Genomic DNA, 72,089 nt, shown 5'->3' on the forward strand with positions numbered 1-72,089 from the left:
AAACCCTTCTGTTTTTAATCTTGTAGTAGTGAAAAACCATCAAAAACATATTTAGCCCCCCTACATATAATTTTAAAGTAGGTCCGACAGTTTAACGAAGTGAGAATGCTGACTTAAGGGACATAACCTTACCCCAACTAGGGAACTCATAACTAGGCACCTGTACAACCAGTGCAGTATAATACTCCTGCATGTTTCCCAGTGCTAGGTGTGTAACCCACTGATGAAGAATTTTACACTGAACACTAGGTAGTAAGGGTTTATTATCCTCTGTGAGTACATGAATGGATGTTAACTCCACTAGTGGTTTGGCTCTTTCGTCCAGCAGTTTTCTACTTCTTGTATGTTCTTTCCTGTTGCAACAGACTTTTAACGCCTCTCACTCACTCTTTTGTATGTTTTCTACCTGTATTCTGTCTGCCCTGTATGTGTTAGTGTCATATTTCTTCTGCTACTGTCACATGCCCATTACTTGTTCATTGTGTAAGGGAAGGTTGTGCTGCTGCTGTCCATGCTGTACCTTTATTATGTTGTGAAACTCTGTATAAAACTTTCCACTGCACAAAAGACAAAAAAAATTGCATTGCCACTGCTTGTTTTAAAGGATGATATGAGTGAACTCTCACAAAATATGTGAGGAGAGTTGACTTTTAGTTTTACATATAAAACAAACAGTTTTTGAGAAGGACAACATGACTTTGTAATTTTTTTTAACGTTGTTGAAAAGAGGCTGCATGTCGTGTAACACTTTCTGCTAATTCTGGCATTTTAGCCACTAGCACATTGCATGCTGGGTTTTTGAGGCCTTAATGACCATGTTAAAAAGCAAAACTACAAGCCCCACAATGCAATATGCTGTTGGCTGAAAAGCCAGGAATGGCTGATGGGCTTATGTTTTAGTACCATTTGGTAGACTCAAAATAAAATTGAGCTCCTCATTTTCTGCCTTTCTTTCTTGCACACAATCACGGGTTAAACAAATGCAAAAATGACCATATTGTTGCTAATTGGCTAACATTAACACTCACTGGAAAATAGGCATGCTACAAAGAATGCCATCTACGAGACCGAGACACAAAGGAAAAACAACATGCTGGCACCTCTCTTCCCGACTGGAGTTTGTAGAGACTTTGATGGAGCGTTTGCATCACCAGTGTGATGCGCATGCCCAGAACAGGTGCAGGTGGAGCTGCAGGCGCTGCCCCACAATGGCCGCAAATGCTATTTCATATGCCTTTGAAATACTTTAAAATCCTAACATGTGTCTGACTACCACCAGCCCCTCCGACCTTCATGTACCCTCAGCCACTATAAACGTATTTGTAAACGTATCTGTAAAACGCTTAGTAAAAAACAGCATCAAAATCCTAGGTGTGCTTGGTAAAAATCAGAATCAAAAATAGGTTTATCTGCAAAAGTCCAGATGGTTGCACCATGCTAGAACACAGTAAAATTCTATAACACTAAAAGGTTTCATTTTAACACCTGTAAAGCCACCTCTCAAAGTGACTTTCCGTCTCACGTACATATTCATAAAGCACAACCAAGGAAGACACTTCAAAAATCCAGAAGGCATGTTATCTGTAGAGCAACTTTGCATTTGAAAGCAGAAGGTGTAACATCATCTGTCAAACCCCTGCAGGTTTCCAAGTGAAATCATGATGCATTTGGTTCCCTACAGTTGTAAAAAAAGGTTTTGTTTGCATCTTTAATTAGCTATAAACCAGGACGAACCAGCGTGAACACATTAAATAAAACAAATAGCTCATTACAACATCTAAAACAAAACATTCAGTGGTGACTCTGTTTTCTACAGGCCGAAACTAAAAGCCCAGGGAACCTTTACATTTACTATATATTGGAATTCATATAATATTTACAAACAGCATAAACATTTATGATAAAATTTACAAACATAACCATAGAATTCTTTGTGCCCGTTTCATGAACTGAAATGCTACATTATGCTTTATTGAAATACAATAGGCGTCTAGCTACTCATAGGACAAAAACAATACATTAATACACACAGTTTAAAATAAAACAAACATCAACTAACCTTGTATATAAGAATACATTAATCACCAAGTGACATCTGTAATTAACCTCTTCAGCGCGGCGCGGATTTCCGCGCCACGCTGAAGATTCCGTGCGCGGGCGGGGCCATGACGGAACGGTTCCGTCATGCGCACAGCGCAACAGACGTGCATGACGGAATTGTTCCGTCATGCGCGTCGAAGGGGTTAAATAGAACACATGTAAACAAATCTTATGTAACAGCACACTGTTATATATATATATATATATATATATATATATATTTTTTTTTTCACTTAAAAAACCATAGGTTTCACACATGTTATAGTTAGCTGGGCATTTCCCTCGTAAAAAACCAATGAAATTCCCCCGTTATAGTTCGTGCAGGCAACTATAACTCACGCGACCGCAATCCTCTGCTGATGACGTCAGATATTACATCACTGTATTTAGACACCTATTTACCCATGTCTTCTTCCATTAATCTTTAGCTATACATGCATTACAAATATTTATTTTTCAGAAAGACACATATGTAATCAGTGATGTAATATCTGACGTCATCAGCAGAGGATTGCGGTCGCGTGAGTTATAGTTGCCTGCACTAACTATAACGGGGGAATTTCATTGGTTTTTTACGAGGGAAATGCCCAGCTAACTATAACATGTGTGAAACCTATGGTTTTTTAAGTGAATTTGCAAGGTTTTTTAAATGCTAATTCCTAACTATAACGTGTGTGAAACCTATCTTTTTTTCAGTGAATTTTTACGGTTTTTTAAATGCTAAGTTATGTATTTATTAATATATTTTTTTAAACAAAACTTTTTCACGGCGCGCGCACGGTGCGCTTTGCACACCGCGCGCCCACTTTACGCAGTTCGTGCCGCGGTGGGCACACGGTGCGCTTCGCGCACCGCCCGGCCACTTTACAAAGTTTGTGCCGTGCGCGCACGGAGCGCTTCGCCCCCAAGGGCCAAATAGATTATTTTTTTTCAATAAATCGCGGAGTGCGCGCACGCTGCGCGAACTTCGCAGAATTTTTTCCGTTTGGGTTTTTTCGAAAAAAAAAAAATGTTTTTTGGCCCTTGGGGGTCCTTCTGGGACCCCCTGACCACGGCTAGGGGGTCAGGAACTGTCCACCCTGCCCCCTTTTCACGTTCTCCACATTTTTTTTTCACACCCTCAGAGTGCGAGAGACAAAATGGCGGCCGACACTTCCTGGTTTCGACCGATTCGAATGTTTACTAAGATCTAACAACCAATCAGAATTGTGCTTGCGCACGGCAAGGTGCGCGCACCCAGCGCGCACGCTGCGCGCGTACAGATGTATATATTGATTTAAATGCTATTTTCTCTGGAAATACTGAACAGATTTACACCAAACCTGCAAAAGGCACTTCATGGACCTTATGGCTACCTCTCTGCCAAATTTCACGTAATTCTGTTCAGCCGTTCGGGCTGTAGCTGCGACTAAAGTCCCTATGGAAAAATCCATGGGGAAAACGCGTTTTGGGACCCCCCCTTTTTCTCGGCCCCCGCTTGACGAATCACCCCGAGACTTTCAGGGTAGGAGCGGAGCGGAGCGCCCCATTAGTTTTGAAAATTTCGCGAGGATTCGTCAATCGGCGCCAAAGTTATTCAAAATAGAATTTTGAGATTTCCTATGGAAACTCGGTCCTAACTATAACTATCTACTGGCGACCGCCAGTAGATAATATATATATATATATACTTGGCACAAGAGGTGGATTTTTTACGTCAAGATCGACGAGCAACACTACGCCCTCGCATGGCGGACACAACAAAGCAAAACGGGCAAATGCGAAACGGCGGGAGCGCCGAGTCAGAAGCAACAAACGCAAAGCAAAACAGCAACAAGAAAGTGGCATTCAGGCAAAACAAGAGATGGAACCGCAAATAAATAAAACAAAGAGCAACCCTCAAACAGTTATCAACCTCACAACAACACCACTAAGCAAAACAGAAATTGATACTTTATCACTGGGTTTAACTTTTTGTGCGGCAAGTGACTTTAACTACACTCAAACACGGATTGATATATATAAGTTTACCAGGAAAATGAAGCTGCAAAAATACTTTGCTCTTAACAAATATCAAAGAGATAAACAACTCACTCCGACAACACAAATAACATCAGATTTGAGTGCAAAAGACCTGGAAACATTACAAAATCTCTACGACCTGGCCGAAGTAGGCAATAGTGACAGCATTCAAAGTGGCATTACATTGAATATGTCAACGAGTACCAACTTCAAGGCCAAATCCACATTCACCCCCATGATGCTTCATGACAACATTGATATTTTTTCAGAGTTAATCACAATTGAACTTAAAAAACTTTACAGATCTATTGGTTACTCGAAACGAAAATACACGCACCAAAATCAATGTTATTTTCAACTTATTAAGAGGCTTCAATCCAATGGCAACATTATTGTGCGTCAGGCAGACAAAGGGGGAAACATCGTATTATGGTCAAGAGAACTATATCTGGAAGAGGCAATGAACCAGTTAAATGATCACAATTGCTATAAGAGAAGTGAGGTTGGCAAGGTAAAACAGATGTGGTGCAACTTTTATTTAAAATTGACAGCCTGGAGAAGTGCGGGTCTAATAAGTGTGGATGAACTTAAATTCCTTAAAAATGACCATCCTGCCATACCGGCCATATACTTCATCCCCAAAATACATAAGAACTTTGAAAAACCACCAGGCAGACCCATAATATCTGCGAGGAATAGCATCACTGAGAACACATCCAGATATGTAGACTACTTTCTACAAGATCATGTAAAGCAGTTGCCATCATATATCCGTGACACCAGCGATTTCCTGCAGAAGATTAAAGATATTATGTGGAATCCAGACTACCTATTGATGACACTGGACGTCACGAGTCTATATACCAGCATTCACCATCATGATGGTACCAGGGCAGTTGAACATTTCCTTGGCACAAAATCAATTCACATGAGTGAACATAACAAAATGCTGGTAACCATGATTGATACCTGCCTGAACAACAATTTCTTTATGTTCCAAAATCAGGTATACCAACAGGTCAGGGGTGTTGCAATGGGGGCTTGCTTCTCTCCCAGCTACGCCTGTTTACACATGGGACTGTGGGAGGAGCAGGTCCTCAGAGCAACATACTCTGAACTATTGAACACGCATGTAGTCTGTTGGTATCGATTTATCGATGATTTATTCATAATTTGGAGGGGCTCTGAAATACAGGCCAGGAACTTTACAGATCAGATAAATGTCAATTCTTTAAATCTTAATTTCACAGTCAATATCAGTAAGGAAACTATCACTTTTCTAGATGTGGAGATATATATTTGGGAAAATCAGATCCAAACCAGACTGTATAGAAAACCCACAGCAGGCAACTCTGTACTCCACGCCTCCAGCCACCACCCGGGTCACCTGATACGCAGCATTCCCTATGGGGAAATGCTGCGCATCAGACGAATTTGTAGCAAGCATGAGGAATGTCTCAAGGCGCAGCAAGAAAGCAGACAGATTTCTAGCCAGGGGCTACTGTGCAAAGGTAATTGATCAGGCCATCAGGAGAGCCAACCTTATGTCTAGAACTGACGCCTTGAAAAACAAACAAACTACCCCCATTCCTATCGACAATGTATCTACAGAACCAACTAGGCTGATATTGACTTATAATAGACAACACTGTACCATCCGTAAAATAATCCGCAAAAATTGGAACCTCATTTGTAATGACCCAGTGATAGGGAAACAGACAGCACCTACTCCTAACATCACCTTCAGAAAAGCCCGTTCTATGTCAAGTGACTTGGTTAAAAGTAGCCCTGAAATTATCTCTAACAGAAATTGGCTCAATTCTAGAAAGGGATTCTTTCGCTGTACAAATTGCAAAGCGTGCAAACACGGTGTCAGCACAACCACATACAAAACCCCCTTTCACATGGAAGAAAGAAGGATAAGTAAATTCTTAACATGCAAAACAGAGTTCGCTGTCTATGTGCTGGGGTGTCCTTGTGGCCTGCAATATGTTGGTAGTACCAAGTTGCAGGTCCACAAGAGGATACTCCAGCACATTAGAGCTATCACCAACAGTGACCCCACTTATCCAGTTGCGAGACACTTCAAAGAATGCCACAACAATAATATTGAACTTTTGAAGTATTTCGCAATAGATCATGTATTGCCACTCAGACGAGGAGGCAACCGTGAAGCACTACTACGTAGACTTGAAACCCGATTCATTCTAGAATTAGATACCAAGTCACCTAACGGGTTGAATGCTAATGAGGATTTATACACGTGCCTATGATACTATTATCATGGAAATGTTACTGTAACTTAGCCTGCTATAAATGTCCTATGACAAAATGACAAATGAGATATTGCATTAAGCATATCTTTTAACAATAATTTCTTCCTCCTTTCTTTTAACAATCACAGCAACATATTTAGTTTTACGTACATTTTAGACACTGGGTAGCACTCTTTTATGCAACATAGGCACTTTAGTTTAGTTTTATTGAAACAGTTTGATTCAACTATGTTTACACCTGTTTAGGCCAAAGCACTAGCACTTTATATCATTCGTGGAAATTTTGTGAAGGATTTGTGTACATTATTGAACGACTACTATACCTGGATTTTAACCAAAGTATAAACAGAGAAGACTAATGTTTTAGAATCTACCCATCGGGGTTTTATTCTTTTATCTTATTTTTTATATAAATAGGATTGCACATGTTACTATGTTATTTATATATATATTTATGTACTTATTTAAATGATTAGATGTGTAAATATGCGTATTTATACCTGTATTTATTGATATTTATTTATTTATTTATATGTATTGTATATGTGATATGTGTAAATTGAACTATGGTCATGCTCAACGTAGGTGAATTTTATTCAACCCCCATATCCATACACAAATCCATTTTGAGTATTTCACGTCACCAATTATTATGATGACTAATAATACTTGATTTGATTCAATGCTTGGTCTAAAAGTTTGGCATTATGTCACAAGTGAATAGCGATTCATTACCGTTTCTTTCATTGTTTCTATGTCTATGATGACCCAATCACTGTGTACCACGTGACTATACACTAGCACTTTAAAACTGTGAATGTCGTCCTCGCATGTCATGTGATCAAGGCCTCTTTGCAGGCCGAAACGCGTAATGGCGGCAGTGCTGGGTGACATGAAATAAAAACTTCTGCACTGATTTTGGGTCTGTGTTCGTCTTTCCGAGGAGACGTGGAAGTTGGAGACGAATCTTGTTATATATATATATATATATATATATATATTTTTTTTTAAATATACCTTTTATTTACCTCTTGACTCAGGTGGAGTTCATTTCAAGTTCAGCGTCTTAGCACTCTCCTCTGGAGGCCTATCTTCTCATCAGCAGTACAATTACCTACAAGAATTGCCCCCACCTGTCCGCGTTGCCCACTGGACACGCCATAACAAGCATTTGCAATGCAATAGGTCTCGCATTTACGCAAGTTTAACTCCTTGAGTGCTCATGACGGCTCCCGGCCGTCATGAGTCACAGTAGGCGTGTGCTCATGACGGTCAGGAGCCGTCCAAACGTTGCCGCTCCGCCCACGCGGTATTAATTCCCCGCCTGTGCGAGATAATTAATTAGTGGGCAGAGTTCGGACAGCTCCCGGCCGGCATGAGCACACACCCACCGTGATTTATGACAGCCGGGGGCCGTCCTGAGTACGGGAGCGCCACGCCCAACACCGCCCCCTCTCGCACCACGGCAGAATTTGCCCCGCGGCGAAGGGGTTAAGCTATTGGCATTGTAAATGACACTGCCTTTTATTTATGTTTTAAAAACGAAAACAAAAATAAAAGGCATTGTTATTTGCAATGTCAATAGCTCAAACTCGCGTAAATGCGAGACCTATTGCATTGCAAATACTTGTTATGGCGTGTCCAGTGGGCAACGCGGACAGGTGGGGGCAAAGAAACACGTACAGCAGACAGAGACAGTGAGGTCAAAGCAACACAGAGAGAGAGGCAGGGGCAAAACAACACAGACAACATGCAGGGAGGGGCAAAACAGATGTCATTTGAGGAGTATGGGGCAAAGGAACACAGACTGCAGGGAGGGTGAGCATAAAGCAATAAGTACTGTGGAGCAAACCAACTCGGACAGCGTTCAGGGAGGGCGTGGGCAAAACAGCAAGACACTGCTCAGGAATAATTCCATTTTTATTTCGTCTAAACTCCATGCAGGCATGGCGCCCTTTACATGTTTGTCCCATGTGCATTAGATTCAACCATGGCTCCTCAGTGCAGTGGTGTAATGTACACCACTACACCGAGGAGCCATTTTAATGGGGCAGTCACTGTAGTTCGATGTGCTCAAGCTACAGAGACAACCCCGTTAAAAACACGGGTCTGCGCTCATGGCTCCTCAGTGCAGTGGTGTAATGTACACCACTACACCGAGGAGCCATTTTAATGGGGCAGTCACTGTAGTTCGATGTCCTCGAACTACAGGGACAACCCCGTTAAAAACACGGGTCTGCGCTCTGTGGGGAGTGTGAACGTGTGTCAGGAATCTGCCGCTGCGCTCGATACTACAGCCCTGGTCTATCACTGTGAAGGCGGAGTGAGCCTGCGGGTAGGGCAGAGGGAATGGAGGGAAATGGCTCGTTAGCATATTCGGCCCCCTTCACCGCTTACCATTGCCTCTTTCCTCACAAGCACCAAGGTTAGGATAAAGCTCCTCCCCTCTTTCCTTATCGCAGCACAAACACTGGGCCGCTAGGATTCATCCACCGCGGAACACGAGATGCAGCAGGACAATAGGCCGCCTTGACAAAATGGCACACGCAGCCACAAAAATACACACGCATGTGTTCACGCAGTCACAAACACACACATAGGCGCATGCAGTCACTAACCTACAGAGACGTACAGGCACACGCTTGGGTTCAAGCAGTCACAAACACACACAGGCGCATGCAGTCACAAACATACAAAGACACACAGGCACAAACACACATAGGCGCATGCAGTCACTAACATACAAAGACGTACAGGCACACGCTTGGGTTCAAGCAGTCACAAACACACACACAGGCGCATGCAGTCACAAATACATAGAGGCGCACACACACGGGTTCAGGTAGTGACAATCATGTCGATGCTCATACAAAAGCACACATCCGCACCAGCAGACACAGATACATACTTGCACAACATAGAGGTGCAATCAGGGAGACACACCAAAACCCATGAGAACAAAGGAAGGAGACGGTATAATGGCGTAGCGAAACTTGAGGGGTCCCTGCAAATTGCACGGCGGGCTCCCCTCACTCTGGACCAGCCAGGAGCTTTCAGGCCCGCTGCCTGTGCACAGTGCTGGAGGGGGCCCTCAGGAGCTCAGAGATCCCCCGCACAGCAGGGGTTATTGTTAAGCCACTGAGCCAGCCTCATTTAAATTTTGCTGGGGGTTGAACACACCTCCAGTCCGATCCATTTTAGAATGCTTACCTGACCGAGCATAGGCTCACAAACCTTCTGTGGTGATAACCACACATGGACTGCCACGTGAAGGGCCTTAAAGTCTCACACAAAAGGCTAGTGCCCTAAGACCCTGCAGACACAGATTCCATTGAGCCTTGTTTCATACTTAATCGATTTTCCATTAGGCATCGTATCTGCAGCACCCTTGATATTAACTTTCACAATGTTCATGTGCCTCAGCCCCACAACCAAGAGAAACACAATCAGAATAATCTGTTTTGTGAAGGGCCCCTTGGCTGAACGTGTTACCTGGGACTCTCACACTGGGTACCAGGTACTGTTGTGGTGGACTGTGATACTGAACATGCTGTTAACCTGTCTAAGCAATCTGTTTAAAAAAAAAAAAACATGCACTGCACAGACGTCTGGCCATTGAGAATACAGACACCATTTGTCTGGGTGAGGGGGGAATAGAATGTACCAGAAAAGATTGTATCTGTGTTCTCTCAGTATTTCTCCTACTCCCTGCCCCTCCCCTCTTCTCTGGTGTCTTCTTTCGTCCCGTCCCACCCTTCTCCTACCCTTACTCTTCCGGGAAAACTGGTGTACTTAAAAAGAGATTACACCACTTAAAGAGTGAAGAATAAATGTTAACCCTCGGCCTCTTCTGTCCTTACCAGTTCAGTAGAAGGCAAGAAAACTGGGATCTGTCCTCCATACTCCCCCCTATAGTTCTTTGTCTAGTTTTTGTCTCGCCACTTTTTATTTTTGTGTGCACGTGGGAGAATGGAGGGTTTTTTTGTGCGCTAGTGAGTTTATGTGCTTTGTTGTGTGGAGTTGGTGAGCGTGACGCTTGCACGCTGTTCTGTGGTGTTGAGACTACGGGACTGCCGTGTGTGATGTTAGTGTGTGTGTGTTAGTGTGAGGAGGGCTGGTGTCAGTGTTTCTGATGCGTCTTGTTTGTGTCTGTATGCGTGCCTGCTCTTCTGTGCATTTCAAGTGTGAAGTGTTAATGGGCGAGTGCGCCTGTGTGCAGTTAGTGTTCGTGTGTTGTTGATGTCTTTGTGAGCCTGCCTCAGTGTATGCCATGTCTGCCTCGGAGCATGTTTGCGCGCTCTGTATTTCCAATGCATTCGACGTGTGTGCGCTCGCGTATTTCAAGTATATATTGTAAACAATGGTTGTGTTGCTGCCAATGCCTTTCACATTTCCATGCACCGTTCACACTGCATTCTTTCTCATTGATTAAAACAAAAAACGGTGGTACTCCCCACAGGATTTTAACCCAATGGCTAGTATACAGGGATGCTCTGTGCATGTCTTTTTACATATTGTCTAACGAAGAGAAGTGACCCGCACCTGAAAAATTCAGGGTTGTAGGAGAAACAACTTATACAAAATGCAGTTACAGGCGACTAAGTTCCAAGGTATTCACAAAAACACGTGTTATTTGCGCCGTCTCCATGCAACAAACATACAATTTAGAAACAAATGTAATTTATTGTTGTATGATTAGAACTAAACAAACTGCATTTGGCTATGCTCATCTGGAGCTAATGAAAAAGAGGAAATGTTAATATCCCTAGATTCAGATGGGTAAAGCAGGCTGGAATCAGTGTGCATGTTGCAGGCTTTCAGACGCATTAGACTCGGGTGCTTTTCGTTTCCCGGGACCATTCGGGGTCACATTTTTCGCTCGCAGGAATCCGGGTTTCATCGCCGTGTGTAAGAGGGATGTTAGTTTTCGAAGTCCAACACGGATGCGTAGGAGGGCTCTGTTTTGAACACAAAGGAATGAACCTTATCTATGTTGTGAACACTCCTCCTCGCTTATTTGAAAACTCTGTTCCGCCGCAGAAGTCAGCCATGCCTCGAGGGTGAAGCGGAATCGTGTTAGGAGCGTGCTCAGCTTGGGGAGAGAGACAGAAGAAAGGGGAAACTGTTGTCATTATGCTACCGCCCTGTCTCCTTTTCGGACAGCCCATCCGGACTGGTTCCTTAGCTTCACGGCTTGTATATATAACACGCCCCTTCAGATAAGAAATACCTTCACGACGGCCGTGAAGCTGATGACCCAGTCCGGATAGGCCGTCCAAGAGGGAGACAGGGCGGTAACTAAAAAGCATCCTTTTCAATGGGAAGCCAGCGTTTAGCAAAAACGCTGACGCGACCCAATGAAAATGATGGGCGGGGCTTCAAGTCCCCTTCTGAAATCAGCAGATCACATTAGCTCTCGCAGAGCGAGTAGCGCATGCACGCTGCAATGCTAGGCGAGACCTAAAAAGCTTTGCAGCTTATAAACAGTTCTGAGGAGGGTCTCCTCACGACACAGCTTATCTTAAGATAGCACATGGGCTCAAGAATGGCCTTAACTTGAGCTAACACTAGGGTCACTTAAATGTTCAGTGTTTTCTTTTGTGCTTGTCCAAAGTGAAAGTAGAGTAGTTTAAATTTTGCCAGCTGTTTTCATGAGTCCTTAAACCAGCCCTTTTTCGTTGTGACCAGAAGTCAGTATTTCCTGGATTTATCTAAACAGAAAGTAGAAGTAGGTTTGTGTGTTAAGAAGAAAAAAAAATATATTACTGCTCATTTTGTTTTTATGAGCAATGAGGTCAGCGGTGGCTCCTCCACTAAGGTGGAGGAGCATCGCCCCACTGTACCAAAAGAAAAATACAATGATAATAACAATTGTTATTATCATTGTATTTTTCCTTTGGAAGTCACTGGCTTGCGGGCAGCGCAGGGGGAGGAGTAGTTTGCACTCACTAAATGCACATTACTGCTTGTCCGGCCCCAAGCAGTCCTGCACACTTTACATGTTCCCAACCAGGCTGCATTACACAGCCTGCTGAGGAACACTCAAAGCCTCCTTGTACCCATCTGAGCACCGAACCACAGAGCTCAAACCAATTGCTGCATTGTATTTAGCTATTGGGAACCAATCACAAAGCAGCGTTGTGATTGGCTCAGCAGAGCCTGCTGCCCGGGTGCTTCCTGCTGCTGCTGGTGAACGGGACAGGGAACGGAAGATGAAGAGGATGGAGGAGAGACGGCCGTCCTTCCGTTTCAGGTAAGTCTTTTTTCAAAAGAATGCCCTCCCCACCCCACCCCCTCCCCGTGCCCCACAACATCCATTTGGTAGTAGCCACTACTGAATGAGGTTATCCAAGATATGTTTTAAAAAGAGACCATTTTTTAGAGCTGAACCATGTGTCAGCATTTTGTATCTTATGAAAAAAAAGTTACTGCTTTTTTCTTTTTTGTGAGCAAACAAAGTAATTCAAGGATGCTATTGGACCAAAATTCAAAAAGGCTTCCTCCCTTGCAGTTTTAAAATTAGCGCTAAACTCAGTTATATTAATTCCTTGCTGCTTAGAAAGGCCTAATTTCCTGTGCATGAAAAGTTGTTACTCTTATAGATTTCTTGAACAGTTTTTAGGTCTCGGGACCATCCGGTCTGCCGAAGGCAGAGCCGGAAGTCCGGAGAATTAATGTTTTGGAGAAGAGGGGCTTGAACCCGCCCCTCTTCTCTCCTCTTATCAATTGGCTGGCCTCTTAAATGCTGGCCAGCCATTGGAGAAGAGGCTTTGTCTCTCCGAACAGGCCCCGTCCTTTTCGGATTCTGGGGCGTGTTTTTTGCTACTTTTCTAATTTTCTCCTCCAGCCAATGGCAAGAGGAGAGAAAAGAGAAAAACACGCCCCCGAATCCGAAAATGACGTGCTTGAGGCTTTGCCTTGAATTCCCACGCAGATTATATCACTTCTCTGCTGCTTCAGATGTCGCTTTAAGTTTAGGCTTTTTGTTCCTCAATGTGTACATTATACCACGTTGAATCAAACAAGTAAATCAGCAAATAAAAATAATCCCATCCATCACATAGAATGGATTTTTAATCAGGACCAAAGGTGGTGGAGAATCCCAAAAGGTTAATTATGGAAAACGAGACACGCTTTATTGAAAACATTGATGATTTAGACAACATTTTGAAAGGGGAAAGATTTCAACTCCGTTAGGATTACTCTGTGAATTGGATGTTAGTCGCAAAAACATACAATAATTTGTAGATTACGAGTTCTAATCCCGCCACAGCCACATAATAGTTTCAAATTCGATAAATTGAGTATCATTAAATCGTATTGTTAAAAGCAGACCAATTAGGAATTGTGATTAGGCGCCATTACATTTAAAAAAAATATTTTTCTAAATTAGAGTCTGTCGCTGACCGAAGAGGTGCGTGGTTGAGGTTGGTTGGGTTCTGCACCCACGGCTGATGTACGTTCGGAGACATTTGAAAATCCTCCCGAGTAGCGCCTTGGTTCGGAGGGAGGAAGGGGCATGATACAGCAGGAGGAGGAGGGAGAGGAAAGGGGCGTTAGGGGCGGCATGTCAGGGATGGGCCGGCCGGGAGCCGACAGCGAAGATGACTTACCCCTACCCTTCTACCCTCTAGCCCTCCCGCAGTCACCGCAGCAGAGCCCACTGCCCCACCCGGAGGCCCGGAGCAGCTCCATGGCTTCCGCAGACATCGCCCGGCAGTTGGTGAGTTAAACTGAACCGGGTGGGGGTCAGAGGAGAGGGTGGCTCCGACTACAGAGATTGGTCGCTGGGCACTTTTTTGTTCGGTTACTTGTGGACACTTTCTTTCGAGTTTTCGATACGCAGAAGACTTGGGCCCTTCCTCGAAGCTGGGAATGTTCGGTTTCCCGTGGGAGTCCGGAGCTGGGGTGCGGTGCCGCCTCCTCTGTCAGCCGCAGACCGGGCTGCATGCACGTGCATGACCCGTCCTCAGCTTTGTGGTCATCATTACTTTGATTCAGGGGAAAAGTAAAACTACTTCAGAAGGTGCGGTTCTTCTGAAAGACTTTACTAGCTTGTAAAGGTTTACTCCTACAATATATTGAGTGTGAAAAAACCACAAACGTTGAAGAGTATTCTGCCTCACACTTTTTTTTCAGGCATTGAAATAATCATAACAGTGATTCTAACTGATAGGAAAGAATTAAAGACATATACGCTGATAAAAACCATAGAGGACAAGCATTTACAATGCAACGGTCTCGGCATTGTTAAAGTTAGAGCTATTGGCATTGCTCATGACAATGCCATTTCTTTCAATGTTTTAACCCCTTCTGTGCCACGCCCTTTCCCCCTCCTGTGCCGGGCGTTTCATTAGTGGGCGGGCTTCATGACGAGATAGTCTCGTCATGGACACAGCGCGACCGTGCTCCATGACGAGACTATCTCGTCATGGGCACAGAAGAGGTTAAAAACAAAAACATAAACAAAAATAATGTCATGAGCAATGCCAATAGCTCTAAATTTACCAATGCCGAGACCATTGCATTGTAAATGCTTGTTAAAAATAGCCATGAGTTCATTTCAATTCCTTGCTACTTAAAAAGTTCTTCATTTAATCTGTCTGAAAAACGAGTTACACTTTCCTGTTTGTTGCACTATTACAGAAAACATCATGATGAGTATTTTTTTTTCCAAGGCACTGTAATAGAGCCTGCTTACCGGCGGAATGCTACCTAGACAGACGCCGACAGACACTCAAACACACACACTCTACACTACATGCACAAGCAAATACACTAACACATAAGCCCTGGTGTGCGCACACACACACACACACACACACACACACACACACACACACACACACACACACACACACACACACACACTGTCTACTCCCTTGCATGTGAATGTGCATGCAATAATGTACACACGTTCCTTCATATTCACATTTCTCTTTCCTTTCAAAAAGATAGTCGGAATTTCATTGTTACCAGCTATGGGATTTCTGGCGCATTGTCTTGCGGTATAGGTATTGGGCAATGTCATTTCCAGGGTCTGGGTTCCTGGGCACTCCTGAGGTTAGAAGTCACTTTCTGGTCATAGTGACTGGAAGTGATGGCTCTACAGAGATAGGCGGGGATGGGGCAGGGTGCAACACAATTTCCTGCTCAGTGGCTCTGATGACTTCATTTCCAGAGGAGGGACTGCCAGGTTAGCAGTCACAGGTGACATCACTACCTGGTCACATGTGTCGGAAGTGACGTCTTGAGTTCATTCCTGAAGGAGGGACCTCCGGGTTAGGGGGTCACAGGTGACATTACAACCTGGTTACATGAGTAGGAAGTGACGTTTCAATGACTTAATTTCCGGAGGAGAGACTTCAGGGTTAGGGATAACCGGTGATATCACTAGCGGGAAACATTAAGCCCTCTCTATTTAACTATCTTTTCAACCCTCTTTATCTATTTGTAATAAAGATTTACCAAAACCTTTTTTTTTTTTAAACTTTAGAAAAGGCAACAGACTGTCAGCCAGTACCAGGCGCCTGTTTTCTTTTTTTTAGGTCTGGTGTTAACCAAGACCGTTTGATTCTACTAAAATTATGTGTATAGCATAGTTTTTTTATAGGGGTTTCAGCCAGACTCCACCCATTAGTTTGTGGTTGCATCATTCACATTTTTCTTCTACCCACTCCAGCATGAATTATGTGGAAATGGGTCACTCATTTCAGTGACTGGCTGACTTCAATGTGAGTTAACACACGCTGCCCTTATCTATCTATCTATCTATCTATCTATCTGTCTGTCTGTCTGTCTGTCTGTCTGTCTGTCTGTCTGTCTGTCTGTCTGTCTGTCTGTCTGTCTGTCTGTCTGTCTGTCTGTCTGTCTGTCTGTCTGTCTGTCTTTGCAACCCTATCTATTTAGTGATCTTTTCAACCCTCCCTATCTATTTGTATTGATTTGATTTGCAAAACGTAACAAAAGCAATCAGCAAGGCCATTAGGCTGTCTGCCAGCGCCAGACCGACTGGCTTTTTGTTTTTAGGTCTGGTATTAGCAAAGACCTTTATTTTTTAACAAAGTATGTCTATAACATAGTTTCTTTTACAGGTTTCAGCCAAACTTAACCAATTAGTCTGTGGTTCTCACATTTTCCTTCCACCCACTCCAGCATGCATCATGGGGCAATGGGTCAGCCCACTTCAGCCTTTGACTGACTTCAATGTGAGGTGCGGCATGCTGCTCTTTCACAAGCAGTGCATCCACATTCAAAATAATTCTCTTCAGGAACTAATATGGTAACGTTTGCTTTTTTGAGACCAAAGAACATTTTTGCCTTTAGTCAATGTTTTTTAGGACCCCAACAGCTTCCCTAACATTAAAATTTAGCAAAAACCATGACTGAACAAAATAAGAACTGCCAAAGCCAAAAGGCTGGTAGCCAATGCCAGACCTCTAGACTTTACCAGTGCTTGTTTTTTTTAAAGCAGCACGACTGCTGATGTGACATATTTTGTTTGAGCTCCAACTAGTTAAAGCGCAATATGTGCCAGTAAACTAGATTGCACCTGCTTGTGAAATGCAAAAAAGATAATGTAGTCTCTTGCTGCCCTCTGGTGCTAGCATAACATTACTGCAAGCTAAAAAATAGTTTCTCTAATGACCTGTACAACAAGGTACCAAAACAAGCATTTACAATGCAATGGTCTCGGCATTGTTAAAGTTAGAGCTATTGGCATTGCTCATGACATTATTTTTGTTTATGTTTTTGTTTTTAAAACATTTAAAGAAACGGCATTGTTATTTACAATGTCAATAGCTTAATCTCTCTCAAATGCGAGACCTATTTTTGTGCAGGATTCCTTCCTGCAGAAAAATTATCATCCCCTCAACGCAGGCACCCTTGCACCATGGTACAAAGGTGCCTGTGTTGGCACATGGCAGCCCATCACAAAGCATTAAAAATGCAATAGGTCTCGCCTTTTATTAAGCTAAACTCATTTGCTTTGCTAGACCATACCATTAGCAAAGCAAATGCCGTTAACTTAGTTAAAGGCAAGACCTATTGCGTTTTCAATTCCATTTCAATTCCATTTCAATTCCATTGCTGATCTTAAGGTCTCCTCTTCCCCGCCTATATTCAAAAATGGATGCCAGGGAGGCATCTAAAATGAAATAAATTAGAAACTGAATTTCTCTTACTCTTGTAAAAACTCAATTTTAGGCTGAATGAAAATTGAATGCATCTGCGAGCTTTCAACTTCAAATTGTTGCCTCTACTAGACCTAGAGGTATCAGAGAGAAAGCTAAAACTTGGAGTCCACATTAAAAATCTGGCCAAATAGGGCAGTTCTTGACACAGACTTCTCCATAAGTAAAAGCGTTTCCTACCATCAAAGGACGTACAACTGGCTGTACAACTGGCTGTACAACCGCTTATCCTTTCCCCCCTTACAATGGAAATACTCCTCACTGAACCTCCAAAGTAAGCCTTGCACCTCTAAAGACGAGGGGGGCTTATTTACAAGCCTCTTGCGCCACCGGTGCGTCACTTTTAATAAGCCCCGGGCTTGCATGCTGCAGCTGGGCTTGTCTCAAACTCATGCAAATACAGCCATATCAAAACTGCCCTTTCCTCATTAAAATGACTTCCAATTGAGGCAAGATGTACTCACAAACCTGAATACGTCCAAGATATTCCTGCAGAAACTGACCATTTTTGGGGCTCTTGCACTTTAAAGATTAGCTGCATTATACTGTATATGCAGTTACTCTCTGTGGAAGTCCAACCATGTAGCTTTTCTTTTTTTTTTCTCGTAATCCTGACCTCTCCGCGACTCTCACGGACGTTGCACCCAGTATGCTTTCTTGTAGGCCTGGACTGCTGTATATACTGTATTTTACGATGCATAAAATATGAGGCGCTCTGACCAACTCGGAGGCCTTGTTCGTGGCGTAAAGTTTCCTGAATAAATAAATGTTCAACCAGATACGATATGCTTTGAAGGCCATTGCTCCGCGGATTGTGTCCACTGGAAAGGTCCCTGTTTAACCTGTAAATCACAGGCACTGAGACTGAGCTAGCTCGGGTGGCTAATGCACCGGCAGGTGAGATTGGCGCATGGCCCGCAAATCACAGGTGGCAATGCTTGCGTTTTTGCTCAATGAATGGATGCAGCGGCTGCAAAAGATTTGTTTGGGTAACCTGCAGGTCACAGATTTGAATGCTGACACAATGCAGACTAGCGGGGGCAGGAGAGCCCTCTTCCCCCCCCCCACCCCACACTTCATCAGTGACCTCAAAAGAAGCAGCCGGGGCGGGTTGCAAAAAAAGGGGACAGGAAAGCACTTTACATCTGCTTTTCGCTTCCTGGGTCCCTAGCCCTCCTCCCCCTCCTGCATGGGGCTCCTCTTGAGAAGAGGTGGGTGGGGACAGACAAAGCGAGGAGGGGAGAAAGGAGGGGGCGGCAGGGGGAGTTAGTGGTAGGACTGGATAAGTGAATCAGCGGGGGCAGATGGGGGACAGATGTGGTCAAACTGAAAAAGTGCAGAGGGGTATCAGTGCGTTTCTTTGTGATCTCTGCTCCATTTTATTTTTTGGGGTCCCGTGTTTATAGCTCCCTTGTACCATTGCCACTGCTTCCGCGTCCTGCCATGGCTAAATCAACGTTGCGCCATGAAGCTTCAGAATCGGCGATCAAACAAACAAGAGGGTGGTGTGGGGATTGAAGATCGAGAAAGAGAGTAGTGATGATGTAGAGACAAGTGAAACAAAAAAAGCGATTCATTTCATACAAGAGAAGTGAGCAGACCGAGTTGCTCACCAGGGACATGCACATAGAGCGACCCGAAAGCATACAGGTAGATTCCGGCTAATGTGGCTAGAAACATTTGCCGGGGAAGCCGGGTATCAGCCATGGTAGGGGGGTAGGAGCAGAGGCTCAGAAACTCGAGCTCTTCGTCCACAGGACAGCCAACGCGCCCCCTGGGAGTCTGCAGCAGGGCACTGGGCACACATAGTGGGTGGGTTACAGCAGTCTATGGAACGCGGGCATGCCTTAGGGGTCATGGCCATCACCCCAGACAAGAGAGAAGGACTCAAGCAAAATCACAGTGGAACGGAACTCCTAGTGTGATCAATGTTGCCAGTTACAACGTGGGAACAGCAATGCATTATGCGATGTGGCGTTTAAGTTGAAAACGTCATGCTACAGTCTTTCAACAGGCTACAGTCCAGGTGTTCTCTGCACAGCTGGAGTACAGAGCTCCCCAATACAGCCTTCTAACAAAGCGCATGCACAGCCGGGACCTGTGGACTTCCCAGGTGATGCAAGGAAGAAGGCATGCCCGGGCCAGCGGACTTCCCCAGCTGGTGCAGGACAGACATGCCATAAGGTGCCAGCGCACTCGCACACCCAGCCCAGCTTACCTTCGGCCCGCACTGCTCCGCTGCGCCCTTGCGGGGGCTCGCCGCCACCCGGGACAGCCTGCTGCGCAAGCACCATAAACTGAGGAGAACCAGGGAGCCGAGCTTCAGCAAAGGTGCCATGGTGCGCAGCCTTCCAGCAACTGCTGCGATCTGAGGACCTCGAGGCGCATGCGCGCAGACTGCAAGCAACAATTCCAAGCTACTCCTGCTTCTTCGTTTCCCGACACGCCCCCAACTTCATGTCACGCCTCCTTTTCTTAGGCTGCGACTCCCAAACTTTTCGACACGACCCCTTCACCGCTGTGCACGAATCGTTGTCCCCCCTCCTTCTCAAAGTACTGCTTCGTGCCATTACGGTTCATTTCATGCCCCCCTTAGGCCCCAGATGCCGCCTCACCTTTCTGCTGCGGCTCCCTACCGCGACGCCTTGTCCAGTAAACTTCTTCGCGAATACCTTATGTAACTTACTTCGTTCTATTGTAAAGCGCTCTGACACCTTTGAGAAATGTTCGCGCTATATAAAATTGAATTAAGTAAATACAAATAAATAAATAGAGGGCAAAGGGGGCAAGTGTGAGTGCAGGGAATATGGATGCGGGAGCAAAACAAGCGCAGCCTTCGGTAGCCGAGACGTAAATAAACAGAGAACGTCCTTGTAAAAATAAAAAAATGAAAACACGCCCACCAGCAAAAAAAGGGACGGGCTGCAAAAAAGAGAAAATATTCGAAAAAACACGCCCCCGAATCCGAAAAGGACGGGGCCTGTTTGGAGAGACAAACCTCTTCTCCAATGGCTGACCAGTATTCAAGAGGACAGCCAATGGAGAAGAGGAGAGAAGAGGGGCGGGTTCAAGCCCCTCTTCTCCAAGTCATTAAATCTCGCAAGCGAAACTGCGCAAGCACAGCCTTCGCTAGCCGAGACCTAAAAAAGCACACATTCGTGGTTGATCGTGCTCAGTATCTCTGTTGGGATGGAACAGTCTTCTTCTTGGTAATAGCCATGCACCCCTGCCCTGAGTGCCCAACAGTACTGATGGCTGGATCCCTAATGCTGATTTTTGTCATAGGCGAAAACGTTTCATGTAGGTGCGCCATGACATAGGCCTGTCTCACAGATTGCGGTCTTGTTGTCCCGGGAGAGGTGCCAAAATGCTACCTTCATAATGGTGGAAGGTTACTGCCTTTCCCAGGAGTTAAGCAGCATGAGTGCGGTCGTAGCACAACACTGTGTAGTGAGTGATCAGTACGAGTGAACAGCTCCAGTTTAACCTGTGTCACTGTAGTGAGTCCTACAGGCTCGCTCATTTTTAAAAGTTCTGCTGCTGTGTACTTAACTCACCCTTGTTCTTTTTCATATTCGTTTGAAGTGCTGCACAGCGCAGAAGGGGTGTATCTACGCTGGGTGAATGGCTGCCTGGAAAGGGTACAATACAAGGAAAGTGCACTACTGAGCAGTGCATGCTTGGTGAATACATGTGCTGGATGTACATGTGCCTACGAATGGTACAGTACCTGAATCATGTAGTGTTGTGCAGTGCAAGCAAATTAAATGCATGCGCTGGATATGCAATTCACAATTTGCGCTGGAAAGTCAGCTCCAAAAACACTTTGCAATTCTGTGATGAAACAATGTGCAAACAGCAAGTAAGTTCTATAAACGTAGCATTGTTATTTGGGTGTCAAAATAAAAAAAATGCATTGCTGCCCATAGGAAGTGTTTTTAGCAACCTTAGAATAATGGAATATTGAGGGGAAAAACAATAAAGTTTTAAACCTATGCCTTTCAATGTGCATGCACCACTTTGTTGCCAGTTCATAGCTTTAGGTGATATATTAGGATTGTTACTTATGAACTGCAAGTAATAAGTACCCTTTGACGAAAGTAATAACCTATGAAGATATCTACATAAAATACTAATCTTTGATCTGCATGTCACATGTTTTGCACCACGAACATCAACCCTCTATACTACTGTATCGTGAGTCAAAACTGTGACTAGACAAATCGTTGATCTCTCCTTCCAGTGCATTAATCACCAGAGTTGTCATGCCATTGTAATTATACCCAGAAAAAAAGCCACACACAAGGATCTCTTCAGGCTGTTTTTATCTTGGTTCAGCCTGTCATGCAGCGGGCACCCCCTTAACCTTGGCATCTGGTGCGACAGCATTGGTTGCACCGGTCTAATGTCAGCACTAGTATCTATAACCACTGCCACTAAATAACAAATGTTCATAACTTACAACACACACACCAGTTGGTGGGGAGGTCACAAGACCCAACATGCCCCAATACACTTTCACACTCTTGCAAAGCCATAAAGGTGCTGGAAGTAAACAGCATTGGGCTATGAAGACACAAATTAAGACGTTCAAATGTTTTTCATAGCATGGAAGTCATGTTTAAGCACAATATTATTGTAAAAACTTTGTAATGAAGAGTCCCGCACCCTCAACCCCCACAAATTAGGGTGGCCAACTTTCCATTATCACTTTGCTGTACACTTAGGGCCAGATTTACTAAAGGTATGCACTGGTGATAATGTGACTGAGCACAATGCAAAACAGCGCAAATACTTTTTACAACCTACTCTCCGACACAAAATACATTTAGTGTCAAAATTGTTTGTTAGCAAAGCACAAAAACTCCTTTGCACCGTGTTAAGTCAATGGCATGTTGATGTATGCCAAATGAGCATTCTGTGGGCATAACTATTGTTCTGCACATGCAACGCATCAATCAATCAGAGTTCTTATAAAGAACACATCTAATCACCAGTTAGGGTCTCAAGGCGCTGGGGGGGAAGAGTTAGGTCTTGAGGTCCTTCCTGAACTGAGGCAGTGAAGGTGATTGCCTGAGATGTAGAGGTAGAGAGTTCCAGGTCTTAGCAGCGAAAGGATCTTCCCCTGGCCGAGGTCTTGCAGATCCGTGGGATAGTGGCCAGGGCCAGTTGGGTGGAGCAGAAATGTTTGGTGGGTGTGTAGAAGGAGAGGCGATGGTTGAGGTTTGCAGGTCCAGTGTTGTGTAGGACTTTATAGGTGTGCATGAGGAGCTTGAAGGTGATTCTTTTGTTGATCGGGAGCCAGTGATGTGACTGCAGAAGGTGATGTCCAGGATAAGTCTGGTGCAGGTGTTCTGGATGCTCTGCATTTTCTTTTGGAGTTTTTGAGAGGTGCCGGCGTAGAGTTTGTTACCATAGTCACGTTTGCTGCTGACAAGCGCCTGGGTGACCGTTCTACTGGACTCAGTGGGGATCCACTTGAAAATCTTCCAAAGCAGGCAGAGCATGTGCTAGAAGGAGGATGAGACGGCGTTGATTTGGCGGTTCATTGAGAGCGAGGAGTCGAGGATGATGCTGAGGTTGCGTCTGTGGTCGGTCTGTGTGGGGGAGGTTCCAAGCCCTGCGGGCCACCAGGAGTTGTTCCAGGCAGAGGGAGTGGTGCCCAGGATGAGAACTTCAGTTTTGATGGAGTTGAGTTTGAGACACCTATCCTTCATCCAGGCGGCACGTGCTTTCATCCCGTTGTGAAAGTTGCTGTTAGTGGCTGTAGGTTCGTTGGTGAGGGAGAGAATCAGCTGGGTGTCGTTGGCGAAGGAGACGATGATGAGTCTGTGGTTTCTGATGATGGCAGCAAGTGGGCCATGTAGATAATGAAGAGGGTGGGGCTCAGAGGAACCCTGAGGAACTCTGCAGCTGATCTCTATAGGTTATGAGTAGAACGGTGGGAGCTTGAGACTGTTTGGCTGGTGAGGAAGGAAAGGATACACTCTACGATCCAAGGAGTTGTGGAGTATTGTGCAGAGGGTGTGGTGGGAGACAGTGTTGAAGGTGGCAGAGAGGTCCAGCAGGATGAGGGCAGCGGTTTTGCCTGGGTTGAATATAATTTGGATGTCTGTTGTGGCGAGGAGTGCAGTTTCGGTCCTGTGGTTGCTTCTGAAGCCTGATTGGGAGGGGAAATTTAAAAATGACAAGACTATATTGACACTGTTTGGTTAACATGATATAGAAATAAAAAACAAATAGCATATTAGCAGTGCTCCCATTTTGCAAGTGTTTCAAAATTTTAGCCCCTCATTTGAGTTCACTACAGACAGGTCACTTACAATTACTGCACATTCAAAGTTTCTTGCAGAACTACATCTACTGCTTTCTGGCAGATGTGCAGAAATGGCTTGCATTTCACAAGATGCCCTCTTCCTCTCTGCTTTTCTGTTCTAAAGGCCATGATTTATCTAGAATTTCCACACCTACATTTTCCCAAACCTGGAAAAAACTCTGGCACGTCAGGATATATTTTATGTTTTTTCCAACTTTTCACATATCCAGCATGCCATAGATCGCACCCCTGAGACCTTATTTCCTCCTGTTGAGCAATGAGCAAGCAATATGTGATCTAAATTATTTCTTTAATGATGAGGTTGCACATTGCCTCGAAAGTGCACGATTCATATTTCTTCCACCAACCTACAATTTAAGAGTGGTATGTGTGGAAATAGCATATTATTGGGTATGTATCACATTATGTTACATTACATTTTTCACGTCTTTGAAATGATAGCTGTGTCACTAGTATATCAAAGATTTTTCAATTATGATCATCAATGCATATTATTCATTAAAAGTGTCTCGCATGGTCAACTTTTGGTGACCAAGCTTATTCTGTGCAACCATGGCTCATTATATTAATATAAAATCCAAAGACACATAGTAAGGAAACGTTCAGTGCCTCACATCAGAAAACAAAAAGTATCATTTAATGTTCATTTGAGATTTTATAATCTAGATTTTAATGTCTAGACCTCAATGGGTGAAAGCATTTCTAAATTCCATCAATGGTGTGTCAAATGGTAGTTGCACGTTGTGTCCTTCAATACTTTGCAGTACATGATGGTATGTCACTGCAAGAAAAATTGTTGGAAAAAGATGCTCTTGAAGAGGGAGACAATGACATAGCCCCTGTGCATAAGCATGACTCCCGCAATGGACAACGGAAAAACGACAACATTAATAATAATTTTGTTTTGTTAGAATTTACATTCGGTACACATTATTTACATTTTTCTTATAAATGTTATATATTTTGAAATTTCTGTTATCCTTATTTTGGTCAATCTTTACATTTCAATCTTTACTCTTCAAGACTCATTGGTTAGGTATGTCTCCCTTAACAAAAGACATATGTGATGCGCACCATACTTTTGTTTTTTAAATGACACTATTTGTCACATGAAAATGATCATTGTTGGCTCTGCCACCAGCACAGCTGTCAAATATATGACGTTGGATGCCATATTTACTTGTGCATTTCCCTTTAATGATCTTCCAAAACTCAATATCTACTAATTGATTTTTACATCTATGAGGTATGATATTTGTGATCAAATATTAAGTATTTGGAAGTGCTAAGATCATCATACATCAATATGTAACACACAAATGTTCAAATAAAATCACAACTTCATTATTTTTAAATATCAAATAAAAGAAGAACAGCAAACAAAGATGATAATGTATTGTCTTAACTGTTTTAATAGCTTTGGAATATACCATCATTCTATACAATGTTATATTATGTCCAATTAACATTACAAATGTTATGTTTGTTTGCAAGAGTCTTAATATGAATAGAGTATAAATATAAAAGCTCCCTTTATGGCCATTGTAAAAACCCTGATCCTTTTATTTGCCGATGACATTTCCTGATCTCAAAGACCCAGAGTGGGCTACGGAAACTTTTGACTCCTTTTGCATCGCTCGTGGATTGGAGATCAACACTACTAAAACCAAACTGATGTCGTATAACCCTCACAGATCACATAAAGAGCATAGTTTTAGGGGAAAAGGGGTACCCCTCAAGAAGGTAGACTCCTTCACCTATTTGGGTGTGACGTTTAGTGGATCTATTAACTGGAAATCCCACATTAACAAAGCGGCTTTAAAGCTTAAACAGGTTTTGGGGGCAATACTTACTGTACCTCCTATACTAAACCTATTACACCTTTTCACCGCATATGTGAGGCCAAGGCACTCGGATCGGCCCTTGAAGGGGCGGAACTGTGAGGTTTTTCCAACGTAGAGGCGCTAACTAAAGCGGAAAACACATTTTTGGGAAAGTATCCCTTTGTATCCACTTTTTATGGATTTGGGAGTAAGAGGGTTAGCAGGTAAAGTTCAGCTACGTCCTCTTTTGTTATGGACCACTCTTGAGCTTGCCCACTACGTTACTGCCCCATAGGATGTAATGAAAGCTGACCTATTTCCCAAGATTCCCTGGCTCTTGAGCATCAAAGAGACGCTTTACCCCCTTGGGCTGCCCGAATTATGGGAGCATCCAGCTGTCACCTGCTTCCCATCCAACGACTTATTGAAGCAGCAGTAAAGCGCAGTCATAATGGCCAATGACTCTAGGAAGGCTGCTCATTCCAAGTTGGCAAGTGAATTTCTTGATTTCAAGTTTGTTTGTGGCTACAAGTTGTTTTGGGATCAGGTGACCATCACTACGGGAGCTATTCTTCAGGTTGAAAGTGGGCGCTCTACCGCTGAAATTGTTCACTTCGAAATGGTCCAGCGCTGGAGGTGGCACTTGTCCTGCCTGAAATTGTTCAGTAGAGAGTGGTTTTGCACACTCTTTCACTGCCCACCTTATGCCTGCCCCGCAGAACTTGGCTAGCTCCTATCTGCAGGCATCTACGTGTGCATACCCATTCTATTGCTCTTCGCATCCAGAGAACGGATTGCAGTCTAACGTACGCCATTCCTGTTGCCCTGTTCCTGGGCACTAGGTGGATACTCAGGAGGAAGGGTTTTCTCCTCCACTATACCATGAGGGTCTTTTGTTAGCTCTTGTCTTCTGTATACCAGCTATATGCATCTTCTTTGGTACCTTTTTTTTCGTATTGCTATTGTATTTGTGTATGTACTAGCTTGTCATTTTATTGTTTTAACAATCGACGATGGAGTGTACTTTTTTGAGCTATGAGCTACCTCTGTGTTAATTGTATTGTTTTATATATTTATTATACTTTTTATCTGCATTTGTACTTTCATGGCCCTGGTGGCCGAAATGAAGTCATTTGAGATGAAATGAACTATAAATATGTATGTTTCTATTTTTAAAAAAAAACACACATTTTCAAAACAATATTCAGATGTATAACTAAAGATCTTTTAAAACAACGTATTAATAGTGTGGCCTCAATATGTACAGATGGGTATTTTGAGTCTGTACATACTATTCACATAGACTTTACTGACATGTGGATGTGGGTGTCTTATTCAATATGCCATCTTTACAGACATGTTGCTATTTTGAGTAGGGAGTGTGTGTTTGAGTGACATGGCAGACACACATTCTACAAATTGCCTTATGACAATCTTATAGCAATACATTTTAATGCAACGATATTGCAATTTGGGACGATAATCAGACAGTTTGTAACATTATCTATTCCAAAAAACAATATGAAAAACATCGGCGTAAGTTAAATTTTTTGGTTGTTATTGTTCAATATTCATGAACTATGAATTGACACAATGACATATGTACTAGGTTATGCCTCAAATATAAAGGATCAGGATGATGTGGGCAATTTTACAGAAATAAAGATGGTAAACCTTTTATAAACAGCATTCGTTATTGAGATTTTACAATTTTAACAAACAAATAACACCACATTTGACATTGACCAAGTTCTTTCTAAAGCAAGACAAAGTGTTTGCACTGGCAAAGTATATGGGACCTGAAGTACACAGCAGAGTTAATTAACAAACTTTGTTGAAGAAGGTGATACATTATGAACTCTTACAAACATTAAAGGGCACCAATTATGTAATAATCTCCTTATAGGAAACTTTTTGCTGAAATTGAAATGTTGGTTCCTGGACGGGATACTGTGATGGCACCCAGCAGAGGTATTTTAAATTAGTCTTATCTTGATGCTACACATACACATTATATTGTTGAGGAAGTCTAGTCATACATGTAAAAATATAAACAATATCAAATATATACCATGAAATACACTCAGCAAAACAATATAAAAATAAATATATTTATTTCAAAACATTGCATTTTTAAAGTACAGCAATGCCATTCCATATAGAACATGCAACAAAAAATGCCATATTTAGCTAATTGAATTAGAATTTGCCCTCCGGTTCATACGAATTAGTAACTTTTCCATGTTTACAATTATTCCACTTGCATGTAGTGTTGAGGACAGACGTTAACACGTTGGGCTGATTTGTTTTGCTGAAGAATAAAGTAATAACACGTTTGTCTCTCCCATTCCTATCTACAGATATTCCTTCTGGCTAGGCTCTCAGCTAAGACGCAACTATGTGTTGTCAGACTTGTGCTCCAGCACCTTTGTGAGTCGATAATATGTAGTTAGGGCCTAGAAAAGAAAAGACAACCTGCCTTAAAATAAAATTATTCGATATATTTTAGAGTTATTATTTTAACTCGTTTTTTTATTTTGGTTGCTTGACTACTTCTTACCTTGCACACAACATCTCTTAGTACATTGTTTAGCAAGATCAATTTCTTCAAAAATAGGCAAAGTTAATTCTCATGTCACCACCTTCCATTCATGGCCATTTGACGCTAATTCATGTATAACATGTTTGCTGTATTTTTCAGTACATAATGATTTCTTTTTAACTGTCAGTGTTTCACCATCAATCTAATAACACATTTAGTAGTGAAGCATTTCTGTGTGTTAATGTGCTGTGTTCTATCCTGAGAAGGCCTGTTTTCATACATTTGGCTTTTCTTAATCAACTACCGGTGCTTATATTGAGCCGGTGGTTGCAGGTGGAGCCCCGGCACTCTTTTTGGACACCAGCACTTATTTTAACTCATCAGGCTTTGACCCCGAGCAAGTGTGTGAAAAGCACAAAAGGGAGAAAGAGAGAGTAAGAGAAAGATGGAAAATATGTGACAAAGAGACAAAACAGGAACCTAAAAAAGAGAGATAAAAAAAAAATCAGGGAATGTCTGGTGGTCAATTAAAGGTGAAATGGCCTTAACAACATGGGCTGAGCCATGTGTGCCGTTTCTCCGCAAGCGGAACCACGCTTGCCTTAAGCAGGCATAGGCCTTAACCATGCAGATACCATACCCACGCATATATGTGGATAAAGCAGTGCACGGTCTAAATGCTGGGATGGGTGGGCACAGAAAAAGGAAGATCGGGAGCGGACACAGACTGCTATGGGGGGCTGGGGCCGGGTTTTGGGGTTGGGGGTAGCTTTTAAGGGTTGAGGAGTAGTTTGTAGGGCTCATGGTTGGGGGGTCGGAATAGTTTTTTGAGCTAAGGGGGGGTTCGGGTCATTTTTAGGGCTAAGGGCGAGTGGCCTCGAGTGTGATCTTTACCACACATCCCTTTACCAGCTATGCCTTTACCCCTTCACCACAAATTGCGTGGTAAAGGCATGCGCGGTAAAGGAACATATTTGTTGTTTAACCCCTTCCCCGCTCATGACGGAACCACTCCGTCATGAGCCACGGTTGCGCTGTGCTCATGACGGAGTGGTTCCGTCATGCTGTGGCCGTTGGCGGCTGCTCCGCCCACACGGCGCTAATTCCCCGCCTGTGCGGGCGATTAGCGCAGTGGGCGGAGACGTGACGGAACCACTTCGTCATGAGCACAGCTCAACCGTGGCTCGTGACGGAGTGGTTCCGTCACAAGCACAGCGCCACCGCGCTGCCCCCAAACCCCCCCCAGCGCCGCGGCGGAATTCCTGCCGCGGCGAAGGGGTTAAGCAGCATAGTAGAGGCATGCGTGGTTGATTCATGCGTGCCTCTGTCATACAACCGAATTAAAGAGGAATGAGGTGGAATCAAGATTATACAGCTCGAGATTGGACTACTGCAATAGCCTGTATGCAGGCACCAACAAGACAAAAAAAAACTGCAGACAGTACAACATGCTGCAGCACGTCTGGTGTTGAAGCTACCTCACCAATCTTCTTCTTCAGAAGCCCTTAAGACACTACATTGGCTGCCAATTTACAAAAGTGTATTATTTGAGATCTTGCTTTTCACTTTCAGAATGACCATAGCATCAGGTCCCAAATACTTAGCGGCCAGGTTCACCCCCAACGTCCCTTCCCGTCTGCTTAGATCTTCATCGGCAAAGCTCCTAAACCATCCTCCTTTTAGGTGGAAAACAAAAGGTGGAAAATCTGTAACTGTCCTCAGGGCAAAAGCCCGGAATCTGCTTCTTGGCCATCTCAGACACACACTATCAGCCTTTAGGAAATTGCTGAAAACTTGGATCTTTGCAGCCCCGAACTCCCTGTGCCTCTCGCTCATATGATGCCCGCATTGTTCCGCAGCAGCCTTGAGTATTTTCTTCCCTTCCGCCTAGTGCCAAGATGCTCCTTTGGAGTGATAGTTGCACTTTATAAATATCTTATACATACATACATGAGACAGGAAGTTAACCATGCAAGAGTTGTAGCTCAAAACAAACCTTATTAAACTCAAGAGCATACAATGAGAGGCTGTGCCAGATCTTTCAGACAGTAAACCCAGAGAATTGATACTATTTTCATCAGCAGCCACAGTAGAATTCTAGGAAAGGGAGGCCAAGAACAATTTGCTCCCTCCCAACAGGCTGTAACCAAGTCAAGTATCATTGGTCAAGTCAAAAGGTCAAGCTTTAATGTGACAGACACATGCAAATAGTATTTGTACATGCCTGTGTTTGCATGCATTACCATATTAAAGCCAGGCCTTTTTGCAATCGTGATGGTAATAGTAATGGTAGAGGTAATGGTGTTGGAAAAGTGTTGAGGTGGTGGGAATAGTTGTGGTAGTGTAAGTTAGTATATGTTGAACTTAAAAGACAAACACAGCAACATTTCCCTCCTCTATCCTTCCGCTATCCTTCTGAATCCAAATAACTGACTAACCTATCCACCACTCTATTTACTGTCAGATTTCACTATACTAGTTCAACACTAATCCTTTATGGGTTCCGGAGTAGCGTGCAACTCGCCGAAAAAGCGATTTGACGCCTCGTCAGAGGTAGTAAGTGCTATATAAATGTAAATACAATACAATTACAACATATTGCATGGTAAAAACTCCAGACAAAGAGCTAGCATATTCATTGCATCTTTAAGAAAGCCTATGTGTGCATGTATTTATTTTGTGAACAAAAAGCTGTAAATCTAACCACATGCAAGGGAAATTAATGAAAAGCACTGTCTTTATAATAGGCTATAAAATTTAAAGTAACTCACACTTTCTAAACAAAAAAGGCTTAAATCAACAAATAAAATGTCATGTTAGCAACAAAGTAAATAGATCCGTTATCTCAATTGCAAACTACTCGCTACATAGTATCTGCAAGCTAACGTAAGGAGTACATGATGCCCTGTCCCTTAAATGGGATAATGTAACCATCCACAAAATACACCAGCCCTGATGGACAGCCATTCAAGCGATGGCAAACATACAAAAATACATCAAGTCCAAGAGGGACTGGGTCAAAGTCCACTTTCTCGCTGTACGGCGTAATTAACTGTATTGAATATTTTATGAAAAGTGGAAACCAAGTTCGTGGAAAGCCAGACCGAAAAAGGGGAGCAGAAGCTCCTGACGTTCAAAAAATCCTTGGCTATGCTTTGTCACTCTGTCAGGAGCTTGGTGATAACGGAGAGATTATAAATGGGGCATGGATGTGTGAGGTCAGAAGTAGCATAGGCAGCTATTAACGTAAAGGTGTCACTGCAGCTTATTTAAGGGAAGTAGGAGCCACAAGGTTTATAACAGATAGGTCATGATACCCTTAAAGGGCAATTGTGTTTTTTAAAAAGTTTTTTGAAGGGCTTGTCTAGGCAAGTGGGGGTCTCGATCAGCTGTTTTGGGACATGACCAGTACTCCGGGCTGACTGACGTGGCGCTTCATGCACCCGTCATTATCGCATGGTGCTGCCACGATCCCCGATCTGTTCCTCCTGAGGACCCTTGGTCTCTCATCATCAAGTTACGGTCTGATTTTGTTGCACCAAGGCGCCCTTGGAATCCATTCGGTTCCATACCGCCGACTCAGCCACACATACTTCAACCTCCTGGTGAGCCGCTGGCCCCACCGCATTTACGTTCCAATCTTCTAGGACTAAGGCACTCCACGGATTTATTCAGCTGCACTCTACTTTCACAGACCGCCCTGTACTCACCATTTAGAGGTCCAACCAGGATTTCCCTCTACACATTCACCTTCTCAAATATCTTCTGGATCTTTTCAACACTACTACCACAGCACTACTCTGAATAAAGTAACCTTGTCCTGATGATGACCTGGAATTGAACAAGTCGAAACACAGTCGACTATTCAGCGTACATTTGGCGTCACTGTGTTCTACTTAAACAGCCCTAACGAAGAAGTCCTTACTCTGTATATAATCCTCACTGTTTCGTTGACCACTATTTCAATCTCTGTATATATTCCTCCTTGCATCGCTCACACTGTTCCTCACTCTCTTGTGCCACTGCGCCTATCACTAGCAGGTTCAGTGCACAATTGTGTGTTCTGGTCACCTTTGCATAAACTGTATTGTAGTGCCGATAAAACTACTTACAAAAAAGAATGTACTTCCTACTTAAAACTGCTGTGGTCTCCTTTTCTTCCTTTCCCTGAGCGATTGTTACTCTCTCCCCCCCCCCCCCCATTAAATGATTACCAGTTGAGACGCTGTCTTTTGGTCACAAACTCCGCCAGGGGTTCAGCTGGGTTAACGGGTTGACTCCTGTTCTTCGATTCCAGTAATTGGCATGAACATCACATTCTAGATCTGTGGAAATGGACAATATCACCTCTATTAGTAGAGGTCAATTACTTTTTATTTCCCCACATTGAACACCTCTTTGATTCACATTCACTCTGCATCAAGAAAAATGTGGGTCCATCATCATTTAAGAGAAGAGAGGTCAGCAATCGGAGGGGCTGATGGCGTGAAGAACAGGTTTACTTATTGTACCCTCAGTCAAATACAATAGTAAGGGGTTTCACCACTGTTGATGCCATAATAAACACCATACATAGGGGCTTTATGTTTTGAACTTTGATAAAAAACAATAGGAAGTAGGTTTCCGTCGTGCAATTAGCAGACCTATAAGGTCTTGCTTTACATATGTGATACACTTCGATGCCATTTTTATCACTAAATCTTTGGACTCTTCTCTGCGTGCCTCACAGTTATCGTTAAATGTGATTTGGTGATATATATGTATAGATACATAGCAGATACATAGCAGAGAGCATACGAAGCCATGCTAAAAGGCAAATTTGTCTCCCTACTCGGTACTTGTGGTATTGTTTGGGGAGTGGCCCTAAGCCAGCAGTAGACTGCACTGAAGCCTTTACATTAGCTGGATTGAGTTAGTAGTCGTTCAGCCCCCGAAGGCTACATTTTCCCTAAGTAATCCCTCTCCCTCTGGGCTGAACAGATTACTGAGTTTACTCAACTTTATGATCTATGAACTGAAAGAAAACAACAGGAATCTTTGGAATCTATTTTTTCACCTCTCTGGGATGTGTTGGAAGTTTGATATTTCTGTACACATTTACTGTAGCATAAGGTAAGAGAAAAAACATAACTTAAGGCTATATGATGCGTCATGGCGTTTCATGATTCAGGAACAGTGACAGGTCAGGTGGCCATTGCTTGTCAAGCATCCCTCATTTAGCCAGAAAAACAATGAAATTATAATTATGATTTAGTAACATAACATAACACTTGTATTTGTAAAGCGCACGGCTGCGACCTGTGCTAGGGATCTATCCTGAGCATTGTTGCTCATTTCCTATATGAAGCCTGTTCTGAAGTTTTTTCATAAAGGCTAATACATATACAAATGCACAGAGAAACGGCGGTGCATCATGACACAGCAACCACACCTGATAAACCCCATGCCCTATGTCTTTTAAGCATTTCAACACCACCATGGCATAGGAGGCAAAGATCTGGAAGAGGCTGGTAGTAGGCTGCAGATCCCCAAACACAAGCTGAAGTTCACTGACGAGGAGGATGCTATATTGGTTATTGTAGTGACAGTAAAGCAGGAAGTGCTTTTTTTTTTGCACCTTCCAAAATGCCACCACCAATCAAATCCTGCACTGTAGTCCTTAATCCTAGATAAGAGGAAATGACTCAGTTGAATAGAGTGGAGGCACGGGTATCAGCTGTGTAAGCTCTGATTGATGGTATTGAAGGAGTAGACAAAGCTGACATACCTAAAACTGAAAACCAGAATGATAAATGTAAGTTGTATGAACTTTATCAATACTTCCATGATAGTTGTTTCCTTGGTGCCAAATCATACAAATCATGTAAATTGACCATAAATGAACTCAGGGTAGGTAAAATGCACAGTGAAAAAACTTCCTGATGGCGAGTGTTTTATTGATTTTTAAATGTCATGTCAAAGACAAGAGGACGCTCGTATATTGTGGAAAACATGACAGCTGTAGCTTTAACCTTTTTGAATGTGAAAAGCTTCATGTTTTCCAAGGGGCCCACAGTGAACCATTGCTCGTGTGCTAATTGTCACATGACACATCACAAATAATGGGAGAAGACTACATTTACAGGATTAGTTGCCCCCTGTGATTTTTCTTTAGGGTACGTAAATTACACCCTGGTTAATGTGTGGGGCCCCTATTGCAGGAGATTCAAATTTGTAATTCCTAAAATCTTGTAAATATTTGAATTTTATTAGAGCGTTTAGCTCTGTGTGCATTGAGGAACCTTTTCATTTTATGGAAAAAGCACTGGCTATACATTGATTTATTGAGTGCTAATTAATGCTGTGCATTGCTGTGCTCTGAGTTTCTATCCCGCAGCACCTCCATGAGTCAGTCTTTTACCACTCTACCTTATTACCTAGGACTTAAAAGGTGCACTTGGTTCCCAGTAGGAGGGTCTAGGGTACGGAGACATCATGACACCAAAGATTAAAGACTCCTCCATTAGCAGACTGCGACTAGTAACATCTGACTGCCCTGGTGTAGGAGGATAGTGATGGAGCGGGTAGTACAACATTTTGTATACCTCCCCCATTTTGCATGAAAATTATTAATTAAATAATCCATTAACTGTAATATTATTAAATGAGTTTGCATGTTTATTAATCAACATTATTAATATTCTAATTACACGTGGGATTTGCATTTTGCATGGCTAAATAACCATTATGACTAAAATCCGTACGCAGTAGTATATGTAGTAATTAGAATACTACATGATATATGTTGCTTTTTTAATGTCTTGGAACGTTGCCCGAGAAGAGGACCAAAAGGGTGAATATAATTGCTTTAAATGTTGCTATACGCTAGATAAATACAAGCACACAGAGGGATTAGTAACGGGTTAACATTAGATTCATTATTTCTATGTATTGATTACATTTTTGTGTTTGTTTCGCTTAAGTTAGCGTTTGGGCCTAAAACAAAGATGGCTGCCGACGCTACACGACGAAGTGGCCAATGTCCCACGAGGCGCGGAGTGAACTACGTCTGCGCAAAGAACTTTCATAAAACTCGTCATGACCTGTATACACCATGTACCCTAGCAAGGACACAGTGGGAAAACAGCCAAGGCTGAGAACAATCGACCACACAGTAAACAGGAACGAGCCGACTACGAAACCAACTTATGACCTCACCCCTCGAACTGAACTGTAACCCTAAGATTTAACATCGGATGATCACAACCAGCCAATCCCGACTGACCTAAAACATTTAATTTGTATCATCTTTGCTTCATCTTATTATAAAAATACGTAGTAGAATAGAGAGGGGCTTTTTTTTACGCTTACGCTTTTCTTAGCTCATCAACGATCGATGCTGCTCAGGAGGTACGCTGCGTTTCCTGAATCTTGAAGATCCAGATACTGCCCGATTATCTGATGACTGCGAACTTTCCTAAATCTACGGGCAATGATAGATGCTTGCACGTCTTTGGTCCTTTGCCAATCATTGGTACTGTAGCGTGCTGAGCATAAAACCTTTAGCTTTGGCTTGCTTTCGGACAATTTACGACTAAATTATGCGATTTACTAGAAATTTGATAAACTTTCTAAAACGTTGACGAGACAAATGCAATTGCAAAATATTATGAAAATTGAGATAAACCAATTATTGATTAACGACAAATATGAGTTGTGAGTTTCATTTAAGAGATAGATTCTGAAGTCTTGAGATGTGTTTTAGCTGGTTCTAAATCACCATCAACCAATCCAACTAATTTGGTCCTATCGACCGAAGTGGGAGGAGTGCCTTGATGTTTTAGGATTAAGACTCTATAGGAGAAAGGGCGTTAATGTATATTTTGTAAATGATTTTTCCTTCCCTATAGGTTATAAGGTGTTCCCCTCACATGTCCGGCGCTTGAACCACTCATCCCTCCTGTGTGTGCAGACCAGTGTGGAAGTGACGTGTGAGTGTTGGTGTTATGGGCCCCACCAATGACTGCATGTGTGAATGAGTTTAGTTTGACTTTGGGTCTGTGACGCTGGGAGAATAACGGTACGGGTTGTTTCCCGTTGATAGGGTTTTTGCACTGCATCAGTTTTTCTGGTAGCAAGATGATGGTTTTTATTGTTTTGGTTTGGTGATTATTGCTTGTAAATAGCTTATTGATTATTGATTGTGGGAAAGTATTGGTTTATGTATTAACACTCTATGTTGAGTTGTGTCGAGTTCTATGTTGTTTGACGGCTTCTGGGATGTAGGAAGTCGGAAGTTTGTAACAGTTCCGTAGTAGAGCAGATGTAAGCGCTGTTTTCGGGAAAGACGGAATTGTTGTTGCCCTGTAGGTACACGGGGAAAAACGTGTGACGATTGGAGTTGCACGACGCATTGTTTGGGTTCGATTAGGTAACATCATCGTGTGTTGCAATTAGGGACATTTTCTGTATATGAGAAATGTATGATAGCGAAGGTCACCTGTGAAATTTTGGTCTTAGGTACCAGGAGTCCAAAAGGCACTCTGATTACGCTTATCATTGGAAAGGTAATAGGTGTTCCCTAAGCATGCTAGAAGGATAAAGTAGAGGGAAGTGCTACTTTATTACTGTGTGTCATAATTCTGTAGCAGGACAGACTGCTCGCTGTTCTCGGGAAAGACAGAATTTTGTGTGTATGAATTACATTTTCCGTATGAAAGTGCGTGAATGAAATAGCATTCAGGTTAATTGTGAAACTCTGGTTTTATTTCTCAGGAGCATTGGGTCTCCAACTAGGTGTCTTAATTCTGGAGAAACGGTTAGCTAATGCTTGTTAGAAGGGTAAGGTAGAAGGATATGCTACTTTATCAACGGAAGTAACGATTCCATAGTAGGGCAGAGGTAAGCGCTGCTCTCGGGAAAGACGGAATTCTTGTGAAAAAGGTCATTAACTATTCCTTTGTTAGCGAAACAGATAATGGTGGCATTTCTATGTCGTTATTAACAGATTTGTGAGTTAAAAGAACGTAAGGAGCTTACCGAGAACATTTTTGTAAAGGAGGGGTCAGCAGAAGCAGGAGTAGCGAGAAAAGCTGACGTCAGAAAGACCGCGCTGGGATTGGCTAGTCAGTAAGAAGTGTAGACGCTCCTGATTGGTGCGTTAGTGTGAGTCGCGCTGGGAGTGGAGAATTACAGGGTGACGTAGACGCTCCTGATTGGTGCGTTAGTGTGAGTCGCGCTGGGAATGGAGAATTGCTGAAGTGACATAGATGCTCCGGATTGGTGCGTTAGTGTGAGTCGCGCTACGATTGGTTAAAAACAACAAAATAGTTGTATGGAAAATCTAGCGATACACTGAAGACAAAATGATGTATTACAATCCACCAGAAAAAGAGAAAAAGACCTGGTTTGGGAAAATCAAGAGTTTATTCAAAAAGGACAAACCGATTAAGACTAGAGAGGAACAGTTGCTTCCTCCACCGAAATCGCCTGCATCCTTTATGGTTGCGAAATATGGATATCATACTTGTATCTGGTTAGACAATTGGGCAAAGTATACAAAAGATGATGGAGTTTTGGCATTTCCAGAACATGGTTCATTTAATTTAGCGGTTTTGAGGAATTTGAGTGAAAGAATGATGACTCTAGAACCAAGACCTAGACCAACACAATTTGAAGCATTGACTGAATGGGAAGATGAGATGCATGACAGGGAACGACAGAGGAGTGGCGAAAGGTATAGATACATGTTTGGTAGATCACATGGACAGGAGAATCATGATGACAGAATGAGGAGATGGCGAAGTGCAAATATGGCTGATGGTTTGTTTCCTGTGAGACATTTTGAAGAAGTTAGCGGAAGAAAATGTACAGAAAAGAGACATAATATTGAATCGGGAGGGTATGGAGTGCATGAATCGGAGGATGATGTTCTTGACAACATGTTTTATAAAAATCCATCCCCGTATCAACCAGATTCTGACATGTTGACACCAAGCGCCCCAATGAGAGAGACTTTGCGAAACATAAAGGTTGAATCAGTACCCCAAGAGATAGGGAGAAATAATTCTTTCAGAGAAAACAGGATGGTAAAGTGAGTAATGAAAATTCAGCAGAACTAGCGAAAACTACTTTAGAGTTAACTGAAAAGATTAGGGAATTGACTAAAAACTTAGAAGCTGTGACTGTTCCGGTAACTATAGGTCCTGTAATGCCTATTTTTGATAAACAGAAAGATAATGAACATTGTTTAACGGTCCCTTTAACAGTAATTAACAGACAGAGAGGCCAAGGATAAATTCAGATGAAACCCCATGGAGGCAAACAGTAAATACATCAGAACAGAGTACGCCTAAAAATTTGACAGGATATCCAGGTTTAGTGGAAAGACTGATAATGACTACAGATTCTGTATCAGAAACTCCAAGAGACCCAGAACGAGGTAATGAGGAGAAGCCAGTAGGTCCTACTTCAGACGAATTAAGTGAATGGTTAAGAAGTTTACAGAGAAAAGACAGAGAATCCCAATCTATAGATGTGGCCAAGCTAAGGATGGTTTTGGAAGAATTAATAGTAGGGACTATCCCAACAGAAAAGCTGAAAAACTATCAGGATGAAGAATTACTATTTCTATGTAAAAGCATAACATGGAGAGCAAAGAGTCTACATGAAAGACTAGAAGAAGTGGCAAATGATATGGAAAGAGTAAAAGCCTTACAAAAACCCTACAGAGTAGATTTTTCTGAGAAAGATATTGAAAAATCTGAACACCACAGGAAGAATAACTCAGATTAAAGACATAATCATTTTGTTGAGAAAATGGGGAGACGTAGATAAATGGAAAAGTAGATGGTTTAGAAAACTAGATGATGCTTCAGATAAAACATTTGCAGCTTCCCCCATAAGAGAAAGAGAAAAGGTAGTGACAGAATGTCCCATGAGAGAAATTCCAGGAGGAGGATATGTACATGTTCCTTGGAATAGGCAAGATATTTTGTCATTCACAAATGATTTTCCTCGACTACGCGAAAAGCCAGTCGAGTGGTATAGGCAAGTGGATGCATTTGTAATATTATCAAAAGTTTTGTGGATTGATCTAAATAGTCTATTTGACATAATAGTACCAGCAGATCTATGGACAGAGTGTAAGCTGATGATAAACTGGCCTACACAGGAATACCCTAGGGATCCAAAGACAGGAGCACCTGACCCGGAAGTTATGAAAAAATATGAACAAGTAATTGTTTTCCTGAAAAACAAGGTACCTCCCAAAGAGACTGATTGGGTAAAAGTAGACCGAACTCATCAAGAAGCAAAGGAGTCGGTACATGCCTATTATGAAAGGTTTATTCTTGCCTTTAAGCAGTTTAGTGGTGATGAAAATTTGAGTAAAAAGGATTTGAGTCATTTCGTATACAGATTTGTATATGGTCTACGTCCTGAAATTAGTGAGATGATTAAACAGCATACAGTGGATTGGCAAAATAAGAAAATAGATGAAGTACTAAGGCATGCAAAATATTTTAGTGATGAAATTGAGGCCAAGCAGCGTAAATTAAAAGAAAAGGCTATGTGGGCACAAGTAAAAGTGGCAGAAAGAAAGGAAGCTCAGCTGATTGAACAAGCAAATAGTGCAGGTCCAAAACCTAAATTTAATGCTGGAAAAGGTAAAGGACAATTTAATATAGAAGAAGCCAAAAAGAAATGGCCATGTCACAATTGCGGAAGAATAGGGCACTGGAAATCATAGTGTAAATTTCCCCCGAACACTAATAATGATAATGCATCATTGAATCCGCAGGTGCAGAAAGAGGTGAGTGGTCAACGGCAGCGACAGCAGCAGGTTGTTACCCAACAGAATCAGGCACCAAAACCGCCGTTTTCCACAGAGCGTAAATTCACAGAAATACAGTAATGAGACAGGATTCTACAACGAAGAACAGGTAACCAAGCTGCCGCGCGCTAGCGCCGTTTCGCAGTATTGGCTACAACGTGATGAGAGTGAGTCAGAAGAAGGTTATTGACGGTGCCGAAGGGAGGAAGAAGAGTGCGTACTTGGCGCAACTCTAGAAGTAGACCAGACAGGCCCTTTTGTGGACGGAAAGGTAAATGATGAAAATATTACTTTCCTAGTAGATACTGGTGCTACTCGATCAACTGTTAGGTCAGCTGATAAGAATCTTCCTCTCTCGGACGAAACAATCCAAGTGGTTGGAGTATCCAACAGACAGATTAAAACGTATCTCACCGAACCAGTAAAAGTCAATATAGGGACATTTTCCGAAATGCACCGCTTTGTCGTGTGTGATTCAAGTCCTGTAAATTTGTTAGGCAGAGACTTACTGTGCAAGATGAATTGCACCATATTTTGTACCCCTGATGGTATAGCATTTGAGACCCCTGATGAAGACATACTGTATAAAATGACTATGGCTAATCTGGAAACTGAGATAACTGAAGCCTTTGCTGTATTCAACCCTGACTAACTACCAATAGAATTGAAACAGACAGTAAAATCAGAAGTCTGGGATTTCACAGGAGAAGATTTAGGATTAATGAAAAATGTAGATCCCGTAAAAATAACAGTGAAGGAAGGAATAAGCTATCCAAATGTTCCTCAATATAAATTGACACCCGAGATAATTGAAGGAGTTACTCCAATAATTGAAAAAATGGTTAAACAAGGTATTCTGAGAGAAATAATGAGTAGTCCATGTAATTCACCAATTATGGGACTGAAAAAGCCTAATGGAATGTTCAGGATAGGACAAGATTTGAGAAAGATAAACAAAATTGTTGTGTCATGTTGTCCTATTGTACCAAATCCATCTGTAATTTTGTATCGGATTCCCCATGATGCAGAATGGTATACAGTGATTGATCTATGCCATGCTTTCTTTTCCATCCCGTTGCACCATGATAGCCAACAAATTTTTGCGTTTTGTTTTGGCGAACGTATTTTGGCTTCGTGTTGAATCCCACAGGGGTATACAGAAAGCCCCTCGATTTTTAATCAGATATTGAAAAAGTCCTTAGAAGACCTAGAAATGCCAGAGAATTCAGTGCTAGTTCAATATATTGACGACCTACTTGTGGCGTTAAAGACTCGAGAAGCTTGTGTAATGGACACCATAGCATTGCTAAAACATTTGGCAGATGGAGGACTTAAGGGTATCACCATCAAAATTGCAATTTTGTCAGAAAGAAGTACAATATTTAGGGCACAGAATTGAAAAAGGACTGAGGAAAATAACTGCAGAGAGAATCAAGATAATAAAAGGAATGAGAGCCCCAATGACGCAAAGAGAAGTAAGAATGTTTCTTGGAATGGTTGGATATTGTCGTCAGTGGATAAGTAACTTTTCGCTGATCGCAAAACCTTTGGTACGCCTGACGAGAAGTGATGTAAAAGACCCCATTGACTTAAATAGGGAAGAATTAGCAGCTTTTAAACAGTTAAGAGACAGTTTGTGTGAAGCGCAAGCATTAGGAATGCCTAATTATGAGAAGGAGTTCGAGTTGTACTGCAGTGAGAGGAATGGATGTGCACTCTCGGTACTAATACAGAAACATGGAACATTGAGAAGACCAATTGCATACTTTTCAGTTATGTTAGACCCTGTAGCTGTAGTGTTACCAGGTTGTTTGAAAGCAGTAGCTGCTACTTGTAAGAGTCTGGAACAGAATGAAGGAATTGTGATGGGATACCCTGTGCGAGTGTTTGTACCTCATGATGTGGCAATCCTTTTAACAAGGAGCCGTACTCCGTTTATGACACATAGTTGGCTGACTAAATATGAGAAGGTCATAGTAGGTGCAATGAATGTGAGCCTAGCGAGATGCTTGAATGTGAATCCTTCAACGTTACTGCCTGATGCTGAGAATGTAGAAGTCAGAGACGAAGTAGATCATGATTGTTTGGATGTACTGGATTTTTGTACCAAACCACGTCCTGATATAAAAGATGTACCATTGTCAGAAAGTGACTTTGTGATGTTTGTGGACGGGTCATGCTTGAGAACAGACGAAGGAGTTCTAAGTGCAGCATATGCAGTATGCACAGTTGCAGCAGTAATGGAAGCATCTTACCTGAGGGGAGTAAAATCAGCCCAGGTTGCTGAACTTGTAGCCTTAACTAGAGCATGCAAGTTGGGAAAGAATGTGAGAGTGACTGTGATAACTAATAGTCAGTATGGCTTTGGTGTTGTGCATGATTTCGGCCAGATATGGCTGCAGAGAGGATTTCTGACTTCAAGTGGAACTCCTATAAAGAATGCTGAAGTGGTTGGGAAGTTGCTTGAGGCGATACAGCTGCCTAAGCAATTGGCCGTTGTGAAGTGTGCTGCCCACATCCAGACGGGAGATTATGTCGCAGTTGGTAATAAGTATGCCAACAATGTGGCTCAATATTGTGCTTGCAATCAAAATTCGATCAACAGGGCTAAAGAAAGAGAGATGAATTCTTACCCCCTACTGTTTACTAACATTATGAGTACCTGGGAAGAAGTGAGGCCGTTGCAGGAAGAAGCAGGAGATGAGGAAATGAGACAGTGGGTAAAAGCAAGATGTGCACCAAGGGAAACAGTTTATGTGTGGATATATCGAGATGGAAGACCAGTCATGCCTGATAGCATGGTGTCTGCCATGGCACGGATGTATCATGGACAGGGACACATAGGGAGAGACGCGATGATTAGGTCCCTTAAGCAAACTTGGTACAATGCAAAATTTAGACTTGTAGCTGAGAGCCTTTGTCAAAGATGCCTTATATGTCGTCAGTTCAATCCTGGAAGGAAAACAGTGGTAAGTCTAGGAACGATAGGTCGAGAAGGAGGGCCTTTCACCAGAATGCAGATTGATTTCATTGAAATGCCTCCCTGTAACAGGTTGAGGTATGTCCTAGTGATGATCTGTTTGTTTTCTAGATGGGTAGAAGCATATCCCACAAGAAGAAGTGATGGAATCACAATAGCAAAATTGCTTTTGAAGGAATTCATCCCTAGATTCGGTTTCCCAGATACAATTGAATCAGATAGAAGAAAGCATTTTCATAATGAGATCATGAAATTGATTTGTGAAGCATTGAATGTACAACAAAAACTACATTGTGCCTATCGCCCAGAGGCTTCTGGTGTGGTGGAACAAATGAATTGCACCATTAAAAACCGATTGGGAATAATGTGTTTAGCCACAGGTTTGAAATGGACTGATGTCTTGCCTCTAGTACTCATGACTATTAAATCCATTCCAGACAGGAACACGGGTTTGAGCCCTAATGAAATTATCATGGGAAGAGCAATGCAACATGTTTTCATACCAGTCAACAAGTTGTTGCCTATAACTGATGACTTGGTGTTGGATTACTGTAAGGGGCTGGCTGACGCAGTTCATTCTGTGTTTCATCAGGTTGGATCGGATGCCACCACCCTTGAAAAGAAGCAAGCTCATGATCTGAGCCCAGGAGACTTGGTAAGAATCAAAGTACACATAACAAGGAACTGTCTGGTCCCACGTTGGGTAAAACCACGACAAGTGATTTTGACTACAACAACAGCTGTGAAGTGTGCTGGAATAAGGAACTGGATTCATGCTAGAATCCCAAATCCAGTGGATAACAAAGAAGGAGAATATTTTGAAGAGTCAGAGACTAGTTCTGAATCGGATGCTGAAGAAACGAGAACAAGAGAAAATCCTGAAAGGAGTCAGAACCAAGTTTGATCGTTGCCCCAGAGAATATTCCCTTGAGAAGAAAATGACAGATTTCTGATACCAGCTCGGACTCAGAGACTGAACAAGAACAGGTACATTGGAGAAGAGAGAAAAGCAGCGAAGAGACAATCAAAGATATTGTTGATAAGGAAGTTCCTGATGGAAAGCTGAGAGAAATTCCACCTGAAATAACAAAAGTAGATGAACAGGTGCCAGATACAGAAAGTGAGGGAAAGATTCTTGCGGAAGACCCCCGAGGAGTTGTAGGGAACTCGAGCATTCAGTTAGAAGAAGGGTCAGTTAGTCAGCAGGAAGATTGTGTGCAAGAACCATGAGGAGGGACAGAAGTAGGGGAAATAAAAAGTGGTGGAAAGAAGAAGAGCTGAAAGCAAAAAGCAAGTTGAAACCGAGTCAGAGGATAGTGATGAAGAAATACCAGAAGGTCGAGTCCTGAGGAAAAGAGCATGGAGAGCTGAAAAGAATAGACCAGCAAGAGATGAAATCTGGCCAAACAAAATTAAGAGATTGAGATACAGACTGACAAGAGTGAATTCACCAAGAGCTGAACAGGTGAATGAAGTATCTAGCCAAGAAAAATGAGAAAATAACTACCGCAGAGGAAAACAAAAGAACGAGAAAGCCTAACTAGAAGTATAAGTCGCCGGAATGGACGTATGTGGCCCTGCCTGAAATAAAAGAAGAGGCGGATAGCCAAGAAAATCCAGAGGTGACTATACCGGAAATGGTTGAGTAAGACGAAGAATCGGAAATCCTGAGAGTTATCTTGTCCGATATTGGAGAAGAGACGAATGTTCAGGAAGTTCTGCATCAAGATTATGAGAGAAAAGTGAAAGACGATCAAATGCCAAACTGAATAAGACAAAATGCTGCTAGTGGAAAGACAATAAAATACGTAAAAGACATAACTGATAGAACCAAGTAGGTGCTTAGAGCCTTGGGTTAGACAAAACTAGTTGTGAAGTAGAAGAGGCTAAGTCAAAAGACACTGATCATTTTTACGAAAATGGCAAACACAGAAAGTAGAAAAGCTAAATGTACATTCCTTAGAAGGTGGTTTAAAATGTGTTGTTGTTGTACAGGATTACTAATGCTTTTATGGAGTGTATTAGCTTTAATGATATCATTTAAAGTTACGCTAGAAACAATAGAAGGACATAGTGAAAATAAAACTAATATAGAAAAGATTCAGAAAGTATATCCGACTAAAATAGATGGGAATTATCTTCATAAAGACAGGTCTATAAATGATTTCTCTAACAATGTATTTTCTAAACTACTGTATGAATATGTAAAGACAATAGATGTAAGGGATTGCTACGTTTGTATGCAGTTACCAGCTTCTGTATCGGAGGGAGTGACCTACCATCACCTTCCAGTAACCTATGGAATAGCATGTAGTGTGAGAGCTAGTAATTTTTATAAAATAGGGAAATTAGAATATTATTTTTCAAATGTAGATAACATATTTTCACAAGTACCTGCAATTAACAAATTAAATAAAGTAAAGCCTGCAAAGGTATTAGGTGAATTTTTCTTAGAAACTAAAGAACTAACATTAGAATATATATTTAGGAATAATCTGACTTGCAGTCTTAAGAAAGAGGAAAAGACGTTCTTGGATATGGTCAAAGAAAGGAAATTGAAAATGCAAAAGAAAGTATCTGAGGGAAGAGAGGAAAAGGCAGTCTGGGATGTTGAAATGGAAAAACACTTAAAGGGAGAAGCTAGTCCAACTATGGCTTTAGATTGACCTCAGAAAGGAAAGTTGTGTATTAGAAGGAATCAAACTGCCTATGATAATTACTTTGTAGGTAACAGTGAATGCCATGATACATACCGAATCATGGGTGGATGGGGATTTAAAAGAGGAAATGATCCAGTTTTTCCTGGGTTACATTTTATCTGCGGGAACAAGGCATATTATCGGTTGCCAGACCATTGGTATGGCACATGTTATGTAGGTCTGGTTTTCCCAAAGATATTCCACATGGGAAGAGGAGAAGATGGTGTACATAAGTTAGGTAGTCTACTAACACGTAGAAAAAGAGAATCTTGGTCAGAAATTGTAGGAGACATTTTCGGAGCATTGATACCAGCAGTGGGAATATCTCTGAATGCACACAAAATTAGAAAGCTATCAACAGTAGTGGATTGCTTGTCAACAAGCACCGCTGGAGGATTCTTATTGGTAAATACTGAAATGGTTGCCATGCGTGCCATGGTAATGCAAAATCGACTTGCCCTTGATATATTATTGGCAAAAGAGGGTGGAGTCTGTGGAATGCTGAAAGTTCAACATTGTTGCACTTACATTCCAGACGAAAGTAAAGATCTGAAGATCTATATTAAAAATATCACTGAATTGCATGAGGAAATTACACCACTGGAGGTTGAAAGTCTTTGGGAAAAGATTGGAAAGAAATTTTCTTCTATTAAAAATTTCTTGTTAAACTTAGGTAGTACATGTATAGGTAGAATTCTATTTCAATTAACATGTGTGATTTTTATAGTATTAATTTTAAGATTAGGATGTTTGTCATAAAAGAAAGAAAATACAGAAAAAGTTAAAAAGAGAAAATTTGAAAAGATGACAGAATGAGAGACAAGAGAGGGAATTTGAAGAGATAGAATTAGAAGAAATTAAACACAATCTGGCACATGCATCAACAAAGACATTTGCGATTCCTTAATTACGATTTTTAAGGAATCGCAATTAAGGAATTGCAAAAGCCTATGCATGTAGGAATCGCTATAAAAATAGCGATTCCTACAAATTCCTTAATTGCGACTCGCAAATTGCGAGTCGCAATTAAGGAATGCCGTCCCATTCATTCCTAGGGGCCTCCAGGCCCCTAGGAATGAATTGGAGATTGCATGAGCAAATTGCGAGTACCAGTAGGTACTCACAAATTGCTCATGCAATTTCAAGGGTGCAAGGGTGTCAAAATGACACCCTATTGCACCCCTGAAATTGATCTGTGCACATATGTTGCACACACACATGCTCTAAGGGCATGTGTGTGCGCAACATGAAACTTTGAAAAATGCACAAAAGTGCATTTTTCAAAGTTTTTGCAAATTACCATGAAGTTCAACTTCATGGTAATTTGCTCCCCCTATTAGCGAAATCGCTAATTTTTTAACTTTAATGCATTGCATTTAAGGAATCTCAATTTGGGATTCCTTAAATGCAATCGCAATTTAAGGAATCGCTATTTAGAGATTCCTTAAATTGCGATTTTTGCATTTGGGATGATGCATCCCAAATGCAAAAATACCGGTCGCAAAGGGGCAGATTCTGCTAATCTGCCCGTTTGCGACCACTTTTCTCGTTGATGCATGTGGCCCAATATGTATAAAACAGCAAGAAGAGAAGAAATTGGGGAAAGAGAAATGTGGATTCATCTAAAGAATTAATTTTGCTTTCTTGACAAATTGATACAAAATTTTAATGGTGTGGTGATAAAATCACCAAAGGGGGATTGATGGAGCGGGTAGTACAAAATGTTGTATACCTCCCCCATTTTGCATGAAAATTATTAATTAAATAATCCATGAACTATAATATTATTAAATGAGTTTGCATGTTTATTAATCAACATTATTAATATTCGAATTACACGTGGAATTTGCATTTTGCATGGTTAAATAACCTTTATGACTAAAATCCGTACGCATACTGACAAGTAGTATATGTAGTAATTAGAATACTGCATGATATATGTTGCTTTTATAATGTCTTGTAATGTTGCCCGAGAAGAGGACCAAAAGGGTGATTATAATTGCTTTAAATGTTGCTATACGCTAGTTAAATACAAGCACATAGAGGGATTAGTAAGGGGTTAACATTAGATTCATTATTTCTATGTATGAATTACATTTTTGTGTTTGTTTTGCTTAAGTTAGCGTTTGGGCCTAAAACAAAGATGGCTGCCGACGCTACACGATGAAGTGGCCAATGTCCCATGAGGCGCGGAGTGAACTACGCCTGCGCAAAGAACTTTCCTAAAACTCGTCATGACATGTATACACCATGTACCCTAGCAAGGACACAGTGGGAAAACAGCCAAGGCTGAGAACAATCGACCACACAGTAAACCGGAAGGAGCTGACTACGAAACCAACTTATGACCTCACCCCTCGAACTGAACTGTAACCCTAAGATTTAACATTGGACGATCACAACCAGCCAATCCCGACTGACCTAAAACATTTAATTTGTATCATCTTTGCTTCATTTTATTATAAAAATACTTAGTAGAATAGAGAGGGACTTTTTTTTACGCTTACGCTTTGCTTAGCTCATCAACGATCGATGCTGGTCAGGAGGTGTGCTGCGTTTCCTGAATCTTGAAGATCCAGATACTGCCCGATTATCTGATGACTGCGAACTTTCCTAAATCTACGGGCAATGATAGATGCTTGCACGTCTTTGGTCCTTTGCCGATCATTGGGACTGTAGCGTGCTGAGCATAGAACTTTGGCTTGCTTTAGGACAATTTACGACAAAATTATGCAGAGCCAATGAATTAGAAGACGCCAAGTAGCCAGATTAGGTAAATATGACGTTCTGCGATTTACTAGAAATTTGATTAACTTTCTAAAACTTTGACGAGACAAATGCAATTGCAAAATATTAGGAACATTTAGATAAACCAATTATTGATTAACGAGAAATATGAGTAGTGAGTTTCATTTAAGAGATAGATTCTGAAGTCTTGAGATGTGTTTTAGCTGGTTCTAAATCACCATCAACCAATGCAACTAATTTGGTCCTATCGACCGAAGTGGGAGGAGTGCCTTGATGTTTTAGGATTAAGAATCTATAGGAGAGAGGGCGTTAATGTATATTTTGTAAATGATTTTTCCTTCCCTATAGGTTATAAGGTGTTCACCTCACATGTCCGGCGCTTGAACCACTCATCCCTCCTGTGTGTGCAGACCGGTGTGGAAGTGACGTGTGAGTGTTGGTGTTAAGGGCCCCACCAATGACTGCATGTGTGAATGAGTTTAGTTTGACTTTGGGTCTGTGATGCAGGGAGGATACCGGTACGGGTTGTTTCCCGTTGATAGGGTTTTTGCGCTGCATCAATAGCTTAGTATATGGTGCATACTTATTTAAGTGATGCACATTGCACTAATCCAGGCAACCCTTATGATGATTTTAGTGGTCTTTGATAAGCTATGAAAGCTCTCAAAGTGGTAGCCGTGGAAAGCAGCCTTCAGGCTGATCTTGAAGGAGTGTAAAGATCTACCAGCTTAATTTGTAGTGTAAGTTAGATGAAAAAAAAATACACAGTGTTTAGCAAAAATAAATCTATTTATTACAACACAATATCACTATCACTTTGGTATATCTCCTACCCCGACATATCAACACAATACACAAGAATACTTCAAAAGCGATCAGGTAAGTAGCACAAAATACAGTGGTCTCCAGGGGGAGAACAAACCATATAGTTAGACAGTGGAATGCGAACGGCAACAGGGGACAGGACTTGGTCCAAAAGACCCAGAGGAGCCGGGGACAGAAGGAACCACCCAAGTTAAATACCAAGAAACCCCACGGAGGCTGTGTGCAGAGTGGAAACACAGCCGCAAGCCCAATAGAAGTCAATAGAGAAGTCGCGGTTGCAGTTTTAGAGAAGGACCTTTCCCGGAGGACCCGGAAGAAACCCTTTGGAAGACAGAAGGTTGGCGTGTCACCGCCCCCGTGGATGCCCATGAACCAGGTTACCTGCAACAGGGAAGCCAGGTGCCCAAGGGTGAAGTGACATCGGAACCTGCCGCAGACAGCAAGGGGAGATTTTGAAAAAGAGGCCTCTGGAGAAGAATGCGAAGGAGTCCGGTGGAATCCAAGGGTGGATTCTGGATGTGAGGAACCTGCAAGCAGAGGGAACAGAGTCTGTGCCACTCCGAGGTGACCAGGAGGTACGGAGACACAATGCCCACCGATGTATGGAGGTTCTGAACAGTCCAGAGTGTCCTTGTTGCTGCAGCTGTGAGGACCAGGCGATGCTGAGAAAGACCAGGAGCAGTGCACAAGCTGTTCCACGTTGGATATCGGTGACTAGGTGGTCGGTGTCCAGCAAGAATACCAACAAGCCTTGGTAGCCGCAACTGGCATGGAAAAAGAAAATAGAGCAACGCTGCGACCAGCAAGGTCCAAGGGACTCACCAACAGCAGGAGAGTCAGAGCAGGCCCAAAGCAAGCAGGGAAGCTAACTGAAGCAAGATACGACCCTCAGAAGTACCCACAGGTCGGAGGCACAGGAGTCGCAAGAGGATCTTGAGCAGCTAACCAAAGATGGAGGCCCACGGTGCAGAGGATGCAGTGAGGATGCTGATCTTGTAGGGAAGAGATGCTGAATGCTGGAGCTTCTTGTAGGCCAAAGACCTCGTGAGTGCAGAGCCAACAAGCCTTTGCAATGGCAAGTTGACGCGGTGCCCAGGGGTTTGGTCCCAGCGGTTCCGACGAGGGATATTGGCCTCAAAATTGCAGAGAGGACAGGTCAGGCCTCAAGGGAGTTTCAGAACCACCACCTATGTTGCTGAGCCACAGGACGTCCATAGGACGATAGGAGCAGCAGACCAGTCAGCTTTGTTGCAGTGCCTGCAGATACAGGGGAGTGACTCCTTCACTCCAAGGGAGATTTCGTCAAGTGTCCTTGATGCCCACAGGTCTGTTGAAGAACCTGGATGAAGCACAGACACAGAGGATGAAGAAGACTTGAAGAGCAACGAGAACAGGAGCAGCAGGAATCTTCCTTGGTGCAGTCTCAGTTACAGTTAAAGTCCAAGTGTCCAGACATGTGAAGAACGATGCAGTTTCAGGGTTGTCTTGTCCTACGACGAATCTAAGGACCCACCCATAGGGGAGCCCTTAAGTACCCTAAGGAAAGGATTGGAACAACTCGGCGCTCTCTCCCAGAGGAGGGGCTGGACAGCGGGGAGGATACTCCCATGTCCTTTTTCCAGTTTAGCCCCAGAGCAGGAACCAAGGGTTCCTGAAGGGGCTCAAACTGGAGAATGCAAGGAGGGCACCAAAGAAGTCTGTTGGTGCTCGCAAGCACCCCCACCCAAGCCCAATAAACTGAGTCCTGTCTGGGAGGTGGTCACACCTCCCTGTGACGGGAAACCTATTGTTCTACCTTTCCCTGCTCGAGCTTGGCTCAGCAGCAGGAGGGCAGACTCTGAAAGGCTGTTACAGAGAGTACAGGGGGGTCCCCTAAGGAGCCCGCCAGTACATGAGATCATACTTCCAACACTGGAACTGGTGCTGTGGTATGATTCCAACATGTTTGACATCAAACATGAGTGGGTTCGGTGCAGCTACTATATCATTAGACATTTAAAACACATTTGCCGAGGCACACATAAACTGTAATAAACCAGAGAAGCCGGTATCAACAATTGGTTTGAGCGTGTCAAAATTAGAGTCCATTAGTCGTTTTTCAAAATTTCGCTTGCATATTTCTTTAATGATACTTCTTTCATAATCCAGATATGTGCACAGAACAGCCGACACGTGTTTCGCCCAAACGGACTTTTTCAAGGCTGTAAACAATACATAGAAAAAGAAATCCATCACATACAAAAAAAGCAGTCACCCACCATATATTTCCTCATAAACATAGTGATAATCTAATAATTTGTATACGCTGTCAAGGCATTTTACAATATTAAAACACTTTACTTTTTAAGAAAATAAATAAATCATGTTTCATATTTAATACACTTCAAAATATATACTACACCACTCAGTTAATCTTATGATAGACAGAATCATGATTGTTCATCCTCATAGAGTGACAACCAACACCAAATAAAAAAGTGTCTATAACACTATCAAAAAACCGAAACCAACAACAAGGACCAAAGGAACATAGAACAGAAAAAAGTATAAGAAGAACCCTTGTCAATTACTCTCACCTAAAACAAGTAAATGACTCCATTAATGATGTCCATAGTACGTCAAAAATAAATACAAAGCAGTATATGCCAACCGGGTGTTGTAGACTCCTTAAAGTATATAGGTCGCCGAGCTCCCCGGATCTTGTAACTTGCGTCACTGTAAGCGCCTTCGTCAGGTCATGTTAAACCTATATGTAATAAACATATGTCATATTGACCTTTATCCCAAAAACTAATGTTCAATGGAAAAAGTTATACTCTTCGAGTGACACACAAAATATATCGTGTCCCCGTGCTCTATTTATACCGACTTAAAAAGTGGCCACAAGTATTAAACCCGGAAATGAACGCGAATCGAAACATGAACAATATATTTAAAAGAAAACCATTATTTGGCTAATCCCAAAGAAATCTCATGTGATGCTCTTAACCAGCTAAAACTTTCCGTCTTCTCATTTTCTAAGTTTAAGCAAAAAATGAGGACTAATTCATACAGTTAAAAAGAGGTATTAGTGCCCGATTAACGTACTAACTTTGAAAACAATATATAAGGATGTTTACAAAAGAATTTTTTTTAAAATTAAGTCCAATAACGACAATTTCAGAAAGATTTAATCCAATATCACCATGGTATAGCCAGCAGGTTAAATTAAGATCCCAACATACCAGAAACGGAGTTGTCGTCTTGTCTCCGAGCGAAGAGAAAGCATATGGCTCCCTTCACATGGTTCGCGTTATAAAACGTGAATACACACATACGAAAAAGTGGACTGTGTCGAGAAATCCTCTGAAGCCTGGAGCGCCATATTTGAAAGGTGTAAACAAAGCTAAATGCACCCAGAGAGCCGCATGACACTGATAGTGCCGTAGTGTCTAACTATGTATAAAGCACAGAAAGTGCAAACTACGCGCAGCAACAGTCGAAAACTATTAAAAAGTACCTAAGAGTCCACATCCTCAAAAAAAATAAGTTTGTTTTCCAAAAACCAAAGGTTCGAATTACCATGAATGAAAATAAAAAACCTCCTATTATGTTCTTTAGGTAGAAAGACAACAAACAAGCCCATGTAAAGCCCAGATATTCATAAAATGCTGCCTGATAAGCCTGATTGCAGAATGAGAAAAAAATGATGAGAGCAAGCAAGAGGAAAAAGAGAGGATACACAAAGGAGAAAAACCCCTTAACCATGAAAGAGGGCAAATTGTCACTTTATATATCCTTTGAAGTATTCTCATTTCACTTGTCATATTTGAAAACATCGGTAAGAAACTTTAACACAACATGTATAACCATGCAAAATAACAGAGAGAAAAAGGGAAGGGTTTGATGGTTACAAATACTAGCTACCCGTGTAATCATTTGAAAAAAAGACACAATCAAACTTTATTGGGACAGTCTCTTGTACATCTAATATTAATATATCGCCCATTTTAATTTGATTGCTGATCTCACCAGGTTTATAGAAAAGTATGGAGTTCCCTATCCGTGTTGAGACCCTGGTCAACTGCCCTCAATTTAATTAACCATTTGCTTTCCAACTGTCTTAAGAGTAAGGTGTTATTGCCACCCCTTTTGGATATTTTGAGGCTCTCAATTCCATGGAAAGAAATGTTAATTTTCCCTTCTCTCATATGATGTTCGTTATAGTGCACAGCCAATGGATACTCTAGATTATTATTCCTAATGGCTCGGACGTGTTCTTGTATACGCTCTTTAAGAGGACGTATCGTGCTACCTATATATATCAGGCTGCAACAAAATTCAATACAATATACCACATACTTTGAATTACACGTCATAAATTCATTGATTTTGTATGTTTTATGTGTATTGTATTTAAAGAGTGTTAGTTTATTTTTTGCTAGGTGTAAAACACTACATTGTCCACATCTATGAAAGCCAATCGGCGGTGTCGGCATCCAAGTATTAGTGAGTATTGGCTTAAGATAGCTATGACATAGTGTTTGTTTGAGTGTTTTACCCCTGCTATGGATAATGTTTGGCCTTGTTGTGATAGCTTTTCCCACGGTGGCATCCATTTTCAAAATGTGCCAATGTTTATTCATAATTCGAAATAAATCCGGAGTTGCTGCACTAAAAGGAACCACCAACGCTGGTTTCTTTTCTCTCTCTGCTTTACTCATTTTCTGTTTGTATTGTTTGTCACGTAGTAAGTCAGTCCGTTTCACCTTGTTAATTTTCTCTCTTGCAGAAAACAAAACATGTGACGAGTACCCTCTGTTTGTCAACCTCCTTTCAAGTTTTTCAAGTTCAGAGTTAAAGTCATGATCTGTGCTACAATTTCGTCTTATTCTGACCATTTCCCCATAAGGGATTGAGGTGATCTGTTTTTGAGGATGTGCACTAGTGGCATGCAAGATCGAGTTGCATGCTGTTTTCTCACGGAATATCTTGGATTTTAGGCTTTGTCCTATCACAAATAATGTGGTGTCCAGATAATCGATGCTGTCTTTACTTACTAAATAGGTAAAATGTATGATGAAATCATTGTTATTCAAAATTCCAATGAAATCAATTACATTTTCTTCCGTACCTGACCAGAAAAGAAGCACATTGTCTATATACCGAGTCCATAAAATTATGTTCTCAGTATAGACGGTTGGACAGTGTCTCCACACATGTACTCTTTCGTACAGACCCATGTAAAGGTTTGCAAACGATGGCGAAAATTTCGCGCCCATTGCAACACCTCTGGTTTGTCTAAACCATCTGCCTTCATGCAAGAAAAAATTGTTATCCAGGATTAAGGTTATCAGATCAATGAGCATGTCATTGTGTTCATGTAGATAAGCATCCCTTGTGTCTAGAAAATGTTGGACTGCTTCTAAACCCTTCTCTCTCGGGATACAAGTGTACAAAGAACTCACATCCAATGTGACAAGGAGATGACCCTCTGTCCACTCAAAATCTTCAATTTTACTAAGTAGATCCTTCGTATCTTTAAGATACGAAGGAAGATTCTGTACCAACGGTTGTAGAAAAACGTCAATGTATTCAGACACTTTTTCTGTCGGGGAACCAATCCCAGAAATAATGGGCCTACCAGGTGGAAACGTGTTTCCCTTGTGGACTTTTAGTAAAGTGTAAATGCAGGCTGCTGTAGGTGCGGGGTTGAAAAGGTACCTGCATTCTGTGACAGTGATTAGTCCTCTAGTCCTCCAAAAATCCAATTTCTTTTCTATGAGACTAGTTACATTACTCATAGGATTGCACTTAACAGACTCATAAGATGAGCAATCCCTTAGTTGTCTATCGATCTCTGCAATGTAATCTACTCTATTCATGATGACTATATTCCCTCCCTTATCAGCCTCTTTTATCACTAGATTTTGATTATTGGAGATTCTTTGCAAGGCTTCCCTCTCATCCTTGCTGATGTTATGTTTAACCTGTTTGGATTTGTTTTGGTATTTATCCTCTAATTTATAGAGTTCCTGTGTGACATTGTTTAGAAAAATGTCAATGACATTATCAGGTGCAAGGTTTGGTGTAAAACGGGACCTTGGTTTCAGCCCACTGTTTATATCAACTCCAACATTTATATCTAGATCATGAAGAATTTGGTTAATAGTAGGATCAACTGTACCACTTTGTTCCAAGGATAAGAGAAGTTGTATATTTTTCACATCCTTAACTGTCACCTCACATGCAGGGGCGGCTGGTGACATTTGAAAGTGGTGGGCGTAAAATTATTGTCCTAATGCAGAGCAACGAGCGAGGTCAACACCAGGTCAAAAACCACGTACGAACATCGTTATATTTAGAAACAAATACAGGACTACAACAAAGTGGGTGAGTACAGGTGGCCACCACGTCCACAAACAAGAAGGCATTCGGTTGCATCTGTAATACACTACACTGTAAAAAAAAAAAAAAAATGAAAATTGTGTTCCACAAGCGCACAGTGATTCAGCACCCCTCCACCTCCCAATATTGTTCACATCGTCATTTAAAAAGGATTCTCGTATAAGCTTCTAAAAGCAATCAAAACATGCACCTACACATTCAGTAAACATTGAACAAATATTGCCCTCGAAGATGCTGGTGGACCAATACCCATCATGTCCCCATGTTGTCTACGTTGCCATAGAAAAATGGATTTTCATCCAAGGGCTATAGCACAAATCGAAACCCACGACATAAGCGCTGTCAGTATTAGATGTACCGAACCACGTCACTGTTTTGCTTGTACCCATAACTATGTCCCACAGATGACTTCCCCTTTAACATGAAACTCTTAAACCGTCACTTGCAAATAAATTCAGATTGCGGGCTCCGGGTAGGCCCCCACGCCTGCATTCCCTGTTTCAATGTAAATCTGTGGTGTGTATGTTTGTGTGTGTTTGCGATGGTTGTTTCCAGGTTACGAACCAGAATACATGCCGTACTTCCAGTAGAGGGACAGAGTTACTGCAGTAGGGCAGGGGTAACCAAATCAGGCCCCGGAGACCCCCGTACTCAGCCCGTTGCTTCCAAGTTCAAGTGCGCCTATGATTTACCGGCGCTGACTGACAGCGCCGATGAAAACGTCTGGCCCGTTCCAGCTCCCAGTTTAATGACTGCGCCGTCGCAATGTGCTTCTGATCAGGGAGGACGCCAGGAAGGGGCGGCCGCTCACAAACTACTGCTCAGAGAAGGAAAGGCGGACTGCACAGTGTGCCTGCGTCTCGGGGCGCGACACAGCACTCATAGGACACACGCTCCCGAACAAACAAACTAACACACCTAGTTAAAAATACAAAATCTTGAAGCACGGACGACCAAGTAATTGTCCAGGAGTTGAAATTTCGAATCTAGAGCTATTTCTGGTGATATTTAATTAAACATACTCCGCACAAATGAGACCGTGGACTGCAGCTTTCTGTAGCTAAATGCATGCCGCTCTCAAGCGCGAGAACACGTTCTATTGCTTCTATTCATGACTTGGCAAAAGTGAGACAACGTGCGCGCAAGTAAAAAGGCAAATTCAATTCTCCCTTTTCCTGCTGCAGGAAGTCCTTCTTCAGAGGACACAAATGTGGGGTGTTTTCATACACCTGATAGTTGCCGGTAGTGAACCAAACAGACACAAACCACCAGCGTGAGTACAGCAGGCACACCAATGCTATAATACGCCCATATCTAACACTAAAGACACATTTATAAACACTACAAAGTACAAACAAGCCTTATACATTTAAAAATAAGAGGAAAAAAACTTACCTGACCGCCTCTGCTCCTGGTCCGCGTTGGCGCCTCTTCCCTCTTCGAACTGGAACAGCACGTCAGCACTGCGTGGCAACCCCTCAGCCAATCCTGGCGCTGCTGCAGCGCCAGGATTGGCTGAGGGCACAGCCTACTCCTCGCCCGCCGCCTGCCCATTAGGAGACCGAGGGGCTCCTAATGGGCATGCGCAAATCTGTGAAAACACAGGTGCGCATGACTGGGCACGGGCTAAAAGCTAGCTCACCATGCCCACTCATGCGCACTTCTGCTGCAGTGCTGCCTGGTCTGACAATGCATGTCAGTCAACATGACGCCAGCCGCCCACGGTCCGACGTCATGCAGACTGACATGCTTTCTCAGTTAGTTCTCCCCACCCTCGGCGTCTCTGAACTTAAGTAAACTAAGTTCAGAGACACCGAGGGAGCTGCGGCCGCGGGCGGGTGCGTGGGGGTGGGGGGCTACGCCCCAACGCCCCAATGGACAATCCGCGCCTGCTCACATGAGGTAGAGCCACCCGATTGAGTAGGTTCAATCATATTTTTATTGGAAAAAAATTCTTTAATTTTAGATTTCTTGCAAATTTAAAGAGACCGATATGATAATCTGTGAAGTTAGGTAATGAAGCAGGACAAAATCCCAAACCTTTGCTCAGAATGTTAATTTCATTTGCATCCAACACATGATCAGACAGATTTATGACATTCACATTTTCATTAACATAGTTGGACATGCTGGATAATTCTCTTATTTCTGTGTTATTTTGGATACAGATCTCGTTGTCATTCTTTCTTTTCCCTTTGCAGCCCCTCTGTCCTCTTGCCTTACCTCTTCTTGTCTTTTTGGATTTAAATCCAAATTATATCATTAGACATCTCGTATTGACTGATGTCCACTATATTTCTAAAGATGGCTGACCGCACTTACAAAGCCTGGATAATAGACTTAGGGGTTTGTAGGAGTGTCCTGCTCACGCAGTAAAACGCTCACGCTTATAACCAAGCACCCTGACCTCAGGACTGAAGAGCCTGCCATAGGGGTGGCTTATAGGTTTTAAGTGCCGTGACCTCAGATATAAGGAAACTTATATCTGTTGTGAGAGATGCAAGCACCAACTCACACAGGCTGCAATGGCAGCCCTATAGTCACCGTTTAAGTGGACTTCCATGGGTGGCATAATACATACTGCAGCCCATGGGAGACCCCTAGTTTAACTATGCCCTGGGTACCTTGGTACCATGTGCTAGGGACTTACAAGGGTACATCAGTAGCCAATTGTGGAGATACCAAAGTACTTACCATGTCAATTTAGGGGAGAAAGCACAGTTACTGGGGTCCTGATTAGCAGGCTCCCAGCAGACTAGATCACAAACGCACTGACACCAGGCAAAAAGTAGGGGTAACCATGCTAGAAGGATCCTACCTTCCTACACCTGGGACTTCCAGAAAGGGTTTCTCAAATACAATAATTGCTTCCTCTTGCCAAAAAAACATAGGAGGGGGATTTAAAGTGCGAGTCCTCTGACAAATGCAATAGGAAGGGGTTTCACATTGTGAATGCTCTGATAGGAGCAATGGCAAGGAGTTTTACTTAGTGTACTCTTAGTCCAATACGATAGAAAGGGGTTTTATCACTGTTAATGCCATAATAAACACCAGGCAAAGAGGCTTTATATTTTGAACTTTTCTAAAAACAATAAGAAGGGGGTTTGCTTTGTGAATTTTTCCAAATGCAATTGGAAGGCGTTTATTACAAAGGCTCCTTTTAAGTGTGGCCACACTAAACACTTGGTGGAGATACTTTATTTTCATGTCAATGTATACTTTGAGTCAGCCAAACATTGTGAATGACTTGACAAAGCATGTAGGCCTATCATTGTTGATTGGGAAAAGTTGTATGTGTTGCATTTGTCCCATGTAGGAGCCTTGCTGGTTTGTAGGATAGAGCCCGTTGGTCCGTAAATTGTCACCTGGTATCATCAAGGTTATGGAATAGACTAGATGTACAGGGTTAGTTGCCCCTTATGTTATTTGTCTGGGATTCTTAATTCCCACCCGGTAGCTCCGTGAGGCTCCTTAAAGAGGGGTTTGCAATTCCACTTGAAACATATAAATATTTGTAATTTGTGTGTAGTATTTATTTGTGTCTTCCTTACAACAATTTTTCCTTATTAAAGCAGCTTTGGCTGAACATTGATGGATATATTTTTCGGTGTATTGCTGATATTTAGGTCTCGCCTGACCCAGCGCATGCGCTGGTCTGGCGAGACATTTTGTGAGGGCTCCAAAAAGTGCTACCAGGTCAGCCTAGAGCTACAGTGCATGTGCGCGGGCGCGCGCGCTGAGCTTTACCGCGATTACTTTCACTTTCGCAGCCGCACTGCTGCTTTGATGTTTGATCGCGATCACTTTCGCGCCGCACGGCCGCTTTGATGTTCTCCGGGGAGGCTTCAATAGATTGCAGCAGTTAAAACAAGCATTGACATAGCCAATAGGTCTCGCTTTTGGGACCTTATAAGTGTTTAGTTATGGAACTGTTGCATGGCTAAACACTTATAAGGTCCCAAAGGCGAGACCTATTGGCCATGCCAATGTTTGTTTTATTTTCTAGTCCACATCGTCCCTGAGTCAGCATCATGAATACAATTTAGGGGCCGCAGCTGGGATGTTTGCCTTACCTCTTTTAATTCCTAGCACTGCCTTTACGGCCCCTACCCTCAGAGATGACAAAAACAGTGTCTGGAACAGAAAGTAAGCACGGCCCTGGGGAGCATGGTTTACTTTCCGCAGTTGGCACTGGGACATTGCACTCTCTGTTTGATCAAATAAATGCATACACATGTGCAGCACTCTTTAAAATACAGCATATATTTAAACAAATGAAAAGCATACATTATTCAACTTGTTGCAATTCTCCATTATTGGGAATAGATGAAAAACAAGCATCGGCAACGCCAAAAGGTCTGACCTTAGCAAGCTGGTCTGCTTGTTTCCGGTCCAGGGAGGGCCGGGCCTGGCCTGGCAGTTCGGGCTGGACTGTTCCCATGGAGAGCAGGGTCAAGACTGATTTGCATATGGCTGGGTCCAAACTGAGGGGGCGTGGTGAGCAAAAAAATGATGGATTAAACCCAGATCTGTGACAAGGGGTGAATGTTGGATTTGTTCAGTATTCCGTCCATTATTTGTTCTTTTTTCTTTTGTAATAGGTTGGCAGTCATTGGTAGATTTTAATGTTTAATAATTAAAGAGTTCCTTTGTGATGTTGATGGTAAATGTGTACCATGGTCAGTGTGTGGACAAATCTATAGTGGTGATCGAGAACAGATTTCCGAGAGAGATCTTAGAATTTTGTATATCAGCTGGACCTACAATCCCTTTTGTGCTGGGTGCAAATATTTTTCACAAGGGATTAGATGGAGTTTGTATCATATAACATCCTTGGAATGCCCTGTCTCAGTTAAATCATGAACCAGTACTATATAGAGAATTTGCACAAAAAGTGGCATAGTGTAGGTAGCATTACCAGCAATGACCTTATCAGGGTTGGAGAGTCGTTCACGGGCATGTTTAGGGAGAATTATAGAACATGGACTGTAAGCACCCATACCCTTGCGGATCTCTGATTTTAGTTGACACCTGGGCTTGTGTGTTATTTATCATTTATTGGTGTCAGTGCAATGGTAGAATTATGTGTAAGAGAAGGAGCCTGGCATAGCCAACTGATGCTGCGAGACAAAACTGGGGGCTAGGGTGACATTCATCAGCATGCTGTTCTTTACGTGGTTTTTTTAAAACAATATGCTGCTGTACACCTTATGGGATTTTTCTCTTTTTTTCCAAGGCGCAGTGGGCTGTGGTGTTAAAAAAAGAGAGGAAAGCTATATGTGTGCTACAAGGCACACAAGGACCACTGGATGCATGTCAGTTACACGATACCTGAAAAAGACATAGATTGATGCAACATGCAAGGTGTTACAATTGATGTTTGCTATCAGCATGAAAAATGTCTTGGCTACTTCTGATTCCTTATGTAATTGTAACATTCTGCAGTGTTGGGTTGATGGGTTTCTTGTTTTCTGTGCATGCAGTGTATTTCATGTAGATCTGATATTTGTATTGTATGTGGTACATTCTATTTTAGAGACTTTTTCATGTATCTTATGGGCATTTCTACAGTATTTATATGAAATGATAGTATCATAAATTGATGGATCTGAGAAGACGCAGTTCGCTTATCTCCTTGACAATAATCTGAGGACACAACTACCCATGGTTCCAAGCCATAACCCATGTTTACACATAAGATGATGGGAGGCGAACCACCTAAATGTAAGTTGATGGTTTTCCAGGGAGCACCCAGAACTCATGGCAAGTGGTCAATTTGGTAATCGCGTATTATCGTTGTCCGAGATGATTTCCTCTCGCAGGTTCCTGAGCCTAGTCTTGCCTTTGTGAACGCTTTCCTTCATTTGATGGTAATGGTTTTAGTAACTTTGAAGACAAAGCAATGCATGCATTGACAAATGCAATTTGACTGAAATTTTAAGGAAATTGGTGTAGGTGGAATGAAATTCCGTTTAATAGAGTTTAAAACATAATAGTTGGCGTAACAATCCATAAAAAAATCTAAAAAAGCATGGAATGGAGATTTTGTGGAGTTAAAAACTTGCCATAAGAGACAGTGTGGATGAGGAGGTGAAAGGAAGGGTTGGGGAAGGACTGTAGAAACAAGAACAAAACAGGAGAGAGGGCTACAGCAAGAAGGAATGAGCTTGTGAGGTGGACAAGAGGGGCATGCCAAGGGAGGACCACAACTGGGGCAGAAAATTGCTTGTTTCATGTATAGTTCTGCATACTAACGTTTTGCCTATGTGCTATACATACCAGTGTAGATCTCTAAAGGACAGAAGGTGGAGTTGTTCTTGCCAGCATTCGAACTCATGACCTGTGGGTCTGAGCAGATGTGAAACGGGAGCATTTAACTCTCACTGAACCATTTTGCCATCTCAGTGGGAACATAGGATCTCCTACGTAAATACGGGATCGGCTGGTATTTGCTACGAGTGGTGAGGGGAATAAAAAATAATAAAAAAATAAAAACATACCTCCAGTCGGCCACGTCCCGCATCGTGCTCCTCTGCTCCTTCCTCTTCTTCAGGCAGAGGATCCCAGCCTGCCCTGCGGCCAATCCTGAAGCTGCTCTTGCATCATGCAGCTTCAGGATTGGTCTGAGCGCTCTCGATTAGCGCTCCAGGACAGACTGGGAGTCTGTGCCTGCTCTCTCCAACTCCAGCAATGCTTCACTGCGCAGAACGGTTTGGCCGGCCCAATGTCATGCGCAGTGAAGGGAGTGCACACACCATTCCCCTCAGTGTTGGCACCCCCCAGACCCTGCCCCCAAGACTTCAGGAAAGGAGAAATAAAACAAGTGTTTTATTTATCCTTACCTGCCGTTTCTGGGGGGGGGGGGGGGGAGGGGAACTCTTTTCCGCCATATGGGATGAGCAGCCGCTGCATAAATAAAGAACAAAAACTAAAACCCAAACGATATCTGCAGAGCATTGCCATAACAAAATGCCTTTGTGAGTTTAAAACCGACTTATCTTGTCACGTTGTAGTTATTTCTTATTGTTCTAGGCCTGAATAAATTCTATCATCAAACCTACTATGATGCCAAGTCTTATATTATGTCCTTTAATCGTTTGCATATATGCCATATATGATATTATATTGCTATGATTAGGTTTAAGAATTAGCCTCTATATTTACCATGGCAAGCCTATGTTTTATGTATATATAGACCTATGTACAATATTATTGATTGCTAATGATAAATAGTACTGCCACACTTATTCTAATGACCATAAGACAAATATTAAAGGTCACTTAACCCTGCAAGTGAGTACAAGCTCAACAGAACTAAGGGATGACATCTTTTCACACAATTTTTTAATTTTGTGGCAGCTGAAATTAAGCCCAGTGCTCAATCTCAGGCCCAGAAAGGCTCTAACCATCCAGAAAGCCATGTTTCTTATTTTTATTTTTTGTCCTTATTCGTCTTCAACCACCTTAAACCAACTGCCTTTTCGTCGCCTTACTTAATGACCCGGGGTGTCTGTGTTTTTTTTTCTTCGTGGAGACTCTCTGTACCTCAACCTGTAAGGGTACGTTTTCAGGCCAGAAGGTTGTTTCCCCTGTTGAAAAAAACCAAAACAAACATAGGGGGTAGGTTGAATTTACTCCAGCTAGGTCCCTAAGAACCTGATGGACAATTCTAGATAGCCTGGAAAGGCCTGAAGTGACCCAAGGAGTTTCCAAAAGGCATAATCATAGGACACACCGGAAACAAAATAGATATCTGGCATCTTCTCTGGACATAAACAAAGCAAGGCTATATTTGACCATGGCAAAGTTGCAGCTTTTGTGCCACACTTCTGTTCATTGAAGATTATTAGCTGCTAACTCTCAGGGGTTAAGATATGTAGTAAACGTTGTAAAGAAATGCAATGCTTGTTTTCTCATATTGCTGACTTTCATTTGCTGTTGCTAATTGCCTCGTGATTTTTGCTATCCTTTTATTTCATATATTCCTTCTTAGCTATTGTACACTAATCAGTTACTAGACCTGTAGGTCTAGTGAAATGTTTATGATTTTTCGAGCCCTGACTCATCTGAATGTCTCATGTGTGTGCTGACCAGGGTGCTGGCTGAAAGGAGCATACTGCGAACCTGTTTTTTTTTTTTGTTTGTTATTTTTTTGCATATTTATATAGCGCGAACTCGACCCGAAGGTATTGGAGCGCTTTACACAGCACCGTATTTACATTACACATTCAGGCACGGGGAAATAAAGAGATCCCGAGGCTCGAACCCCGGTTTCCAGCACCAAAGTCGGCAGTCTAGGGATTGTACGCCCCAATAGGAGGCCTTTCCCAATTCGAGTCGGATCAGATTTTGCAGGTCTGTAGAGTCATCAGGGTAGGGATGGCAGATGCCAAGTTTCATCAACATATAATACAACTGCTAAGTTTCATCAACATATAATACAACTAATGAACATACCCTGCTAAATAGTTTTCTAAAATGATACCATGGTGTTCCGTAAGTCATCAAACAGATAAGTAGTGGTGTGTTGACCTTAATAATGCGTTTGCATATTTTTTTGATACAGGTACTTGTTTAAATTAATCACTTTGATCCATTCTGATCCTGAAGCAGTTATTTAGGTAAACATAGCAATCTTGTAATGTTGAGGTCTAGTTAATAGGGACATCTTTTATGACATACATTTTGCTACTTGCTGTAGGCAGCACACTGACACTTCATCTCCTGCTTAAGAAGCTTCCCACATCTCGTCTGACTTGACAAGCTACACTGTTTAAAACAAAACATTGTTTTCAACAATCTGCGTCTAATCCACAGAGCTTTTTTGAGATCAATCCCCTCTACCTGACCTCAGCAGTCCAAATCTACAAGGTAATCAGAGCGGTGCAATGCACACAAAGCATGTATATCCTATAGAAAGTGGAAGCCTCCGTCAATTTACAATACCTTCACGATTGGGATCTTAGCCCCTCATGTACAATGATTCCATTTAAGGAATCGTAAATTGCCTGGGACATTGATCTAGATGTCCCCTTGGGAACCAAGGACTGATCATGAGTTAATGAGCGTACACACTCTGTTTTCATGTACACCCGCTTTCAACTGATACATTATAATTTCCTTCACAGGACATATCTAACACCTAGGCATCACATATCCACAACCCGAGCTCATAGGTGTGCCCACTGCGGTGCAGGAGATGCAGACTTTCTGCATTTAGCTTGGCAGTGCAGGCTGGTACAGGACTTCTGGACTCAGGTGGTCGCCGACATAAACAGGGTCACGCATCTACACGTGACATGCACCCCACAGTGTTGCCTACTAGGCAACATTAAGTGCCCGAAAGGCAAGAACATGTTGTATAAGTTCCTACAATTGGTGTTAGTCTTAGGAGGGTAGCTATCTCATGGATGAGGCAGAGGGCACTAGAGATACCACAATGACACAAGGATGTCATGGAGTGGGCGTTGGCGGAGGAGAATCACATGCACCTCAACAGACGCGATGAAAGGGTGGTGGATGACCTTGCTGAGTGGAGAGAACTGTGTACACATTACTGGACCTGACCTCTGATATGGTGTCGAAAGACAGCGATGACACGAGCGAATGAGTGCGACGAGGCTTGTGACTGTGTGGAGACCCCAGAGGGTTCCGTTTGTGGGGGCACTGGTATGAGGGGGTGACGTATGTCAGGTTAAGAGACATGATCTAAACATTAGACATCATTGCACTTAGCATGAGGTGTTGTGCTGAGTGTAAGACATAATTGTGCAAGTGGATACTTACTATTTTTAGGGTTTCTGCATCATCCAACATGACGGATCCACTACTGATGTTGATCAGTGGATCCATGGGTAATATATTACTTGGTTCTACCTAGGAGTAAGATTTGCCCAATCTCTAGTGGTATGGTTGCCAACCAGAGTAAACTGGTTGTGGTCCACCTATGAACGACATAAGCCTGATGCAGCACTTTGCACCGTGCAAATTTCTGGTGCAAACTCAAGTACAGGCTGCACTCAAGTGGATAGACCTTTAGTTCTGACCGAAACCGACACAATAATCAATACATGTCAATAACATGAAACACATATGCCCCACAAAAATGACAGAGAAAACTAGATTTGCGAACTATGAAGCTTTATTTAAAGATTAGCAAAGTTACGAGTTTAAATTATCAAATTAGTTGCAAAACAATAGTCAATACACAAATGCACAAGTCAATATATTTCAAAGCCATTCAAAATCATAAATGCAGAGACAAACTATTACAAAATTGTCTCAAAATAAATCAAGCAGACTCAATTTCCCATAAAGGAAAAACCCTACTGGGTTAAGTAGGGAAAAGTCAGGAAAGTTGGGGCGAAGTCAAGTTGAAAGTGTCAGTATGAGCAGCCTCTGAAAGGCAGTATCTATTAATCAAATAAAGATTTGTCAAGCAAGTGGAAAAGGCAGTTGTCCAAGAGTCTAACTCCTTTGGGCAAGAGTCAAAGGCATAATTTCTAAAGGGAGCTGGAAAGCATCTGTGAGTAAGTCTACACTGCGTTAGTTTTAAAGTGCCTTTTCACCAGTTTGCTACACCCACACAGAATTCCCAGGAAGGGAGGCAATCAGGCTAAGATACATTAGGTAGCTCCATTGTTTTCCCAAGGTAGAACACAATGAAATCTCTTATAAGTACCCTTCAGCTCCATGACCTGCAAATAAGAAGATACTCTTGTTCCAAAACCACTTTTCCCCAGCTGCTCACTAGTGGATACTTTGAGGATTTTGTAAACTGAACATTGTAGGAAGCTGGCTCTGTATATTCTATACCAAAGTAAGGTATAGTGTGCACAGGGTCCAGTGGAACCTCAAATGTAGGCAGAGGTCAAAGTTGATAAGTAGATAATACCTTACTCTCTATTTATGGTAGTGTGGGTGAGCAGTAAGGCTTTATCAGAGGGTAGTATTAAGCATTTATTGTACACACTCAGGCAAGAAATGGTGTCACACACTCAAAGACTAACCTCAAGACCAATTTTGTTTGTATAAAAATATTGTTTAGTTGTATTTTATTTTCTAGAACCAAGCCAGGTCTGGTACAGGTAAGTTTAACAGTACTTTGCAAGAATAATGCAGTTAAATACAGTCTGAATGCAGTTGAATGCAATTGGATTGGTCACAGGTAAGTCACTTGTTTATAAAACAGTTGGAATTACTTTTCAGTTACTATCGAGATTACTTTGTATGTTACTTTTCAGATTATTTTTTAAGTTACTTTTTCTACTCAGTGTAATATGCCTAGATATCACACTGGGACATTTCCTAGATAAAAGGTAAGTAAATCAGTTTTTGTAAATATGCAGTTTCTTAAGGTTTCATACAAACCAACTCCACACTTAGAACAATTTTCACAGCAGTGATGCAGTCCTATGGGAGAAAACAATGTTATCGGTTTAACAGTAAGTGCTTAAGTTTGGGAGTTGGTTTTCTGGGGTTAGAACAAGGGTTCCCTCATGGTCAAGGATGCGCACTCAAAGCACTACAGGCTCGGGACCAAGATCTTCTGGAGACGACCACTGGCTGGAGAAGTAAGTTTAGATGTCTTGGGATTCCGGGACACCATCAATTGGGCCACCCAAGGCTGTAGGACGTTGGGTGAAGTGGTGTCTTTTGGCGTTGGGTTTTTCTTATAGGTTCCGGTCGTAGTCGGGATGATACTCCAGAAAGGGCTGCTGGTGTCGGTTAGAGACTTGAGGTAGGTCAGGGATCACCAGATCCCAGGTCAGGATCACCAGGGAGATCTCCTCGTGGTGTTGGGCCACTCAAACTTGGGCCGTGGGTGTCCGGTGCAGAGTGGTGCAGACTTGCGGATTTGGCCAGAGCCAGAGTTTGTGGATGAGCAAATCCGGTGCTCACAGGAGACAGTCTGGTTTGGGAAGGCAGGGTAGGTCCTCCGGAATCTGGGGGGCTGCTGGCTGCAGAACACACTGGGAGTTCGCTGGAGCAGGTCGAGGTCAGGACAGGCCGGTAGGGTTGGGGCCAAGTCAGTTGGTGTCCTTCTTCTTTTTTTAGCACAGCTTCTTTGGTCCTTCTTCTGCTTGTCTGAGGAGGCAAGGTTCAGGGTTGCCCCCAAATACTAAATTTAGGGGCGTTACAGGTAGATACAGGTTGGGACCAATGGGTCCCTTCTTTGAGGTGGGTACACCCGCTATTATGCCACCCTCCAGTGGGAGGGGGGCATAAGCCTCACTCTGGTTGGCTGGGTTCCCCATCTTCAAGATGGCTGGGAATGAGAGTTGTGCTTCACCTTGCCTCCCCCACCTGAGGGGTGGGGTTGGCAAAGTTGGGAACACGTTTCCTCCTAACTTGGTTTCCTGATGATTCTCATACCAAAAGTGGGGGTCAGAACCAGTCGGGCCCGTTGCTGGGAGCAGCAAATGGCTGGGGTAGCTCACAAAGGTGGCAAGTCTTTGAAGCTTCACTTTTGTGGACTCAGTCCATCCTGGGGGAGGAGGCTTGGCACCTTTTCCCAGGATGTGCTTTGTTTCAGGACCCCGAGAACCAGGGGTCCAGAAACATGTCTGGTGGTGGCACCTGGTGAGTAGCCACCCAGCCAGGACACTAGAGTTAGGTAGTTTTTCAGGGGGCATCTCTAAGATGTCCTCCGAGTGCATTTTTCATTAAATCCTACACTGGCATAAGTGTGGGTTTAATTGATGTCAAACTTCTCAGTTTTCAGTAAAGCCATCATGGTGCTGTGGAGTTCGTAATGACAAACTCCCAGACCATATACTCTTTATGGCATTACTGCATTTACGATGTCTAAGAATGGACTTAGACACTGTAGGGGTACAGGGCTCATACACCTGTATCCTCACCACTGGTATAGTGCACCCAGATAGAGGGGTGGCTTACCTATGCCAGGGCAGTGGATTGTGGGCAGGGCGCACAGGGATGTGTGTCATGTCGACTCTTCACTTTGCTCTGCACCAAAACACGCAGCCTGTAATGGCAGTGTGTGTGTGTAAAGGTCCAGGGCCTCTAAGGGTGGCGCAATAAGTGCTGCAGACCTTAGAGGCCTTCTCAGGTCACAGTGCCCTTGGTACCTTTTTACAAGGGACTTACATGTGGCTACAGAGTTGCCAATTGGGTTTTGCAACAGTACAGTTTAGAGAAAGAACATAGGCCCTGGGTACCTGGTGGGCAGGAACTAAGGGGCACACTCAGTCAAAGTGCATCAACATTAGGCAAAAAGTGGGGAGCAACCATGTATTTTACGAATGGTATCTTTGACTGCAGAGTCTATGCACATAAAAAGATAGGATAATCCTACAAGTAAAATAAATTTGTGAATAGCAAACCATCGTAAACTTACACAAAAGTGTATGTTTACCTTTGCGAATCAGGCCCAATGTGTTGTTAGTTTTTGAATCACAGTGTATCACGACCATCAAGCTTGCCATAAAATGGACTAGCCTCACTAAGTGCAATATTACATGCTGCAGCCAGGTTTCTTGAAAACACACAAAAATGGGAACACATTACCCCTTTACCCTGCTTGCCTACATGAAATTGCACCAAATCTAAGCACACTGAACCATGAGAACGACCAGCCTCACATTCAAAAACCTGAACCTCCAAACTCCAAAATATGTCACCCAGAAACCTTCCATCCCTGGTGTTTCTCTCTTCCTCTTCTGCAAAGGCAGAAGATCTCTCTCCATTCAACATTCAAGTAAAAAATCCACACTTCGCATATCCTTTAATGGCGATGCTCCAAGACTGTGGAACACCCTCCCTCTCCACATCAGAACTGCCCTCTCCTTGCAATGCTTCAAACCCCTCCTCAAGAACTTCCTCCTTGAGTAACACCTGCACCCGACTGTTAACCTCACTTCATTCAACACCATTGCCTACTGCCCCCTACCGTGATTACATCATGCCTCTAATGTGCAATATGCTGGTAGCCAAATGGGCTGTGTGCACATCTACTGGTTTTGCTATTCTACTATCCTTCAACTTGAGCTCTGCTACCTGTGCTGAAAACTCCTTCACTACACCAGCGGGCGCACTTCCAGTGCAAATCACATTATCTAAACCTATAGTATTAAGTATTTCACTGTTTGTATTGCTCACTTACTAATGCTTTTAGGACAATATGCTGTAAGAGGTGATCTTTTGCTCTGCTATCTTTGTTTTTGTGTTGGATGCTGCTGAACTTTGTGCGCCAGGACCTAGATTACTAAGGAATACAACGGTGCTTCATCGAGACAGTTTTCTTTCATGCCCCTGCCCCCGGTTAATTCCCCTATGCATTCCTCCTCCCAAACGGGACCTGTGGACAAACACCGAGCGGTATTGCTGTGGGTCACTCCTGATGAGACTGACATTAACCCATGATTCAGAGCAAAATTTTTCCCCTGCCCTATGACACAGATCATAAGTGGCAACAAGCACAACAGAGGTCGTTGGCGGTAGGGGGATTTACCAGGCACTACTACTCTGCCTAGGTCAGCCTCGGAGCAGATGATGTTATAGAATCCTCCCCACACAGACTCGACGTGAACACCACACTTTGGGACTCGTACCTACCTATAACTCTGGGGGAAGCTACCTTTCTCCCTTCGCAACGAGACTGCTATCCCTTTTCTTCTCCCTGTTTGCACATAAACGGAGGCATACTCTGGACATTCCCGAGATTGATAGCCTGGAATACTGTGGGAGGGCCTGCAAGATCAAATCCGATGGGGAAACCAAGGACCAAACAGGTGGGGGCACCACCTGACATGGGAGAGCACTCCTCCCTCTTGTGGAATCTGAAGAACCTGGACTCCCGACAAACCCTATACACCTTCAACTGGATAAAATTCTTGATGCCATTTCCAATACCAAGGCCACCCCTCAACAAGATATTAGCAGTGTGTCCATGAGCCTGGGCCTTCTTCAGGTGGACCACATCAAATTGGTTGACCGAGTCAAAACAGTGGAAGCCTTGTGGGAGAACTGCGGCCAGAACATCAAACACTGACTCGCCAGATGGCAGAACTGACTGATAGGATGCGGGTCCTTGAACATCGAGCAGAAGACGCAGAAGGATGTAACAGATGAAATATTATCTGAGTTGTAGGGCTCCCTGAGGGTACGGAGAGGAACAACACAGTGGCATATCTTGAACATTGGCTCCAGGCGGTTGTTGCCCCACGTGGTCTGACTGCCTTCTACACATTGTAACGCGCCAACAGCATGCCGGCACGCCCGTTGGACCCCAGTCACTCTCCTCTCCCTCTTGTGGCTAGACTGCTCCACTACAGGGACATAATCATGCAGAGGGCATGAATGGGGGGGGGGCCTTCACAGTAGCCAATAGTAAGTATTCCCAGACTTCACTGCTGCTGTACAGGCCAAACTGGCTTTTTTTCTGGAAGTCAATATGGCCCTCCATGATGAGGAATTACAATATTCCCTGATAATCCCGGCCAAGCTCCGGATAATATGAGACAGTGCCACACACTTCTGCAAAGATCCCCTAATGGCTTGGGACTGGCTGGAGGCTTACAAAGCTGGAACGGCTCTCCCGACAGGTCGCCCTAAGCTTAATGCTCCCCGACGCAGACCAAGGAAATGATCCAGTGGAGCCTCGCATGATAGATCCCTGAAGAGGCCATCACCATCGCAGGCTGAACAGGAATGGGCCCGCTGCTCTCCAGGCAGTGGCTGAGATTGTGTTGACACAGATGTCAGACTATGAGAGTGGTACTCCTTCTGAACATAAATCTATGCTCTCGGAGTAAGAATCTTCACAGGTTACATTTGCTGCCCTGCCTGTGTTGACACCACAATCAACTGATGACTTAATTTGACAACTGCTGCCGTTGGCCCACTGGTGTGCTAGGGGGTTAGAAAGGGGGCTCGGAAGAGGGTCTACCGAAATTGTAAGCTAACAAGTTGGTAGGGGCTTCTGCCTTGGGTACACTGCAGGTGTAAGGTTGTGATATTCCTTTTGGGGGCCAAGACCATGGATGTGGTGATGTTGGACTTGGGGCCGGGCTGAGCACCTGGTGAGTGAATATAAGCAGGACCGGCAAAATGCTGGTTTTGCCTACACACTATAGCCTACCCCTCCCAGATAGGCCCCTGCCAGGTGACTGGAAGAGATGTCCTGCAGATCATGTTTGTACATTTTAAGGTTGGGTGGGCAGCCGTTGCTGGACTGCTCTTGCGACAGAAAGTTCAAAGTTGGGGAATGTTATTATTTTTTGCAGGGATCGCTCTACATGTTGAAATGAGGGGGGGGCTGGATGAGGGGGGCCCAGGATGGTCTGGATGGGCCACACACTCTACACACTTTAAGGGCTGAACAGCATCACTCACTAACTTTC

Source organism: Triturus cristatus, chromosome 1_2 (genome assembly GCF_964204655.1).
Source record: "Triturus cristatus chromosome 1_2, aTriCri1.1, whole genome shotgun sequence".
Classification (NCBI taxonomy): Eukaryota; Metazoa; Chordata; class Amphibia; order Caudata; family Salamandridae; genus Triturus; species Triturus cristatus.